The sequence below is a fragment of the Diadema antillarum genome, unplaced genomic scaffold (assembly GCF_040938485.1).
Source record: "Diadema antillarum isolate AM-2024a unplaced genomic scaffold, OU_Dant_1.0 scf00000054, whole genome shotgun sequence".
Classification (NCBI taxonomy): domain Eukaryota; kingdom Metazoa; phylum Echinodermata; class Echinoidea; order Diadematoida; family Diadematidae; genus Diadema; species Diadema antillarum.
In genome coordinates, this window is record NW_027270943.1 from 1741852 (window position 1) to 1813940 (window position 72089).

Genomic DNA, 72089 nt, shown 5'->3' on the forward strand with positions numbered 1-72089 from the left:
ATCCAGTGCCAGTGTGTCATCAGCGCCAACATCCAGTGCCAGTGTGTCATCAACACCAACATCCAGTGCCAGTGTGCCGTCAAAACCACTGTCAACCAGTACCAGTGTTGGGAATCTGAAATGTGGTTCTGTGCTGTTCAATGACATTGGAAGTATTCTTCCTGCTGATGGAACCACTGAAGAAGTTTTGTCCGCATTGAATTCTTTGACTGATGCTCAGACACTAAATCTCCTAGAAAACCACTTTCGTCCTGGTAGACACTATGTTTTCCAGCCAGTTAGGCAGAATAATTGCCTTAGGCGGTGCAAGCTACAGTGGTTAGAAGATTACCCATGGACTGTTTATAGTGACCATCTAGACAGCATATTTTGCATTCATTGCGCTCTATTTGCAAAAAACAGAGCAAATCTGGGTCAGTTTGTGATAAAACCCTTCAATAACTGGAACAAGTACCGAGCTAGAATGAATAGCCATGCAAAGTGTACCTACCACATTGCTGCCATGCAAGAGAGCAAAGCCTTTGTAACAAGAATGAAGAACCCTGAAAGAACCATCCCCTATCAAGTGAATGCCAACCTTGCTCGCAGGCTAGAGGAAAACAAACAGATTTTACACCACATTGTTGATGCAGTTCTGTTTTGTGCCATGCAGAACATAGGTTTGAGGGGAAGATATGAAAATCTACAGCAGCAGAACAATCCAGGCAATTTCGTTGCTTACCTGTGGAGGAGAGCTAAACAAGACAACTTACTAAAAAAACATCTGATGGCAAGGACAAATACTTCCAGGTACACATCGCCCTTAAGCCAAAATGAACTGATCAGTGCAATTGCAAGCTTCATCACAGAGGATCTGGTGCATGAAATACAAGAAGCAAAATTCTATTGTGTAATGGCAGATGAAGTGACCTCACACAACAAAGAAATTATGGCTCTCTGTATTAGGTTTGTTGACAAGGAGAGAAACATTCGGGAGGAATTCCTTTCATTTCAGTTTTTAGAGAGGATCCGAGGGCAAGACATTGGACGAGCAATCGTAGACACACTTTGCTCTTTACAAATACCCATCACAGATATGAGAGCACAGTGTTTTGATGGTGCCGCTAACATGTCCAGCGATAGATGTGGTGCCCAGAGCTATGTGAGAAGCCAAGGCGCAGATCTGGCACCGTATGCCCACTGCAGTAGCCATGCTCTGAACTTAGTTATTGCTCACTCATGCAGAGACACTGAAGTTAAGCATGTCATTGATCAGATGAAGGCTATTTGTCTTTATTTCAATGGATCCCCCAAAAGGCAAAGACTTCTTGAATGCATAGTTAATAAAGGCTGTACACCTGGTAAGAGGAAACCCCTTCTCGATCTATGTCGCACTCGGTGGGCAGAGCGTCAGGCAGCGTATGATCATTTCTACACTTCGTATGTGTTCATGGTTGAGGCCCTTGAGCATATAGCCCATGGACTGCATACAGACAAGTATGAACTCCAAGATTTCTCTGGCTCATGGTCGGCTGCTTGCAGAAGTGATGCAAATTCACTGTGTCATAGCATTGCTTCTTTCAAGTTCGTCACAGTGTTCATGGTGGTGTATCAAGGACTTGGAGCTCTAGCAGAGATTAGCAAGGCCCTGCAGAAGAGAGCCCTTGACGTGTATGATGCCTACACCAAGGTAAACATTTCATCGTTTGATTTAAGATTAATACAGTGGAATCTCATACTGAAGTTGGATATAACAAAACCTCTTATTTTGCTGGTCCCAGTTTTTATTTATTTATTTTTTTGCCTTGATATAATGAGAAACCTGATGCAACAGGATAATTGCCATGGTCCCAATGACCTCATTTTAACAAGGTTCCACAGTACATTAAAGTTAATGAATAATTTTGATATATGGTGAAAATTAAATGAAATAATTTTAGTTCATGGAATCATCATTTTACAGTTCCATGTGAATAGTTCATGACTTGTTGATTGTTTGCTCAGAAAGAGTCAAATTGTCCAAAAATTTATAACCAAAATATCAGAATGTTTGGGTTCCCCTCGAATACTCTATCATAAGTAATATGCATTGTACATAGGAACATTAATGGGTATACTCACATTACAACATGTCGTTAATTATGGTGCTTTCTGAATTTTGATGGTATGGTCAGTTCTGAAGATTTTAACAAATCTAGTAAATCTTGTGGCTTTATTAGAAAAAAATATTAAATGCTCACAATTAGAGGAGATATTGCCAGTTCAATGAAAAAAGCTGATGTGAAGAGTACCAAGTACACTTGTTTTCCATATTTGTAACAGATGGAATAAAGGATGGGTATATTGAAACAGAATCTGATAAGCAATTATGTTTCATATTCTCAATTTGTTTCTGTCACTTTGTTATTTCCTGAGCCTTTGTTTTGAGCTGAAAATAATTTCAATCCTCGTTTTGAATAAATTTTACATTTCTCCAGGTTGATGGTGTAGTTGCAGACTACAAGGAACTGAGGGAAAACATTGACGCACGGTTCAAAAACTGGTTTGAACATGCAAAGAGGATTGCACAGAGGGTATGTTTACAAATTGTATGTTCCTTAAAGAAGAAGCTTCCACAAGCATAAATGTAAACTGAGTGAATGAAAAATGGTTTTAAAATCTTACAGCAAAAGTTTGGGCAAATTTTCAATTACCCGATCAAGATCTATGATTTTTCAAGGTTCTGGTTAATGTTTGTATGCCACCCTGTCTAATGAAACTACACAAATTTCACAGAATTTGTGCTTTTCGTGAAAATGCATCTTCCCCTACTTTCATACTGAGATATGTTAAGGCTAAGATAATTGTGAATGTATTTACCATTGAACTTAGTCAACTTGACTATTCATGATGTCCAACGAAACCTAAAAATTGTTAATTCTATGTACAAAGTCAATGGAGAGTTATTTTTATGTGATATTGCAAATGCTGGCACAGTTTCATCTATGGAGGGTGACATACAACACTGTGCATAATTTTTTCTCTTTAAAAGGATTATCAGAATTTCTTGTGATTCTAAGATTGCTTACTGCTCATACTCATATAATCCACAGTGTTGTTTGGGGAATTTTCTCTTTAAATAATGAGTACTGATGTCAGGTACATGTAAAGCATTTTAGGAATTGAAACCAAAAACTATTACCTTAATGATACAAATTGTCTGTAGTTCCTTAACAATTTTCAATAATGTATAGGATTTGTAACTACATATATCTATTCAACTTCCTTACCCTCGAGTTGACAAAGAGAGCCCTGTATTCATGGGAATGATATACAAGTGCTTTTCACTGTCCTAAAAGTAATAAAATTCATCATGTGACAAGAGTTGTTGAAAGCCATGTATGCAAATAATATTGAATGAAGTATAGGGAAATGTGAGAGAATCATATCTGACCTTGAACATTATTTAAAGCTGTAATCAATTACAGGTACAAAACTAAGCTTTAGTCAAGTTTTTTTGTTTTGTTTTGTTTTGTTTTGTTTGTTTTTTTAAGGAATGAGCAAAAAATGTCACAAGAAAATGACCATAATCTATTGTTCTATGATTCAAGGTTGGTGTGTCAGTGGAGATGCCCAGGCTTGCCGCAAGACAACCCAAAGACCAAATGCACAGATCACATCCTGCAGCTGTGAAGAAGGAACATGTGACCACAGGGTTGAGACCTACTTCAGAGTGAATTATGCAGTCCCCTTTGTGGATCACATCATTGCAGAGCTTGAGAAGCAGTTTTCGGGTAATATTATGCATCATTAATGATTTAAAATTTAGCGCCTTGAGCAATTAATCAGAGTGGAGAATGGCGCTATAGAAATTGTATGTATTATCATTATTATTAATCAAGGTTCACTTACAGTATTAGACTTTTTTTTTTCAGATTGAAAATGAAACATGACAAATATCGACCCATTTACTAACTTTTTATTACACTGAAACATTGAAATTGTTCAAATTTATAACTCATATGAACCTACTTACAAATGAATGTAGAAACTTTTTCATTATTTGACTTACAGTACTGGACAATAATTTTTCGATTTAGAAAATAGAATAAATGATCAGTCATCAGTCAATTTACCAATAATTTCAATTGAGAATGAAAAATAGAAAGTTCATCAAAATCCTTTTTGTTGATCTGTTGACACATGAGGTTATGCAATGGAAGCTCTTCTAAAGATTCTCATTTGCAAACAGATTTGGTTCAGTTTTCTATTTACCTATTTGTGGACACAATGTGGCATGGATAAATATGTAGATTTTAAGTTTTCCATTTCCAGTACCAAATCAAAAATAACACAAATTGTCTACTTGTACCTTGACCAGCAAGACAGTTAGAACAACAGAAGACTTATATTATTAATGTCTAGCTTGGGGCGGCCAATATAACATCCTTTTGCTACCATATTAGAATGACAAAAACACAATATTTGAAATGTTTGAATGGTTTAGTGCCCATCTAGACAGCAGATTTTCAGTCACAGCATCCACATACATAGTGCACCGGTGCCACCGTACATTTTCAACCAGTGCATTCATGGACGCGTCACACACGCAACAAATACTTTTGTTTTTATTAAGTGTTTATGGTTACATGAACCTCTGACCAAAAATACCAGGAAGAACGCCCAACCTAGATGCAGAGTATTTATTTTCTTACATGTAGGTTCTTGGCTTATATTGATTTCAATGCATGAATAAAAATGAGATTTCAAGTAATCCATTCCGTGGAATGCAGTCCAATATGAATATTCAAGTTTGAAGTGTTTTTCATTTGGCCTTTTGTGTATTGTCGGCCCATTCAACAGATCAAATAAATTAATGTGAAAGTAGTGAACATCCAATAAAATAGCATATAATCAAAATAAGTTATCTTAATGTAAGTGCATTATTTGCTCACTTTCATTTTCAGCTCTATCCAAGAGGGCAAGCAGACTACTAGGTCTGGTACCCGAAGTTGCATTGCAGTACGACTGTGATATAGACAGCCTGATTGCAACATACAGTGATGATCTGCCGTCACCAGGATTGGTGCAGGAAGAGTATGAGCGCTGGAGAGCTGGATTCCGTAACCATCCTAATCCACCTGATTCCCCTGCTCGTGCCATCAAAGCCTGTGACCGGTTGAGATATCCGAACATATTTGTTTTGCTAAAGGTAGCATGCACCTTACCAGTCACAAGCGCAGAGTGTGAACGGTCAGCCAGTGTCCTTCGCCGACTCCATCACTACACCAGGGCAACAATGGGCATGGAGCGGCTGTCTGCATTAGCCTTAATACATATTCATTATGACTATCCTCATGATGTGGACAAGATCATAAGTCGGTTTGCAAAACTGCATCCAAGGAAAATGGCTTTGCCAAACCTTGTATATGGTGACGAGTAGGGAGTCAGAATACCAAAAAGAAAAAAAGACTCAAATTGACCACTTCATATTTTGAGATAATTTGTGATCATGCATCACAAAAATCACAAAACCAACAAAAAGTCGCAACCCTTGATTTTATGTGAGGACTCAACAAACATGAAATGGGTCAACCGTGTCAATTTTGAATTTTTCATATTTTCTGGAAGAGCTATCCTTCTTTATTATCATTCTCTAGTTTGAGATGATAACATGAATGGGAAAGTGTGTTTTCAGCAGTTTTTCTACTACCCACTTTTTTGAGAAAAGAAGAATGATCAGGTATGTCTTAGGGGGCCCCCTTTCATTCTTTGAAATCCTTTGCACACTCTTAACTTTCAAGTCTAATAACTTTTTGAAAGGATAAAGCTACCACTTTGAAAGTTAGCATTAATCATGGACAAATGTGTTGATAAAACATGCTCAATTTCAGCTTAATCTAATAATCCCTTCAATGTTGTTGCTCCAGTTGCTTATATACAGTCATCCTGTGTTTTGTCCCTTTCAATCGCACGGCTTGGTAAAGATTAAAGTAGAAATATAAAACGAAAGCTCAATTTTTGCAGTTAGACATCAATGAGAAGCTTGAATAGACCCTGTGCTTTAAAGCCTCTTTTCTCAGTTCGCACTTTTCCGGAGTGTGTGCTTTCTTTCCAGTATTTAGGTAGGTTAGGGGAGTTTATTTGAATGAGTTGTACATGGTTTTAAAGCTTAGAGTCTGCTCTTTTGGAATCTGTCCTCAAAGAACAAGTTCACCATCACAGACATGTGTGTTGAGTGAATGCAGAAATATTAGTAGAACACATCAATCAGAGTTTGAGGAAATTTGACAATCAGTCCAAAAGTTATGAACTTTTGAAGTTTTTGCACAGTCATGGCTACATGAAAAGACTACTGTAGCTTGTGATGCCACATTTGTCCAATGATATAAGTAAGAATAAAGAAAATTCAATATATTTCCATTTTTTCTCGCATAACAAAAGAACACTCGACTTCTATCTTTCAGAAGGCAGGTGGAATGATTATTGCCCTTAATATACATCAGTAACAAGTCGAAATGTGCACTTTGTTAAAAAAGTACCGTTTCGTGAAATTCTCTTTTTATTTTCCTTATATTGTTGTACACATGTGATATCATACAGTGTACACTGTAGTAGTCTTCTCATCCAGCAGTGACTGCACAGATACATAAAAAAGTTCATAACTTCTAAACAGATTGTCTGATTTTCCTCAAACTTTCACTGATGTGCTCTACTTAAATTGCTGCATTCAATCAATCCTTATATGTATATATATATATATATATATATATATATATATATATATATGAAGGTGGACTTGTCCTTTAACTAAAAATCCATGTCTGGTGACTTTTTGTTGGTTTTGTGATGCAGGGTCACATTAAATCAGTTTTAAGTATGGCATGTCATATTAGTGGATGTTTGTTAGCATTTTAAGAGAAGGTGTAATTCCACATGTGACATCAGTTTGAATGAAAAGTGTGCGCTATATTTTTATGCAAATATCCGCGAAAAAAATTGCATAATGCCCTAGTGATATCTGTTCTCAAAATAGAAAGTGGCAAATAATCAAGGCTTGTTCCATTTGTTTTATATTTTCATTTTTGGGACCACTTGCATGACAATAAGCAATCCCTGCAGTTGTATTTTGATCAATCTGATCACTTGAGGTGTCAACTTGATGTGTCAAATGCTTAAAATTTTACTGTTATGTTTCTACATTGCTTTCTTTTCACCCATGCATACTGTTGTTTGTGGAAACTTCCCCTTTAAGTTTTGAATATGGGATTGAATCATGGTTAACCTATAATAATATATTACTATCAAAGCTCAGATTTGATGAATCCTATTTACAAACTTTTACTACAACCTAACCATAGCTAGGGCACAATGATTGGACCAGGTAGATCTCCAAATAGCTTTTAGTTTATAGGCTTATTGCCTTTTGCCCAACATTTTGACACCTTATTTGAGTAGTTGGACCAAAATGTAGATGCAGTGTCTCACTTGTTATGTAAATGGCTCCAAAATATTGAACAAATGCAGGAAGCCCTATGCCAATCTCCATTTTGAGAGCAAGTATCACTGGGGCCTTGTGCAATGTACACCCCTACCCACACATAGTGTGTATTGTGGGGGTAGGAATCACTCTAAAGTGGGGTGGCTTGTGGATCGAACTCCTCTCTCATTTTTTGAGCAATTGACCCAAAATTTGGTATGTGTGACTGCTATCAAAGGTACATGTGCAAGACACCTTTTTCGTTACTATCGCATAATGTGTTGCCATGGGCGATGGCAACAGCATATTTTCATGAAATGTGGATCAAACTACTCTCATTTTTTGAGCAATTGACCCAAAATGTGGCATGTGTGACCGCTGTCAAAGGCAGGTGTGCAAGACACCTTTTTTGTTAGTATTGCATAATGCGTTGCCATGGTAATGACAAATTTCTGAAAAAAAAATCTTATAAAATGCTGTGGATCTATATACTGTGTCAGTTTTAAAGCAGTTCAATTCAAATTTAGGATATAAGATCAATGTAATGTAGTTGTACAGGATTTTTTTGTGCATATGTGAAATCTGTTGCCATGGAAACAGCAGGTTTTTATACTACAGATCATACTAAAATATGTGGATTGATCAAACTCAATGAGTTTTTGAGTATTTGACTCAAATTTTGGCACATGTGACCACTACAGTATGTACATGTGCAGAACACATCTTCTGTCGATGTTGAACTATGCATTTCCATGCATGGCAACAGCATCTTTTCAATAAAAGGAATACAAAAATATTGTTGATTCAGCTAACCCCCTAAGTCTTTGAGCATTTAGCTTGAAATTTAGCACATGTGACCGCTATGGTACATAGATGTGTCAACTTAATCTTTTGTCATTGTTGAACAATGTGTTGCCATGGTAACAGTATATTTTGATTAAAAATGATACAAAAACGTTGAATTCAGCTAACTGCCTAAGTCTTTGAGCATTTGGCATGAAATTTAGCACATGTGATATGTGATACATGATATATAGATATATATATATGCATATATATATGTGCACATGATATATAGTTGTGCAAATAGTTGTACAAACTTCATTTTTCATTAATGGCAAACATTGTGTTGCCATGGTAACAGCATTTCTGAATGAAATTCATAGAAATTGCTGATTTACTTATCCTACTTCCTCAGGTTTTTAGCACTTGACTTTGGATATGGCACATGTGACTATCAGTGAGCAAAATATACATCTTTTCCATGTTGAGGCAATTATTCATACATGTCTGGTTTCGTCATATGAAGTTGTTCATGCTTGGGCAGAGCAGGCATGTGCTAAAAATATGTAAAAATGAAAGGTTCATCATTGATTATTGTGAGAATAAAAAAGAAAAACAACAATCAAAGAGGTATCGCCATTACTCCAAATCATGATACCTATAATTAGCAGCTACTTATATGTGTGACTGGGAATATGGCAACCAAAGTTCATTGAAATGAGATTTGCTTGAAATGACTCATTTCTCAATGACTTTTGCGCTTCTGATCGAATGCAATACTTAACGGGTAATCTCAGAGGACTACAAAGTTACATAATTTTTCTAAAGAAAATCATGTGATATCCTATTTAATTATTTCAAGATATGTATGATATATGTATATGGATTGCAATCTATTGATAACTAAAACAAATGCATATAAATCAATAAAGTACTTCAGAGGAAAAATGCAACAAAACAGAAAAAAATTGTTGGTATTATACACTGTTGTCCATTGAATTTGATTAAGAAATATACAATTTCTGAGGCAGTGATTATGTGACTTGTTTGGGATGAAAAGTAGTACAAGTTTTAATATGTGTGTGGGTGTATGTATTTGTGATTGTGGGGACACACTGATATATCATCAGTAATATATACATATATGTATATATTTATACATAATCAGGGGTGTATCCAGGATTTTTTCTGGGGGGGTCGTAACCCAAATTTTTGCCTGGACCTTTACCTTTGCGAGGGAGCGGAGCAACCGAGCGGGGGGAGGGTGTGGGAGGGGGGTGTCCCCCCTTCCACGGTAGGGAGTTTTTGAATTCTATATCTTAAAATGGGGCAATTTGGTGCATACAAAAGTGACTTTTTCGGCATGGCAGTGCAGCTTAGAAATAAGGTAAATTATGGCATACTAAAACTAAGTTACGAAATTTACGAGGTTTTTGACAATTTGCTGGAACACCACCTGGTCACTTTTTTTTTCCTGTTGTAGGCCTATATAGAGTAAAAAGCCCTCAAAAAAAAAATGTCTTTTACAAAAAGTGGACCTCTTGAAAATTTGGGGGGGTCGTATGACCCTCCCGACCCCCCCTTGCATACACCCATGATAATATAAATATAATGGTATATATGTGTAATATATATATATATATATATATATATATATATATATATGTATATATATACTAGTATAATATTCAGAGTATGAAATGTGATATAACAATAATTGCTTTTTTGAGTCAATCTATAAGGGCTGTACTGTATACTGTATATCTATATATGTATATATGTATATATATATATATATATATATATATATATATACATACATATATATATATATATGTATGTATCTCTCTCTCTCTCTCTCTCTCTCTCTCTCTATATATATATATATATATATATATATATATATATATATATATATATATGCATGGCATAGGGTGCCCTCAACATTAATACTGTACTAGAGCATTCTATCTCATCCCCAGAACCTGGTAAAAATCATACTGCTGTGATTTGATTCTTCATTTTATATTGTATATGTTCGTTCATTACAAGGTAGTCCTTAGATGGAGATATAATCACAATCATGAATACACACCAGAGAGTGGGGTATAATGTGTGTGTGTGTGTATGTGTATGTGTGTGTGTGTATGTGTGTGTGTGTATTTGTGCGCCTCGCATGTGTATGTGTGTGTGCGCGCGCGCGCGTGTGTGTGTGTGTGTGTGTGTGTGTGTGTGTGTGTGCATACGTGTTAATGAAACCATGGCTACCCTTGCCGCTTATATGGGCTTGGTCGCTTCCTCGCAGGCCAGGTTACATTTAGAGTCAAATCGCACCCCCCCTTGAAAAAAGCTGGTGACGCCCCTGGGATATCATTTTAAAGAAAAATTAAAAATCTTTCCATTGATATCAAGCATGTATTGTATAGTGCTTACAAACTGGAGATTTTTACAACTGAAATCAGATTTCCAAACTTTTTTTGAAGAGTTTAATATCCAAAACAGAATGATGTATAGCTATGTTGTTATGCGGCTTGTGAGGTCTGTATGGAATTTCGCTGTGGGTGTAAACCATGATTTATAGCTATACCAATCAACATTTCAACGATCATTCACGCTTTGTAATTTGACTGCGGTATAGACTGAGTCGTGCAGGTCTCGCAAGTATAGATTGAATCCTAGATTTTTCTGGAAGTTGCCAGTTTGGGGGGAGCGTCGTCAAGTTTGCCTAGATCACATATAATATGCTGTTCTGAAAACATTCAGGTCATCTTTATTTTCTTTTACGCCAAAACAGAACTGCAAACTTTGTTATTACCGCAAAGCTGTCGTGTCGTCGTATTGACATTGCGTTGCGGTCATTCTTATTCCATTTTGCCCCATCTTACGAGCACTTACCCTGTGAATCGATATTGATTTCCCACGTTTTATTCTTTTACTGACATTCACAAACGAAAGAAGTAAAGGCGGGGTTCGGATTTTATAAAGAGCTTTCCTGATGCGGGACCCATACATCATCACCTAAAATTGATTGGTCATATTATCTACAGTTTGATTATGAAATACTTAGTAGGCCCCTATACTATATCTTCATCGTTGATGGTGACAGTGATTTCATACTAAAAAAAAAAGAAGTAAAAAAAAAGAGAGAAGAAAAAACTTTTATTTCGAGTAACCATGCGACTAGTTATCAATACTGAAGTATGACATTATTACTTCTCATTCTTTCTGAAATAGTGCAAGGAAACAAGATGGAACACACAGGCAACGCACGCTTCGTAGCGACTGAGCCGATCATGTTTGTAATTATGGCTGTCCAAGGAGCCATTGCCACCCTCAGAACATTTTACGTCAAGGAAAGATTAGAAGAGAGTTTCGGCCACTTTCTTAATCAAGACGAAAACAGCACGTGTTCCAGTAATAGCAACATCAGCGATCCACTGGAGAAAGAAATCCAATCACAAACATCTTTTTGGATCATGTGGATTTCAATCCTGTCCGCCTTTCCACCAATCTTTACGGCGACATTCCTCGTAGCTTCCTCGGATTCCATAGGTCGAAAGCCAATTCTCATCTTCAGTGGGGTTTGTCATCTCATTGCTTCAGTCATCTTTCTCCTGGTAGCGTCGTTTGATTTGCCCCTGTACGTGTTTGTGCTTGGGGCATCTGTTCTTGGACTCTGTGGCGATAGAGAAGCTGTCAGTATGGTATCTTCGGCTTACATCGCTGATTCGACCGAGGGCAAGTCACGAACACAGAGAATGGCTATTCAGTCATTTATGGGTACCTCTGGCTTTGGTACCGGTCAAGTGATAGCAGGCGTGATTCTCAATTACTCCCATAACTTTACTATCTGCTTTGCGTTGCCAACAGTACTTTCTGCCTTAAACCTAGTATACACAGTGTTCCCAGGACTAGTCCTCGAAACAGTGCCAGAGTGCGTGTCCTTGGCACCGGGAAGCGTTGTGAAAGAGACAATCCACAGCTTGACTGGGTTTTACACACGTATTGAAAGATCTAAGAGAATTAAGATCGTCATCCTTATCGTCATTCTTTGCTTACATCGCCTGGTGAAAGAAGGCTTTTTTGACGTTGTTGTTATTTATGGTTTGGGAAAACCCTTTTGCTGGACAGCCATTGTCGTTGGATGCTATTACGCTGGCGTCAGAAGTCTTCCGGCATCAGGTAAGATCTTTCCCGACTTAAAATATTTTTATCCTTTCCGAATTTTAACATGTTTTAATCCTTCCCGGCTTTACACATGATTTTATCCTACCCGACTTAAAACAAGATTTTATCCTTCCCGACTTCAAACATGGTTTTATCCTCTCCGACTTTAAGCATGATTTTATCCTTTCGAACTTTAAACTTGATTCTATCCTTCCCGACTTTAAACATGATTTTATCCTTCCCGACTTCAAACACGATTATCCTTCCAACTTTAAACATGATTTTGTCCTTCTCGACTTTAAACATGATTTCATCCTTCCAACTTTAAACATGATTTTGTCCTTCCCGACTTTAAACATGATTTCATCCTTCCAACTTTAAACATGATTTTATCCTTCCCGACTTTAAACATGATTTCATCCTTCCCGACTTTAAACATGATTTTGCATGTCCTTCCCGACTTTAAACATGGATTTATCCTTCCCGACTTCAAACATGGTTTTATCCTCTCCGACTTTAAGCATGATTTTATCCTTTCGAACTTTAAACTTGATTCTATCCTTCCCGACTTTAAACATGATTTTATCCTTCCCGACTTCAAACACGATTATCCTTCCAACTTTAAACATGATTTTGTCCTTCCCGGCTTTACACATGATTTCATCCTTCCAACTTTAAACATGATTTTATCCTTCCCGACTTTAAACATGAGTTCATCCTTCCAACTTTAAACATGATTTCATCCTTCCCGACTTTAAACATGATTTTGTCCTTCCCGACTTTAAACATGGATTTATCCCTCCCAACTTTAAACATGATTTTGTCCTTTCCGACTTTAAACATGGTTTTTATCCCTCCCGACTTTAAACATGATTTTATCTTTCCCGACTTTAAGCATGATTTCATTTCTCCCGACTTTAAACATAATTTTCATCCTTTCAAACTTATTAGCATGATTTTATTCTTCCCGACTTTAAACTTGACTTTATCCTTTCCGACTTTAAACATTTTATTTTTCCCCGACTTTAAACATTACTCTTCCTGACTATTAAAATGATTTTATCCTTTCAAACTCTAAACATGATGTTATCCTTCCCGATTTTAAACATGATTATATCCTTTCTGTTGGAAATAAAATATGAAGAGTACGAAAGGAAGAAGAACTAGTAAGCCATTGATATCACCCCAGCGATGACATGAAAATAAATATGTTGTTACCAGGTTGTAATATACAAAACATTCCACAATCGTCCATCATCATCTGCTGTTTCAGTTGCCACTATCGCTACGAGACCTCTACTGATGTGTTTTTCCGAGAACTGGTTGACACATTTCGGACTCATCTCGTTCATCGCCCAAATAGTCACCAGTGCTTTGGCAACTAACACCCTACAGCTGGCAGTCATAGGTATTCAATTATTCATATACTTGTATATACCTACTGATTTGCCGTCATGTATAAACCTATTAAATATACCAAGTATGATATTAGTATTGACGCTGAAACCGTGGACTTTTACATTATAGACTTTGAACGGAGGTCTTTCTTTGATCCCTTCATTGCCACCGCCACATGATTATGTGCATCGTAATTAATGAGTACAGTACAGACGTTTGGACAATGACGATTATGTAAACGTGCATCGTCGCTAAAAAAAAAACCCAAAAAACAAAAACAAAACAAAACAAACAAAAAAACAGGTTTCCCTCATTTCGGTCTTATTTGGCTGAGGTACCTTTTCAGACTCAATTGACCTTGAATAAACACCAATGAAGGGGGGGGCAGCAAACCTGAAACATGACAAATAAGTGTCACACACTATTACTGAAGTGGACACTTGTCCATGTTTACTCTGAAACATTGTGCGAAAAAAGAAAAAAATAAAGACAACGAATCGCAATCAGCTTACCCAAATATTTGCTTTCTCTTTTAAAAGTATATGCATTTCGCAAATGAAATTGTTTCAGTAATGGTGTCCCAATATACACTACAACTGCTTATGCATTTTTCTTGATTAAATAAACTTATCACTGTATCTTCTGCACATGTGATTATTTTAACTTTTAGATATTCTGAAAGCACCGTCTTATCTTTATGCAGGTCGGCGGTGATAATGAAATCAAAGCGGGAAAGCATGTTTAAAATGTTATCGTGACGCATTTGACAGAAACAGGTGCATTGACCACTCAAAGAGTGATGAATGTCCATGTATAGTATAGGTCCGTGCTGTAACCAAGCTGTATTAACCCCAGTTTGACCAAGGAGGTATGGCTAGGCACTAGTACCTCCTTGATTTGACCATGTAAGGGGGAATCGCCGTTGATTATAAGCTCATCGATCCGTTGCACAAATCAAACTTCTCTTTACATTGCACTCGTATCATTTATGACATTACAGTACAGTGCTTAACTCACCGAGGGATGGGTGCCATTTATGAAAAGTGTTAACCATTATGAGAAACCCAATTGCGTTTCATGCAAAATAGCCTTTTCAAGGCTTGTTCCTCAACTGGTAGCTCTTCGGAACTGCCCATTTACAATTCCCTATAAGTCTATCGTAGTTAAATGTCTAAGTATACGATGATGACATGTATAGATTATCTTGTACATTTATATTTATTTTTGGTATCTGATACTGTATATGTATTGCGGTGTTCGTATATAAGGGAGAAGAAGGAAAAGGAAGGATAAAGGCGATCGCCGGTTTGTCGACATAAGATATGATCAGACCTTATTACCCTTTTATAGTAAATACTAGGCCTAATCATGTACAACGATATCCTTTGTTAATAGATAAAGCAAATCTTATTCAATTTAATGATTGAAGGGGTCGGTGCAATATAATGCTAACCCACACAATACTCATTCTGAGATAATCGCAGTTGAATGTTTGGAAAGTCCATACATTGTACATTAATAAAACATGGATGCATGTATCTTTTACCATCTTATTGGTTGAATTCAAATTTGATATTTTCACGGAGGTTAGAGTAAAGGATAATTATTATGAAAATGCATGTAATTCAATTTTGACAAAAGTGTGGGTTAGCACTATATTGCACTGACCCTTCAATTGGTTGAGAGCGTAATGCGTGACCAGGCATTTATTTTGCCTTACACGCAAGTTTGCTTGTGACCGGTCATGGTCATAAGTTAAGTAATAGGCCTAAGTATAATAATCGGTCATAAGCACTTTCAAGTTGCAATGGTGACTGAGCGAGATTTCATCGTTTTATTTACTCCCACAATGGCTGCCGCAGGTTCATAACGGCTACATTTGCAATTCTTTCGACTGAAAAAAAAAAAAAAATGCCAGGGTTGTTAAGTGGGACTGATGCGGCTAATGATGGTGATTTGCACAATGGCAAATTTGATTCATCATTTTGATAAAACAGATGACACGCACTATTTTGTTCGGGCGTTAGCATGATTTCCAACACTCGGTACCTTCGAAACAGTCTAAAAATACCCTTCGCTATCGCCTCGGGCATGTTAGACAGTTACAAAGGTACCTTGTGTGGGCAATCCCTCCAGATGCATAATGCCTTCGCTAATATTTCGTATTTATATTCGCAGCTTGGATGGGTTGCTGAAACATGTTCTTTAGTTGCAATACAAAATAGTATTGTTGCATCTGCCATTGAATGAAACTTGGGAGGAAGACAGCATCGGTCTCCTCGTCTTTTACGTGCTAATTTGAAGGAAAAAAATTGTCATAGAATACACTGAGTTTTCGTCATCACCTTTTTATCATTGTGAAAAACAAAGAAAGGAATTTACCTGCTTTCGCATGCCAGAAGTTAGTGTATCATTAATTGTTCTGTACTTTCTTAGCTTCTGCTGTGGGTCTTCTGCGGACTATGCCACAGCCTATTTGCAAGAATATCATCTCAAAACAAGTCGGCACGAAAGAGCAGGGTATGTATATATTCTGAATGATCATAGTTGCGTGTACGTACATAAAATGTATATATATATATATATATGTGTGTGTGTGTGTGTGTGTGTGTGTATGAACGTTTCTGTTTCTGTGATATGAAATTGAACAAAATTCTAATAAATAATTATAAAAAAATGAATATACATGAGGAAATAAAATCTCCCCAACGCGAGTCATTTATGTGTTGAATTTGTGCGCATTTAAAATTCACTATACATCATCACAGAAGGTGAATCTCGCGTGATTGCCTAACAAGTCGCATCAGGGGAGCACAATCATTGCACATATTCAGATATTCTTTTCGCCACATAGCATTACGTCTATATTGGTTATGATCAGAGTATCAGAAATCAACACAAGTCAATATAGTCAACAGAGAAGCGATGTTTTCAGTGACAAATTAATAATTTTGATATTGAGACAGAAGCATCTTGAGATATCACGTGTTCGATTACATCAAACGGCCATGTAAAGTATGTTATATTTCAGCAAAGTCGGGATATTCATCTCAAAATGTCAATCAGTGATTTTATAACAACAGTAACCACATGAAGGGTCAAAATAATCAATGCGTATAAACGATCTTGATATCAATGACATTTACTTGTATGGAGCAAGAAGGACGACGTATTGGCAAAAGGCAGCGTTCTGCCCCCACATCGAGAAGCAGGTTTACACAAATAGACTTTTATGGACGGAAGAACATTACCTTACTTCCCGAAGTGAAGAAGGGGTTTCATTCTAGAACACTTCGTACTTTCACCTGCAGCCCGATAATGGCGTTAAGAGAGTTAAATAACTTCTCCAAGGGCTTTTTCTTAATATTTGCTTTTTGTTCATTTTCGTAGATATGATAAAATTCTGTTCTTCATAATATAACATGTATCTCCTGGTTAAATTTTTCTTGTGTTTTGGCAGGTGCGGTATTTGCCATGGTGACCGTTGCACGTCTCTTTCTTCTGCCTGTTCCTTCTTCATACAAGGACAGTTCATATACACTGTGAAGTTGGGCATTGCTCAGGTCACGTTTTACATCTGCGCTGGTATCCTCATCATCCCAATCTTATTAAACTGGTAAATTGGAGACCTTATGACTGTGATAGACCAATTTTCTCTTGTATCTATAGTTTAAGGCGCTTTAAAAGTTCTCCTCATAATATAAGACAAATCTAACTTTCAGTCTTTTTTCGTTACAGTGATTTTACCTTATAAAAGGACTTATGTAATTGATGTCCTACTTAAAATGAATTGTTGTGCACACTTCAACGGTGGGAAGTAACGAGCTTCAGCGTTTTATTTACTTTCTTTACTGGATCGGATTGATATTGTTTCTATTATCAATTACAATGCAAGGAGTTATCAACATTGTAGTTAATGTTTACATGTTATACGGCTCGAAACTGACTAATTTTGTTGTTGTTGTTGTTGACCCATTCGGTCCACCATAAGCCTTAAATTTCTTCCTTTTTTAGAGTGGCCTCCGAAAAAAGGGGAAAATATATTGTTGCATATAACATAAGGATAATACAATAAACTAGGATAAGTGTGTAAAAATTAGGTGTGATAAAGTGTTTCAGATGTCACGTAAAGTTAGAAAAACAAAACATGCACACATGAACACATGAACACATGAACACATGAATGCTTCACTGAAACATTACGATTTGGTCAATTTAATAGTTTGGTCAAATTTGGTGATCTTGCAATGTTGGCCGTGGCAGCCACCTGAAATGTGTGCTATTTTATTAGCACTGCGCCGCGAGTTATTATCCATTTTCTGAATGACAAAAAGACATATCAACAATACGAAGACATATTTTTGGTGATCCGATCTGGCAACTACACTTAAACGCATTACATTGTATTTCTAAAATGATGGTGGTCCAACATCTATATATACGTGTATTTCTGATGGCTCAAGGCCACCCGGGCAACTGCACTCATACGCCTTGCACGAATGCATGAACAACACTATTTAGCAAGTTCAGCCATCTTTAAAAAGTCGTTCTAATCATTTTTCATTACAATTTATTGTTACAACAGAGGAAATATAGAGTCCGCAAAGCAATGTATTCAATACAATTGTACCTTGTTTACTTTAACACTTACCTGCACAACCTGCTATTCCGTCTGACTGAAAAGAAAAAAAAAAACAACAAACACACAAATATCCACAGATTGATTCTCCATTCCTCTTTCCAGCATTTTACAGATACTCCAACGGACAGAGGAAGAGGATACGGAACAGATTCCACTAAATCAACTCTCTAAAAGTGGAAGCAAATAAGGACGCATGCGTAAGATTCTCAATTCCAAATGAGGTCGAATACATCAATGTCGGTGGTCACTCCCTATTTGACATAGCTAAAGGTCTATCAAATATTTTTTGTATAGTTTATCAGCATTGTTCCTCTTCAGAAATATCTAGCCATTGTTCACTCAAGTAAAATTGACATTTTGTTTCAAAGAAATAATATTATCACATGATGTTTACAAGTGTGTTAATGATATTCCTAGAAATTAGACAATTAGTCTTGAAATCCCCCAACTGCATTGTGAAAAGATTCAATAGAATACTATAACCTATCACTCATATTATCAATTTGTCGTTGAAAGCAGGCAAAATTCCAAACGTATGTATAGACGAGCCTGTGTAACTCCAATACATATTAGGTGGAGATACTTCCAATACATCAAGTTACAGACCGATCTCCATGGAATTCTACTTGTCCTCTCTAAGTTATGAAGAGAATAGTTTTTAATCAAGTATACGCTTATCTTTAGGAAATAACCTTCTGAATGTTATATCAGCATGGATTTCGTCCATCAGGCCATTAAACTCAAACTGCACATATTTCACTGCACTGACCGATGACACTTCAAAACATACAGATGTAGGTTATGTCGTATATAGCGATTCTATATGCAAAGGGCGTTTGACGTGATCGTTTGATATACTTTTAGAAAAATTGACTTTCTTCGGATTTGACACTGAGGTTGTCAGATGGTTCGAAGATTTATTTTCACAAGAGAGCAACTGACTGTGATGAATGGCAAAAGGTCAACAAGTCAGACAATTCTTAGTGACGTGCATCAAGGCAGCATTCTCGGGCAGTTGTTGTTGTTTATCTGAAGTTAAATGACATTTTTTTATAGGCCTATATCTGTTTAGAAGTGTTCTCTTCCACTCTATGCATGCGCGGACGACACTTGTTATATATTGCCGCTAGAGATCCAAGAATTTACAGATAATTATTTACTCCTTAATACTGATAAATGTTATGTAATGTTAGTCGGTTACAAATGGTCATTATGTAACTCTGAAATTGTGAATTTTTCCATTCAAAATATGTAAATAACAAGTTGCTTGGAGTTATCCAGTGCAAATACCTCGGAGTTATTCTTGATAGCTATTTTACATGGACCCCTAAAAACAGAGAAAGTGCAGAAAAAAGGCTCTAAAAACGTTACATAATTGCTATTGTACCCAACGATGACTCAGCCACAGCAGGATTATTGTATTTTGATGAATGATCACCAAACTTGCGAGGCTTCAAACCTTCACAAAATAGGTGTCTGCGACTGATCTTATATACGCGCTGATGGTCGTTACAAAGAAAAAGTACTGTGGTGTATAGAACCACAGAAGTTAAACCACTGAGAAAACGATGAGAAATTTTGGCTTTGACAATCGTTCATAAATTGCCACATAATCTTGGTCCTTATTCACCGTCTTCTAGGATTCAATTCAAATCTCCGTCTCAATGTAGTCACCGTTATGATACCATAATGCTCCTCTCCCCACAAAGTATTTAAGAAAAAGTACATTATACTCGGCTTCTTAACTTCTTAGCCATGTGTAACTCCACGTGTAAAGCTTTGGGATAATTAATAATATAAAACTGTTTAGAACAGAAATTAAGAAAAGTGTTTTATGATTACAATAACTTGCGTTTAAAAATTAATTTTGTATATTTAGGTACGCCCTCACAGACAAGTTGGTTTATTTTCTATTTGTCCACTACCCGGTGTCCAGTTCAAGGTTTCGTGTCATCCACTCAAAACCGTTTATGTACTGTATTTGCATTGTGACATGTTAACATGTTATTTTTTAATCTTAATATATTTTCTTCGGCGGATCTACCTCGATTTCTTTTTACATTTTCACCTTGTTACCAGCCATTTGTATACGTCTGAATACCTCTGTTTAATGTAACTTTGTAATACACGGCTATTCCTTTGTTATCAATGTTCACGGCCTTGCTGAAAAACAAATACAGTAGCTGAACGGAGGCTTCTTACTCCGTGATCATATTATAAAACTTCACTTAAAGATGAAAATCCTTTCCTATACATCACTATTTTAGGTTTTCAGCATTTTTTCAGAGCTGACATGAATTTTGGAAGGTGATGTGTTGTATCATAATACAAAATCCTACTATAATGATATTAACCGATGTATCAACGAATACATGTATGATTTACCAATCTCAAGGATGTTGATGTTATTCTTGCCGGTTTGATTTGGGGGTGGGGGAGCATTAGCTGCTAATTACACCTACAAATCTCTTGTTATCAACGCCACTTTTTTCTTACGCAAACGTGTTTGAATTGTCAAAATAACTAAAATGTTTCTATTCCCTATCAGATATATTTTCATGACATATATTTTCTGTCATTCCTCCAGAATTTCTAGGGGGAAAAAGTCATAAGATGAAGGTCTGCACTGTTCCTATCATTTTGCTTTCCCTTACATTATTTTCCGCTTTGATTTTTCTCAGAATATTTTGTATTAAGTTCCTTGAATATGATATTCTCCTTATTTTAAAGTGTCTCAAATTCTGATGAAAATACAAAGCTATACTACCATATACTAGTACATATTTCTTCTATTCTGTCAGCATGTACCATGCTAATGTCTGGGGAAAATGAAAATATCCACAGTTTTTGCGCAGCAATGTTGCCGAGATCCAAACGATTTAAAGGGAAAGTTATGACCACGGAGTGGATAAGTGTTTCTAAAGAGTTGTTCCTTTTTTTTTTCTTCTTCACCTTCTTCTTTTTCTCTTTTCTGCTATGTGTAAATCTTGTGTTAACATTATTTCAAAAAGTACAATGACTTCAAAATCACGTCATCTGTGTCTCGAGGACAAAAAATGTTGTTTTCAATATGATCGGTCAACCTTAACGTCAGTATGACGTCGTTTTCTAAATCACGTTGTCAACATCGCCATTAGTAAATGTCATTTTGCAAAGTTATATTTCATCTTTTTTTTTTACATTCTCTGTGTACAATACAAACAAATGAAACAATGCACTTGCATGTGCGCATTTGCGTCAAAACTTCAAAATGCTCCAAATGAGCTCGAAATAATTTTGCATATGTTTCAGCCATTCAGGGCGTGGGGATAAAAAAGGGCGCACATGTCCGCTTCATAATACTGTTGCTGTATGCACCTCCAAAAGGTGAAATGTAAATCACAGAACCATCAGCCTGCTTATTGAATAAGTTATTTCTTCCTTGCCGGTGACTTAGCACAAATTCGTCTATACATTCTTTGCATTTTGCCTTTAGGTTACATCTCCAGAACTTTTATAAGTTACATTGGCAGACATTACACAATCAATATCACCTGTTAAACCTACCTTTTTCTTCAAATGTGCTGTGTACACTGAACAGGGTTAAATCTTAGAAAAGCATGAAAAGTGGCATCAAGTTAATTCCTATATGCCAGCTTGAGGTTCCATTTTCCGCATGCCCAGAGAAGGAAACAAAATGTACACATACAGGGCATTGTTGGTTATTCAATTCACTGTTAGAGGGATCTGATGTAATGATTATTCACATCATCTTAAAAATGGTGATTGCCAGCATATCTACCTGACAGTAAAAATGATATTTTGGCAATATCAATAGGAAAGATTGGTCAGACAGTCAGTGCAATATATGAATTGGATGCTTCCATTCTGGTCACCTGGTCTACCCAAGGTTATCCTTTGTTTGAACATGATTGACCAATTTTCAAAATTGTTACGGAAAGCTTATGAATTCTGTTGCCTTGAAAACGAGTTATGTGGCTCACCAACTGAGAAAAACAAAAACAAAAACAGGACAGTCATTTGTACAAATATGCGTGTGAGATAACTGTTAACTGGCTTATATTGTCCCTGCTGGTGTACATGTACACTGTATCATCATTGCGAATGTAATGAAGACAGGGTGAAGCTGATCAAGACCAGGATCGAGACCTTGAAGGTAGCAGAGATTATCCAGAGATGGCCAATAGGCTTGGCATCATCATGACACTCACAACTACACACAGAAGGGAAAAGCTACCGACAGGAGGGCCTGGAAACAGCAAGATGGACAACAAAATGAAGAACACACTCCAATAGTTTCTTCAAGATATATGCATGATGACAATGGTCTATGACAAGAAATCATATAGATTGAACACTTGGAAGTAAGCTTTCTGGCAAGAACCACTTATATTTACAAAGTAATCATATCCATGTGATGTTGCAAAAGCATCTCAAGCATGACACATTTTACATGTATTATGTAATGATATCCCCAATTGTAGCCTTCAATAATCATAAATCTTGTGGTTTTATGTCACTCCGTACAAATGACTGGTCTAGTCTACCTCATTCTGGGGATTTCCAATCACAGAATATTCAGATGTTACTGTCTTTCATCAATTCGGAAATAGGTCTTTTAATGATTTCTTAGAGGTTTTGTGATTGCACATTTAGCCAGTTCAGCACATCGTAAACAACAAATTTCTCAGACCCACAACTAAATATAATGGTGGATACATACATCTACAAATCATCCACTATCTGTGGCGACACCAAGTACTTCCCTGGAATTGAGAAAATCAGCATGGGACTGCCTACAAGACTTGAATACAAGCACACTTTTGCGAGTGGGGATGCTACAATAACAAGTATTTCAGTATACATGCATGTGAATGGTACCAATGATCTTTTGCACAAGTAATCATATGCACAAGTTTGTTTACTCTGGTACACTCTCTAAAATGCCCCAGTTCAATCAAGGTCATAATATTATCGCAGGCAACTGCAGGCAGGTGAAATAGCTGTTTTACACAATGAGTATGAAAATGGCATCTGTACAGAGAATATTATTTACTGATTTTCTGTAAATCTTGCTTATAATGTTAAACACACAGCTTGGTACATGTATATTACACAGTCAAACTTTGGCAAGATGGAATAGGTGTAAGTGGCAGTACAGAGCAATGATTTTTTTTTTCATAGTTTTCCTTTACTCCTCAATTTGTTTTTCTTTGCCCTTTGCAATCTCTTTTTTCTAAATACATTGTATCAAGAAATACAAAAAGTAAAAATTATGTTTATAAGAGTAGCAACTTGCAAGACCAACACACTTACAGTATTGCTTTGAATGAGAATTTTTTCTTTGCTCTGTATAAGATTTAAAAAAAAAGCATCCTTCCTACTTTAACTTACTTTGACAAATTCCCAAGGTCTGCGAGTACTGCTGAACATTATATGAAAAAAAGTACTATCAATATTAGTGGAAAAACAACAGTAAGCATAACAAATTGAAAACAAACAAACAACCGAACAAACAGACAATCAACATCCTTGACCCCATGCCTTGACCTTGCTCCTGGAGTGGTTGCCCATCAAAAGTTTGTTTACTTAAGACCATGATCACTTTATTATCATTCAAATTATCATTCATTAACATGCCTGAAGAAGGCTTTGCAGATTCTGCCATTTTGAATTTCAGAGTGATGGGAGGTGTGGCTTCCTTCAAAGTTCCCACCAATCACTTAGGCAGTAAGAAACACACACTTGACTTCAGGTGAGTGTTTGAGAAGCACAGTTTTTCTGTGGAAGTAGCCTCTTGGCAAGGCCTCATGGCTGAAAAGGAGACGAACTGCGAGAGAACGGGTGAATGCGAGACCGAGCAGCGCAGCCGCGAGGCCTTTTGAAACCTGACATGAATTTCTTAACTTGAGCCTTGTTTCTCGCCGATCCTCCTACCAAAAAGTGTGGCAGCCAATCAGCGACTGCATTGCTCACCACGCCATCGCATCTAATGAATACGCATAAGTATGCACGTCGGCGGCTCGCTCATCCGTAGCTGCCTGCATTGCCAGCGCAGCGTTGACACGTCCTCATTAGCATACTAACTGTGATCTGACTCATGAATATATGAATAATTCATATTCGCCTTCGTGGGGAGGCGGTAGGGAAAAAAACCCAGGTTTCAAAAGGCCTCGTGGCTGCGCCACTCGGTCTCGCGTTCACCTGTTTCTCGCAGTGCTCGGTGTGGTGAGTTAGTCTCAATCTTCAGCCACGAGGCCTTGTCAAAAGGCTACTGTGGAAGTGGTTGAAAGGTCACCGTAAGCTCCGCCCCCAAAACATAATTTGGAGGTTAATCTGTACACACAATTATTTTGTTCTGTAATTCTGGCGAATCATGATTGGAAATCACCTCTGGACTGTCATTTGAATCACAGTTGGAATGACAATTCAAATCACCCTGTGCGATGCCAGTCTGCACTGATACGGTAAATGTGAATCATGATTCTAGTGATGCGTCATTACAGTCATGTATTAAATTACATACTCTCAGTAAGTGTGAAAGCACTCTATGAGGCACAAACTTCTTTTTCTAGTGGAGATGACACCTGTCCGGAGATCAGGAGGTCGTAGGTTCGAATCCTGCTCGAGTGTGTACGCCCATGATTTTTTATCATGGCTACTACTAAAACACTGATTAATTCAGTGCTTATTTACGTCGATGAAGGGCAATTTGTCAATCAGTTGCAATGAAAACATCTTGACAGAAGAATTTCATGGATTTGAAACTTTTGGTGATATTCGGACCACCACTTCCAATAGCATTCCCTTGGTGAATGTATTTCAAATACAGTCAACCTCTCCAAAGTCGAATCCAAAGGGACCACAGAAAATCCTGATTGACTTACAGGAATTAATTTCTACGTACATAACAGAATTAACATATCATTTTACCCATGCAGGGTAGAAATTTGCAACAATTTGGCAAATTTTTCGAACTGCTTGAGGTCGACTCAAGCTGGGTTGATTATACCAACACTTTGTCATATTGTTAGTTTATTCCTCTACTGTTTTGGCAAAGGAGTTGCTTGTCATTACACTGATAATCTATAAGGTACTATTTGTCTGGATCTTGGTAGCCAGAAAGAGCCTCATTGGATGCAGTCAGAGTTGTTGCACCATCCCTCTTCATCCAGCTTGAGAAACCATGTTGCCAAGGAATCGATCCCTCCATCAGTCACCTGCAGTTGCCAAGCAGATCTTTGACCATCCCCATCAGAGGGTGCTTGTTGCCATGGGTTACCTCCAACACAGCCATACCCTGGTACAGAGTAGATGTACGACAAGAGTTATATTTAGATTTTTTTTACTTTCCCAGATGATAATCAATATGAATTGGCATTGCCTAAATGTGTGCTAACTCTACAAGGACATCCTATCCACCTAAAGAAATATACTTACATCAATAAACTTCACAAGTTTTCTTCTCATCCTTCCACATCAAATCTTTAAATGTCATAAACAATTACATTGTAGCTGGTAATGGTACTTGGCAATATGACAGTGGTACCATAGGGCACAATGAATTTCATAACAGATATGGTATCATGTGACTACATGGAGAGGAATGAGTGATGGCAAACAATGCTCACAAGGCTTCATTCAGTCACCTGCATTGTTCATGCCAAAGTGGTAATTCAAGGAATGGTTTCTCATGACAAGAGATATCCATTTACCTGTGTCAGGTACTTGGCAGCCTCTGCAATTTGCTCCAGGTAGAGTAGAAGCTTGCCCACCTTCACAAGATGCACTCCTAGACTTGGGTGATGGTTGCCATAGTGATACCTGTAACAAAAAACAGTAACAAAAAACAGTCAACGCTTCTTTCATATGGAAGTAAGCTCTACTTCTTTTTTTAAGGGTATATCAGATTTGAAAATGCAAAGAACACACAAAGATATATACTTTTTAAGCATATTTTTCTCAGCAATCACAAACATGATTGGTAAATACCAATTGTAATTTCTAAGTTGTTATCACATCTTATTTTGCTTCCATCCTGAATGTTTATGTATATGTAATGTTGTGCATCTATCACAAATGAATATTGTCATCACTCAAATATGAATTGAGAATCCAGTCAAGGTGTTGTGGTGCCTATTTTGGTTGAAATACATCTAAATCTGTAAAATCAAGTTTGGAACAAACTGTCTATCATGGCCCAGTGAGATATTTTTGGGTGAAATGAATAGAATCACCTGGTTGTTGGGAGATCTCTGGTGTTTGTTTTGATTTATTTTATTCTAATTATCACCGTCATCATGTACAGACAAACTCTCTCCATTATAGAGGACAATCCACTTCCAGAGGGAAGGCTGGTGCCTAATATGGAATTTTAAAAAATTATGACCAAAGACAAAGTACACAATAAACAACAACTGCAATGTCAATGAGATCCCCCCCCCCCCCTCCCCCAACACACACACACACACCTTATAGCAAAGGAAAGAAATGCAGGAATGAGTGGGGAACAAGACTTGCACATTCTGTTAATTCCAAAGAGGAATACCTGTATTATAAGTCCCCTAATGTACGTACACCATTTTCTGTTTAGAGTAAGTGGTTGCCATCTTAATACCAAGTAACAAATTTGTATGCAAAATATGAAATCAGTTTTCCACCAATATAGTAACAGGTTCAATTTCTTGTTCTTAGAATGTCTACGACAAAATTCAGCTGGCTACAGATTAAAGGGACTAGATATGAATTGGGCACCACAGATCGAACAGATTGAATGATGAGATATTAACCCGTTGAGGACAAGTCCCGAGTATACTCGGGCAAGCGTCAATGGGAAATGTGTGCTGTAGCAAAATCAAACCGTCCTCAACAGGTTAAGCACTTGGGCTGCCATTTTGGATTCCCATGAGAGCAAGTCTGGACAATACATCATTTAAAGTGTTTGCAAACAAGATATCTCATCTTTAATTTGTTCAGCAATATGGATGCTCTTCCATGCTAAACCATATCTAAGGAAAAAGCACTTAAGTAACTGAGGCAACTGACCGATAGGACTCCACATTTTGCACACCATAGCTGGCAGCCTCCTTCCAACGTTGGGCCTCAATGCAGGCATCCAGTGCAGCATCTCTGAGCTTAACGAGGAGATAGTGATGGCTAGGAAGACAGGACAGCGACAAAGACTCTAGGCAAGACTTGCATACGCGGATTGCTGTCTGCCAATGTGATGCAGCGTTAAGGAAAAAAGGATGCTACCTACTACCACACAATACCACACATCTACTGTCTTCATACTGTTATGCACACATATATGCAACAACAGGTTACAGATTAATGCCTCCCAAAACCCTTCACAGATATGAATAAAGATACAAATACATGGCAAATCATACTGGAGTATATAAACATGAATCATTCACATGAAAACATTTCCTAACTTTGTTTGTTTGTTGTTGTTGTTGTTTGTTTCATTGAGTAGACAGTTGAATATGTTCGCGATGATATTTCATCTGATTGACTGGATACCACTCAGACTTTGTTGTTGCCATGAATGTTCTCAAATCAACGACATTGACTAGATTGATAAAGACTGGGTAAAATGACAGAGATCAAGTCTAGTCTATCAAAGGATATCATGTAGTCGCTTTGCTTCTTCAACTTTCCGAAAATTTTCCTTGAGTTCCTTCACCGACTGCTTGGAATTATTATCTTCTGGATCATCCTTTGGAAAGCAAAACATAGAAAATAAAGAAAGAAATACAACAATGCGATTTTCAAGAGCAAGTCCACTTCATGTCCACAGGAACTTTGATGAACAGAGTAACATCAAAGGAACACAGTGGCCAAACTTTCCCTAGGTTATGGAAATTCAAAGTCTCAGAAGTTTTGAGAATAAGGGAAATTGGTCACAACCTCACATTCAAGTAAGTTGAAACAATGATGTCACCATCCAACATTTGAGTTTCCTCGTATCATGCCTAAAAAAATACACCATGCTGGTGTACCATTATGCTAAATTTCAGGTACACTAAAGAATTTTTGTTTCATACTCAGATGATTGCAAACACCTAAGATCACTACTGAAATTCTCAAGTATTTCTTGATCTTTCATGCTGCTTTATCTCAAATACATGCAATAAAATGCAATCCATGGAAAATGTAAACATTTCGTTTGAAATTCACAACCTTGTTCGTCACAGATGACTAAATTTTGGACTGATATGTGTTGATGTTTGGCACTTTTATACAATATTTCTATACGTAAGATTATTGGAAATTGGTATACTTGTGCATATGCGTGCATTCCTAGGAAACTCTAGATACCTGATCTTCACATTTTGGACAGTGACAGGTGAAATGGTATCTCTCCAGTAGCTCAGCATGGCGTTCTACTCTTGGAAGAAGAAAGTCCACATAGCTGATGGTGCACTGAAAATATAACAAAACAAAATATTTTCTGCCATAAGTCTTTTTGTCTATCAATCACACTGATTCTTTACAACTTGCCACAACATGATTACAGACTCTAAACACTTGGTTGTAACAAACAAACAAATGCTGATGTTGGTACTAAAGAAAAATATCTATATGTTCCATATCACATAGTCTTCACTTTTGTAACTGCTATAAAGAACTTCTTTATCTTGATTCATAAAATTTTCTTCAAAACAAAAACCTGTATAACATAACCAACATTTCAGACAAAGTTCAAACATGCTTGAATTGTGTACTACTTAAGCAATTTTGTTTTTAAAGGGTACCGACATAGGAAAATATGAATTACGACCTTTAACATTTGAGCTCAATACATGTCTAAGCCCTGAAAAAAAAGGGGCTCACACTGATATGAATGTACTCTAATCCCAGACCGAGACCAAGACCTATACTTTCAACCACACAACAAACAGATTTACCTCTTCTCCTTCCTTTAAGTCTCTGACAGCTCGAACTTGAAGAGTTTTGCCAGAAAACACAGCAACACAGTTTGGATCACAGGAATGATTCAATAAGGAGGATCTACAGGAAATTGTAAGAACAGATGGAAAATTATTGTAGTCCAGTTATGTTTTTTTGGTCAGCAAATAATATAGAGATCACTTTGAATGCTGCAGTAAGACTGCCAATTTTACAAGTTTATAAAACTGTGTTCTTAATATGAAGTACATAATGGCAACAGCATCCCGTTAATACTCGTCCATATGAGAAACCAATATAAAGTCACAAAATTATTGTGTGATCATAATCAGCACTCTTGCTGTAGTCCAAATTCACAGAAAAATTTGGATTCTCAATATATGAAAGTCAACACTAAGAATGAAGCTTTTGACATAAAAAATATTACCTAAGATAGATTCCAACACCACAGCTGTTCAGATCATTGTCACATATTGAAAAGCTGTTGCAGACTGCCGCAGCAAACAACTGCAGCAGCCTGGTTGGATCAGGTAGATTCTCTTGACCAACGTACTGCTGCAAGACACACAGCACACTCGCAAAATGCTCTTGTCTCGAGGTACCAAGCTTGGAGTGATGTGACTCCAGCTGGTCTACACTGGTGGGGAAACCGTTCTGATCTTTGGAGTCACTGCAGGGGCGCTCTCCCTTCCCTTTCCAGATGATGTGGGCAAGGAGGCGAGCTAATTCTGGGGGCGTCTTTGGAGACACACTCTTCAGGCTGCGGCATTCTGCTTTGTGAATTCTGGACCAGTCTTCCTTCTGCATAGTACAAAATATCAAACATGACAAGCATGTGCATATGTGTGTAGGTATATGTATACTTTCCAGGAGTTGAAAATGTGGGACAGGTCTTGTGTTTTTATGATGATATGTATATAAACATGCATACAAAACATAGGACTTCAAATTATCCCACATTACTAACTCATGGAATATATTAGTTAAATGTTGCATAGCAAAACAATCAATCCATGATCATAACGTCAACATTAAATGAATCAATTCTGACATTTGTATGTCGGGGTGATAAGAGATATAAGAAATATAAAGAATATCACAACAATCACTCCCATCGCTCATTTCCCAATCCAAATATGCCACATTAAATAATTTGATAAAAACACAATGACTGCTAGTAACCGAACATTACAAGAAAAGGTTCATATCTGCCATGCCTCAAACGATCAAATGACTAGTCATTAAAGGACAAGTCCACCTTCATATACATAAGGATTGACGGAATGCAGCAATATTAGTAGAACACATCAGTGAAAGTTTGAGGAAAATTGGACAATCCGTTCAAAAGTTACGAATATTTCAAGTATCTGCGCAGTCACTGCTGGAAGAGAAGACTACTACAGTGTATGATGTCATATGCGTACAACTATATAAGGAAAATAAAAAGAGAATTTCACAAAACTTTACTTTTTGAATAAAGTGCACATTCTTCGACTTGCTAGTGACGTATGTTAAGGGTAATATTATTCCCCCTGCCTTCTGAAAGAGAGAAGTCGAGTGTTCTTTTGTTATGCGAGAAAAATGGAAATATGTTGAATTTTCTTTATTCTTTCTTTATATCGTTGTACTCATGTGACATCACAAGCTATAGTAGTCTTTTCATCCAGCCGTGACTGAGTAGAAACTTCAAAAATTCATAACTATTGAACGGATTGTCCGATTTTGCTCAAACTCTCACTGATGTGTTCTACTAATATTGCTGCATTCACTCAACCCACATGTCTATGAAGGTGAACTTGTCCTTTAATAAAGGAATGTTTTGTGCAACAGATTAGCACATGATATAAACACTGAAAATTTTTAATAGCGAAAGTTTTTTGTTTTGTTTTTGTTTTGTTTTTTGTTTTTAACTCAGCTTGAAATGAAGCATGTGATCGCATGGGGAGGTTAAAGTGGCTATTTATCCTGGTCACATGATGCCCAAACTGACTGCATGGAAATATTAATTTCTTGGAGTTGTAGATCATAATACAAGGCTGCACTCTGGCACTGGTCCAATGGTCCAAGACCAGTAAAAATCACTGTCAGACCAGTAACTTTTTTCAGGAATAAACCAATAAAGATGGAAAAACTGTGTACCTACTGGTCAGACAGACAAGTCGGACCAGTAGAAAAAATGGGTTAGTGTGTAGCCCTGTATAATATCAACTTCCCACATTTGTAGTAATCAAAATATTATGATAATGGTGATGAATGACAGCTTTTTAATTTGCTTTAGAAGAAACTCTGAATCTGACTTTCTCAATCTGATGTACAGTACCTGGCAAGATCTGCAACAATACCTCACAAATTTACAGCTGGAACACCGCTGGAGAGATGAGCTGCAATCAAAAAAAGATGTTTGAAGTATTGGGATATGAAGAAATTATCAGTGGAGAGATACCTAGATCAAAATTTTCACAAATGCGGCAAGTCAATTTAAAGGGACGTGAAAGGGTGAGGCAAATTACATCTCTCCCTGCAAACACTTTCTGCATTTTGCAGTTACACAGTAAACTGGTGACTCATTGAGGAACATAATCAGTGATAATACACATGTACAAAAACAAAAACAAACATAAAACAAATGAAGTTAAAAATTCAGCTTCAAAAATTATCATCTAAGATGAATCTTTATACTTTCAAGAAAACTGCCCGTCCAAAGGACTTTGTTATGACAGGAGTCACCTGCATAAGAAACACAGAAAAAAACTAAAGAAAAAAAAAGACAAATGCACAAGTAAGTGGTAACTCACTAACTGGTAACGATGGTTAGTATAGTGGTACCTATCGTGCACTGTCCAATCTGAAGTTTGGTCTCTATTATTGTTAATCTATTTAATCTAGCTAAATTTGTTGACTCTTCAACTCAGTGGCATTTTATTATTTCTAGCCACTCCCCCAGAGACTCCAACCCCAAGCACCTTCTGATCTGGAGATACTCCCGCCTGAAACCCCTAGCAAACGGGAGACTCCAAGTTGATGTGTGCGAAGCGCGAAGTTCCTAGGATTCTAGATGTTCTCTGGTGCTATCTAAGGCTTATTTTTTCAACATACGATAGAAATAAGTAAGAAATCCTTTCCACCGGGAGACACAGAGCCAGGGCGGGAGAAATCAAATCTCAAACGGGAGAACGGGAGATTGCGCAAAAATGGGTTTTCGGCGGGAGATCTCCCGTCGAAAACGGGAGAGTTGGAGTCTCTGCTCCCCAGTGAACAATGGTGAACACATCAAGTGCAATGCCGGTGCCTAGCGACTTCTGTACATCTTACACCTGTGCCGGTGCCCCAAAAGTTACCGGTGCTTTCACCAAAAACATACGGCAGATGTAAATTCGTGGGGCTACGCAGAATAAAGTACCACGTCAAGTACGGTACGTACGTAAACGCTCCAATTACCTCTCTAGCAGACAGAAATCACAAAATATGCCTCTCTTTTTCCTGCTCAGAACATACACAAATGGATCTTCTGACAGAAGCAATTTCCCACGACAAACATTTGATTTGACGATTAAACCTCGCCCTTTCCCGTCCGTTTCTGCACAAGCTACAGCCATTCTTCGTCGTACTCATCTTTCGGCCCTCTTCATCTCGGGTCTCGCGCTAGCGCTAGCGCGCGCTGCACTGATCGCGAATAAAGGCGGCGAAAACCAAAATTGTACTACATGTATCTACTATTACATATCTTTATTCAGGGAGGTGAGACACCTCCTTGCTTTATTACAGTGTATCTCCAAAAGAGCAGACGAACATCCTAGAAAACAAACAAACTAGCAAACAAACAAAAACTAAATCAAAAACAAAACAAAAACAAAGAATCTAAAGAAGAACAAGAGGAAAAAGAAGCAGAAGAAAAGCTAAAACGGGGAGAAAAACTACGAAGAAAAGGAGAGCATCGTCCTCATTGAATGAAATGAATAAAACAAGATTGCATAGGACCTAAGTAAATATGATTTCTGAGGACTGTGCATCAAAGTGCAACACCTATCGGGGCTGAATCGGGGCTGCACGCACACACACACACACACACACATAATAACACGCACTTTTTACCCTCGTAAAAAAATGAATAAATAAACAAATAAAATCTGGAAATTCGGGGAAAATCACAGCACCCATGAATTTCCGAAGGTTCCATTCGGGGGGGGGGGGGGGACCAGGAACGCCCCACCCTGAAAAATGTTCCCCAGCCCCTGGACGGGTCGGGCAATTCCTCCTGACTCCGCACCCTTCCCCTGACCATAACCCTAATCCTAATTCTGAACCTAATCTAACCCCTTACCCAAACTCTAACCCTAAAACCTACCCCTAACTCTAATTTTTTTTTTCTAACCTTACCACTATAACCAGTATTAGCCGGGGGCAATTGCCCTCGGGGGTAATTGCCTTGATACGCCCTGGACTGTATCTGCACTGGCGAGCTAAAAGAATCCAAGTTAACCATGGCGAATGTGAAAATAATGACTCCATCTGCATTTAATACAGAATCTCAGTAATGGATTGAAGTATAGGCCCTATACACTCTTGTAATTCATTACAAATAGCAAAGTACATCCTTTAACTATTAAAGTATAAGCCCCTGTATTTGTGAGATTTGATTGACTCTTGGTGTATGTGTATACATATTCACCCCCTGAATTCCGGCATGTATGAGAAAATAAACATACTACGAAAGAATACCAACAGAGGCTGCGTTTATCAACTTTCCCCTGTTTAAACGGTTTTCCAAAGCCCTTTCCAAAGCCCTTTCCAAAGCCCTTTCCAAAGCCCTTTCAAAAGCCCTGTACTATTAATGTGCCGCTTGTTTTCTAAGAAGGGACGGCGAAAAGCAATTACCATCATAAAGACATATCTTCCTTTGAGAGTGACGAGTCATGATGCAATGCCACATGAATCACACTGCTTCCTTGTCTGTGAGGCAGCTCCAGTTTAGCACATACTTCAAATATTTCTGAGTGGCGACATGAGACTTTGGCTGCGTTTATCAACTTTCCCCTGTTTAAACGGCTTTCAAAAGCCGTTTCCAAAGCCCTAGAAACGGCTTCCAAAATAGTTGCGTTGATCAACTCTTCGCGAACACGATAACTGGCCTGTCACTGCACAGCTGCATTGCGCAATTCGACCCGATAAGAGGTCATAAAGGCGTGTATTGTTCGTAACTGCAGTACAATACTACAAAGTCGTTTCAAAACAGCTTTGCGTTTATCAACTTCAAAAGTCTTTTACAAACAGGTTTCTGAAAACCTGTTTAGGAAACCTGTTTGGAAAGCCACAAATTTGCGGCTTTCGAAAAGGCTTTCCGAAAGGGCTTTCAAAACAGCTTTGCGTTTATCAACTCGTAAAAATTCCTTGAAAGCTGTTTGGAAAACCTGTTTCTGCCGAGAAAAGGAGTTGATAAACGCACCCTATAGATAATAATGAGCATGCAATCATAATAGGCAGTATCACACATACAGAAGGACCAGACTGTTCATCATGTTCATTTTTTAAAATATAAAATTTCTATATATATCTTTTCATTATATTTGAAGAAAATAAGCTGAAACATAATCACATAGGCCCAGGCCAACTCATTCCGGCGATTAACTAGTTTTCATGAAAGGTTATCTTTCAAGTCGACTTTGGGAAGCCGGATTTCTCATAATTATCTCTGGCGATCAGGTAAAATGGAACAATGTCTTCTGCCAGTTAGATATACTACTTTGGAGGGGCCGCGGAAAGTTTTTCACGGTGTGGGGCTGCGGGACCGGGGGTAAAGGTCAAAGGTACTTTGGGAATTCAGTGGTTTAAGATTCTTTTTCCGCTCGTTCCTTTTTCTTTCTTTTTTTCTTACTACTTGAAAAGGTGGGGGGGGGGGGGGGGCTGCAGCACCCAGCTTCCAGGCCCGTATAAACTAAGATTTTTAAGGGGGGTTCAGAATTAGAAAAAAAATACCCTGATTCAACTCCAGCTGTAGCTGTACTCTCGCCCAGAGCCATGTCACTCAGTGAGCTGTAGCAGAGCTTAAAGGGATGGTACAGTATTGGTGGAGATTAGAATTGGGCTTTTAACTTTTTTGCGAGATAACAAGAAACACTTATGAAATACTCTACAGAGCGTATCCCGTTGAGGAATTCAAAGTTTATTTGATGAAAATCGGGTTTGGGATGGCTGAAACATCCAAAAACAAAGTAAAACAAAGCGATTGTAATAAAAGGTGGGTCCCACATTTTATTAGGATTGCTCTGTTTTGGATATCTCAGTCATTTCAAAACCAATTTTCATTAAATAAACGTTGAATTCCTCATGGAATTACACGCTCTTTCATATTTCATAAGAGGTTTCTCATTATCTCACCAAAACAAGTTAGAAAAATGAAGTTAGGTCTCAACCAAAACTGTACGATCCCTTGAAGGCTCTGATCCTGTTCATGAGCCGTATAGGGCTCACACCTGTAAATAAAATGGAATGTCCCAGACCCCTTCAGAAATTCGTACCAAAGATACCAAAATAAATGAAGAAAAAAAAATCAATTAAAAATCAGTGATGCAGTTTGGCAAAAAAAAAACTGAATAGCTGTAGATATTGAGTATGAATTCCTCTACAAACTGCATTTTTGTTGGAAGATGAAAGCTTTTCTGATGGAATTTGAGGGGACTATATTGGCTGCATGTACAGAAAATAGGTGATTGTTTGAGTGAAAAGAACTCGTAGTCTGGCTTTGAGGACCCTTGCACAGAGTTCAAGTTGAGCCGAAGAACCTGCCTTGGAATTTTGATGGGTGAAAGGGTATATCTCACTTATTCAGGTTAGTGAATATGAAACACCTCATTTCTCCCAGCTATTTTACAGATTTTTTTTTTTTTGAAATTTGAATTTTATTTTACCCGTGTGAGCCCTATAGAGAATGCACGTAATGCACACAAGTCAATGGGAAGTATTCATCCAACACAAGCTCTGCTGGTTTATGTTGATCTATTGTGTCAGATCCCTTCCCCCCCCCCCCCCAACTCTGCTTAAACTACAATTTGTTTTCTTATTATGTTCTTGTGGTACTAGATCTTGGTAGAAACTAGTCATCAGTATCACACAACTTTGAATGATTATGTCATTTTAATGTATTTCTTTGTTTGGGCTACCACTGAAACAGCTCAAAATACGTCAAGTTAATCTGTTTGATAAATAAAAGTGTTTTACAGGACTTTGTAGGCAATAAGGTGATGATGACACCCCCTTAATCAAGGATAACTACCTGCATCTATGTATTCATCTTATGAAAAACTAATAAAAACTGCAAGATTTATTTTTGAAAAAACTCCAAAGGGCATCATTTTCAAAAGTGTCTCTTTGAGAAGCTTTAACCCTTGAATGTGCAATTTCCCATCGCTCGTTTCACGAAGGTGACCGCCGAGCGCTTTACGCGTAAAACCAATCTCTTGAGAAAATAGCTTTTGCACATTCAACTTATAAAATCAGTTACGTTTAGCATCAAAATATGTAAATTGTTTTAATAATGAAATTCGGAATATTCTGAAGTATCATATGCTCAATACTTTATTGTGGAAGAGTGAGTATTTCTTTCACAAATAATCACTAAACACAGCGGTCACTTCGTGAAACGCTCATAATGCAACATCAGGCTGAGCAAATATTTTCACGAACATGACGAAGTGACCGCTCTACACGGCTTATGGGCGCACACGTGCTAATGACATCCACACGTATAGAAACAGCACTTTCATTATTTAAATGAGCCTAGAATTTAATTATTTTTATACTACAGAGAAACAAAGGAGCAGTTAACAGTTCAGCATCTACTGATCATTCTGTTATGAAAACCTGTCAACATGAACCAGTAAATATTCAGAAAATGAACTATGAAATAGCGGTCACTTCGTGAAACGCTTATAATGCAATTGAAACAGCGCGCTGGGAAGAATTTTTTACGAAGTGACCGCTCTGATACGATTTATAGGCGCACACGTGCTAATGATATCCACACGTATAAAAACAGCACTTCCATTTTTTAAATGAGCCTAGAATTTGATTATTCTTATATGTATACTACAGAGAAACAAAGGGGCAGTTAACAGTGCAGCATCTATACTGATATGAAGACCTGTCAACATGAACCAGTAAAATTGCAGAAAACTCACTATGAACATAGCGGTCACTTCGTGAAACAATGAATTATAATAGCATTTTTGCCTTTTTTTTTGACGTACAAAAATGATAAAGCACACGATACTTTTGCAACAGAAGAGCATTTATATAAGAGTCAAAGGGAGGAGCCTAAGCAGCTTGTATTACCTGGGCCCAAAAAAATAAATCACATCGTTACTTTGATTGAATTGATCTGAATTCATTTCCACTTCGTGTTCACAAGAACAGGAAAAAAAAGTTACAATGATTATAAAAAGAAAGGAAAAATCTATTTTTTATGTAAAAAACATAATAATCTCAAAACATGTTCAAATAACTTACACGCTTGCAACAAACCGTAAATAACTAGTGGTCATAAGAACCTATGTGGAGGAGTCTAAATCAAAAGCACAGCTACTATGTAAGATAGGCCCCTAAAAAATCCCATCATAACAGAACCGTAATTTACACAAACAACAACAACAACAACAACAAAGTATTCATACCTTTAAAAACAAGCCAACAACTATAACAACTGAAACTATAGCCCCGCGGTGATAACAGAAAATGAGATAGAAGGATACGAAACAGAAGGAATAGATATAGAAGGGAAAGAAGAGATGGAGAGGGCAGCTGATATCGAACAGAAGGATTTAACATTTCAAACATAACATATGTTGTGATATTTGGTTCTTAAATTGTCTCTTAAAATAAATGATAGACTGTCGATGCGTCAAAGTTGCATATAAATTGGTTAGTGTATAAGTATTCTTTGTATGTGGGGTTTTGTTTAACCTGATGTTGTGAACAAACATTGATAAAAGTACTAACATACAAAGGCAACTAAATATAGCTAAAGTGGTTTTGATTGTTTCGGTACAGTAATTGTCAGTAATTTGTGGGGAAACAGATTAATTTAACACCAACTGCGCTCATTAGTTTGCATTTCAGAACCTGTTAATCGATAGACAACTTCCTTTCACAAGTTTGCAGTACTGTGTTTAGTGGAAAGTTAAATTTCATTTCCTTCACTATATAACCCATATTCTTGGTATCGGAGTCCAATGTAAAGTCATATTTCAATTCAATAATACAAACAGAGTTGCAAGTAAATTTGAAAATGGACGAAATATCTATTAAGGAAATCAGAGTGAATTACGATGAAAAGAACCAAAGAAATGTACAGTAATATGTAATATAGGCCTATTACAATACACGACCCCGTAAACAAAAAAAAAGAAGGAAGATATGACGAGAGAGAGAGGCGGTGGGAGAGAAAAATAGAGGAAGGGGAAGAGTGAGAAGGACCCAAAACAGATGACATGAGCACAGCTGTACACATTTAGAATGAAAGAAATACGAGTCACGTATAGTTAAGAAAAACAAAAAAGGGAAATAAAAAACCCAAAGACGTACGGAAATATATTCATATGATAAGTGAACAAAGAATGAAGGAAAAATGGAGACGAGAGGAGAGGAGGAGAAATGAAGAGATAGAGGGGGAGAGTGAAAAGACACGTTACAGATAAAGAAGTCACAGTCTGTAAAAAAGGCTTATGCAGTAACTAAGAAAAGGAAGAATATGTCATCTTAACATTGTGTCATTATATATCTACAAAACTTAGCTTGACTAGAAAGAACTGCCCTCTTTTCATACTTTTCACAATTAAATGATCCACCTTAATTTTGGGTATTTTTTGTGTTATCTTATTAAGCAGGTCTATTTCTTTCGCTGTTCATTCAGAGGCTGCAATGAAAAAGTAATAGAATTCATCACCACTTTTATTCACACAATCTTTGATTTTGAAGTATTTGAATATCTTCCAGAAACTGTTGGAAATTTGTGATTAGCACAACGGAATTTGCATGAAAATTTCCCTGCGAATCATCCCAGTGTTGGAGGTATTTCTTGAAATGAAGCTCCTGCTTGAAAATTCGATAGTGCAAACATTGGGGATTAAAATTTCTTCTATACATCACTGCGCCACTCTTCCTTATAATTTCCATTTAATGTGGCGCTAACTAAACTTTTTGCTTCTGCTAGAGTGAGATTAGATGCTTGATTGTACCAACTTCCAGTGAGACCTAGGTTTTCAAATATAATAATAATAATAATAATAATAATAGTGGCTACTTGTATAGCGCACAGGTCCACTTTTCAGTGCTCATGGTGCTTCAGAAATGAAAAGATATCATATATTTACATGCATATACATATTCAAACATTTCAACAAAGAAGAAAATGGTAAACAAAAACAAATATATACCAAATAAAGAATACAACATATACCAATTAAAAATACAATATTGATCCAATATTAATGACATACAGCAATTACAGTCCTCAGTATGAAAGGAACAGATAAGTTTTAAGTTTGGATTTGAATGACTCTGTAGATGACAGTTCCCTTAAATGAAGAGGTGACTGATTCCACAATTTTGGTCCCATAACGGAAAAAGCACGATCGCCATTATACCCATGTTTTACTCTGGGTGTTTGGAGTAAATGTATCTGATGATGAACGTAGCCTTCCTATGTCGGATTGTATTTTTGAACAGAATTACTTATGTATATGGGGGGAAAAGAATGAACTGAATGATGTACTAATAACAGAATCTTGAAAATAATCCTTTTTTCTACAGGTAACCAATGTAAGGAACGGAGAACTGGTGACATGGAATCAAACTTATTAGTAAAAGTTAACAATCGGGCAGCAGAATTTTGCAACCGTTGAAGTTTTGTGACATCTTTATTTGGAAGATTACACAACAATGAATTCGAAAAATCCAACCGAGAAGAAATCAAAGCATGAATAAGTAGATTATAAGTAGATATATAGATTTTTTGAATATTTTGGGGTGTTATTTTCCGATATTTGTAATCGAATCAGGTCGTTTTTACATAGGGTAACATTGTGTCTTGGAGTTTGCATTGATTAAGATTTCGGGGTGCCATTTTCCGATATTTGTAATCGATTTAGGTCAGTTTCAAATCGGATAACGTTGTCTCTTGGACTCGGGGTGTCATTTTTCGATATTTGTAATCAATATCACATGGTTTTCACAATCATATGATACCGTTGTGCCTTGGGAGTTTGTGTTGAGTTTGCATTGATTAGTATTTCGGCCTTCAAAGTAATCATTAATCATTCTGTTCTGCATTTTCTACATTTTAAAAACAAAATAAAATCTACCCAACAAAAAACAAAATTAATATTTCAATACAAATGATTTTCCGCGTTTTAGTTGACTGTTGAAATGAGATACTTGAAGTACTGAGGTAAACGTGAATTTAGTCATTCTTCGATAGGATGGATTTACTTGATCGATATCTGTTTCGAGGCGACTTAATGGCCCACTAAGAGCCAGGTCCAGATGCTGGAATAAGCCAGTTCGGGGTTCCAGTTTGAGCATGAGCAGAAAAAGTAATTTGTACTGAGAGACAGGCTGGTTTTTAAATTCACTGAGATAAGCGTCTGTTATGCTATGATTATTCATGTAATCCTTATAAATGGTGCCTGACAGTACACCCACCTAATAGCAAGCGTGCCAGGTATTTGGCAATGATAACAGAAAAAAACACGATAATATAATACAGCACAATGGATGCTTCCCAAAGTGTTGACTGACGAACCATTCTGGTCACTTCATTTACGAAGGTTCATTCTTTGTTTGAATACGAGTTCCATAAATTGCTATGTTGGGCAAGCTGATGCATTAAGTCGCTTTGAATTAAGTGAAGTGCTTAAAGGGGGTGGCTAGTAACTGATCAGTGCAGGGAATCAGTGGGAATGCTGGGGGATGATTGTTCCAATCTTTCTGGGATTCATTTAAGAGTACCATATATATCTGAAGAGTTTGTTCGCAAAATCCAATAAGTCCATATTTGCCAAATGGAGATATTTGCGATTAAAGGTCAAGAAAAATACAGAGAATAATAGGACAATTTTTGCTTCTTTTGACCATAACTTCAAAAATGTACCTTTATATGTAATGACCAATACTATTTTGTACTTTATGACAGAGACCGTACTTCTAAATCTTCAAAAATGGACTTATCGGTTTTTGCGAACAAGCTTGTTGCTTGAAAATTATTTGCTTCAGAATGGTCTCATATTCAAGTAATGTGCAATTTAATGCAGTGGCGGATCCAGGGGGGGGGGGGGGGGGGGGGCGCAACCGGCGCACGCCCCCCTTTATTTTTTTTTACCAAACAAAAGAAATAAAAAGAAAAAATGAAATTAAACCCGGAAGTGGCACCAGAAATATTACATCCCCCCCCCCCTTTACAGAATTCCTGGATCAGCCCCTGTAATGTTTCCAGGTTAGCATGCCTGTACCGGGGCATTAAACTGCACATTACTTGAATATGAGACCGTTCTGAAGCAAATAATTTTCACACAACAATTGACTTATAATGTACTCTTAAATTAATCCCACAAAAATTGGAACAATCATCCCCCAGAATTCACAATGATTCCCACTGATCAGTTACTAGCCATCCCCTTTAACCAACTGAGAAAAATGAAAGGTCATTTGTACCAGTGTGCACATGAGCTATCTCCGAACTGGCTTATTCTCTTTCACCGATAACGGTTTTAATTAGTTTGCATTAATCAGTAGTTTGCGTTAGTTTGCATTAACTAGTATATAGTTTGCACTGAATTTGCATTAGTCTGCATCAGTTTCCATCAGTTTCCATTAGTTTGCGTCAACTAGTAGGACGGGGCATTCGGCTTTACAATGTTGTTTGTGAATATGGACAGGGAGGTGACACCTCCTTGTCCATATAAAAAAAAAACACTTTTATTAGATATCTTTTTTTAAATGAACAAACAAGTCAGATATCAAAGTGTGAGGCAATGACAATGTCCTCGTCACATAATACTAATGTGCTTGTGACGGCCATTGAAGTTTTTGAAAATGCAATAAACTTCGAAAGTTATAAGCTTTACATTCTTTAATTTCTGGATTCAACCTATACCAATATCTGCTTGTTTGGCCTCACTGTTCTGCCTTTTAACAATACCACATTATTCGTAACAGATAGTTTATAGCGATGTTTAGTAGCACTCCCGAGGGCAAGCCGCCCTATAGATAAATCTGACTTCAGAGCACTGTAGCTTATGGCAGCCATAACTGGGGGCTTCCAAAGAAGAACGAAAGCACTTTCAAGGGGTTATGAGATGAGCCAGGGCGTTGCAATGTTGGTGCATGAATTATCTTTTGTTAGGCATACTTGAAGCCCCGGTTAGAAATTTGCATAAACACAGTACCCAAACCGCATTGGTCTATACGAGTGCCTCACCACTGTTCACATACTGGCAACCGAGAATTAGTGAGCATTGATTTCGCATGATATCAAAGAATCTATTCTCCGTGTAGAATCTTTTATGGCATTTGACATTGCAAGAGTCTATCTGACAGGGGGTTATACCATAACACGTGCAGTTTGGGCTGAGAATGGAAAATCTAACGGAATCGCTGATTTGTTAGCTATTATATTTTGAATGAAGCAAGTACAGTAATAATCACTATACTATGAAACGATTTATTCCAAACCCATATACACTGTAGTATAAATGGATGATTAGCAAATGGAAATAAATGGACGAGTAGCAAAATTGACAATCTGTGTTTGATTCAAATGTTTATTGCAGACTCCTCATTTTTGAAAAAATACCAAACACAGCATGCTTGTTAGGCATTATAGATTCAGGAATTCATGCATGCTGTTGGTATGTATATGATAAGACTGGTAGTGGCGCAGATATGTAGCTGTAAAGATTGGTCGAGATGCTTGCATCGGCGGAGAATATGAAATTTTGTTTCTAGAGGTATTTTGGGGCGCTGATTAAAAAAATTGCCGGATCCAGTAAGAGACATGACCACTGGGTCGGCCCCTATCCTGAATTCCAATATCATGGCCGCCATGAAGAAACAGTTAGGGCTTAAAACTTCTTGTCTTGGCTTCTAAATGACTTGTGGCAATAATATTTCGTATACAAGGGCTTTTGGACATGCTAAATTCAAATTCATGTGATGGATGGATTTGAAATGTCTGACAAATATATCGAATGGCCGCCATTTTGAATTTCAGTATGCCGCCTCGACGAAAAGTTGAAAATCCTATCTTAAGTTCTAAATGACAAATATCGCTCCGTGCATATCTATCGCAGGTGTTGATGAGTTGCTTTGACGAAACACAGCGTTCCTGTTTAAATATGCACAGTTCTTCAATCACAGCAAACCGAACGAGCAGCAGTTCGATGCCCCTTTCAATATAGTCAATGGGCCAAGACCCGAAAAATGGGTTATTGGTACCACCTGAGGTGGCAAGTTCTAGTTGTGCATTTTGAAATGGCATATATCTGAGGATTATGATATGCTATGATAGCATTTCCAGAGTAGTAGCTTAGTCATAGATTTCAGCCATTAACCCGAACAATACCAAATAGTTTTTGACGCTCTGTGACCAAAGACAGGCAGAGTGTGACCTTTGATAATTTCAAGATTTTTCTACCAATTCCTCTGAAATTTGGCACATTTATTCAGCATATAATGCTCTAAAAAATGACACCATCAAAATTTCACCAAAACGCCGGATGGGGGTGCACTCAGTCAAAATATGCTGAAAACAAAGAAAAAAAAATTCAAAATAATATTCAACTACTTTGTTCTAAATCGTGAATTGGGCATGCGAGGTGAAACAGAATCAAATTGTGCTGTTATTTCAAATATATAAAGACAAAAGAACATATTTTGAGCCTTGTTTTGACAGACTTAGTGCATCTAAAGGACCAAATCTGGCAAGAAAGTAGTGTTTACCACATAAAAAATAAAGACAAAAATAAAGAGGGCCGCTATAACCATTTTAATAATTAATGAATACTTCCTTAAGATAACCTTTGTTGTGGTTCTGACTGTACATATAATATTGTTTTGAAGCAGATTAGCAGATGCTATCACAATTGTTATGGAGACGCTGCTATAAAATAGTATTATTTAGGACAAATATTACCTCGGGAAATGTAAAAACAAAATGCACAGAGAAACAATACTTATCTAGTCATATTTCATATTTCATGTGAAGAAATTATATCGAGACATGCTAGAGACTTTTCCCAATCATACATCTTTGGGAAAGCACTAAAAATTATTCACAACTTGATTTTGAATGCTGGTTGCAATGATAAGCAGAATGGGTAAACACAAATAAATCATATTTTGTTTGAAATTTGGAGATCATCGGATAAGAACTTTAGCAAAGAATGTATGGTGTAAAAAGGGAGATGTTCGTCTCACCTCCCTAGGGAGCCCCTCACTTTGGGGCTTTTCATGATCAACATAATAGCAACGTACTTTAAGTGACAAAATCCGACCCTAATACCGGCATTCACATATAAATATAAATCTTAGCACACAAATCCATATGACATGCTGGCCCAGATATTTCGAACAAACTTCCACTTGAGTTACGTAACACCAAGTCTATTTATTCATTTTAAAAAAGCAGTAAAGAAAATGATGATCTCACAGTACCAGTGATACGTTATGTAGAAACACTTAACAACTCATTATTTATTCATTGTTGTATCTATCATGTTTATTTCTGAGTCTTTGCCGATGCACCTGCAGTATACTGTGCTCCTCTGATCTTAGTGGGATTCATTCCTTCTCTGTTGTTCATTGTTCATTTCATATTTGCAAATCATGGTTCTCTATGACGTCATACCCTGAAAGGGCACATAGAATGTTATGCTTCGTAGATGATTGTTTTTGTTTTCTTTCTCTTCTCTCTCTCTGTCTCATTCAATGTGACTTTAAGTAACTTTTACATGACAAAAGCAACACTTATAATTATGAATACATCACTGTAACTTCAAATATAAGCAATCATGCTGTATGCAAACTAGAATGTCCATTGCCACGCCATGCGATTGTATCACCGACACTATACGGTATAGCAGCAACTTTTGCTTCATCTTCACGTTTGCACGAGGGGCAAAGATCCCCTCTTATTCTTCAAACATAAAGGTGAATATTGTGAAGACTAGGCGCAGCTTCACAAGTTCTTTCCTTTTTTTAAGTAGATCTATCTTTTTAAGTCACTATGTTCATTTACAATATTATTTATTAAAATTCATTGGAGAATACCTGTACATTACATCCAGTGTTCCACGTTTTACAAGCGTGGCTTTTTTAGTGGAACACTGTTTTCCATCATTGTGATTATTTACTATTTTTGTTGCCATGACAAAGTGTATTGTTTCTTTTTTACGACATCATTGGTGTATAATATACTTTATATTGTATTGAAAAAATCCTTTATCAGACGAGTGTAAGAGAAATGAAAAAAAAATGTATCACTTTGGATTATGTCAACTTTTTCTTTTCTTTTCTTTGTGATGATGGAAATAAATAAACTATTGAATTGAATTGAATTGAATTTTATTTGCATTATCTTTCGTTGTTGAAGGGAAATAAACGATATTGGTGTGGCATTCACGTTTTCACTGGAAAATGACGAATAATTTAAAAAAAAAAATCAAAATACGCAAAATGCACGAGGAATTGCATTTTTTTTTTAGATAAAGGGATATACACTGTATCATAACCTTCGGATATTCCCTTCATTGTCTTGAATAAAGACTAAGCGCACTGCGTTTACAACAGAACACCTGTCGACATCATAACCTTTGGGTATTCCCTTCGCTACCTTGAATAAAGACTAAGCGAACGGCGTTTAAAGGCGTAAATACTCATATCTGAATGACGCGCCTCAAATACAAAAACGACAACAACAACAACAACAACAGAACACTTGTGGACATACAGAAGACATGGCTCTTCTTTGCTTAGCAATTAGTCTCGATTCAGAAGTATAAGGACATTAAAACAAGACCAAATTGATTAAAAGTACATTTATTATGACTATAAGCTACTCATTTGGAAATGCTATCATAGTTTCATGAGCATAATACTATGCCCGACAAACAAAATGACACCAAGAAGGTTTTTGCCACCTTAGGTGGTACCAATATCTGGCCTGGTCCATGGACTAATACTTTTGGCAGCAATGTGTATAGAGAACAGGACACGTGAATAAGAATCAGTTTAAAATAAATGTAGGCATACTCCGGATCGTTAACTGTAACATAATACTTAAGTATACACATAAGTAGGGCCCTGATTTAGCCAATGACATTTCATAATCAGAGAGATTTCACATTCAAGTTCTAAACTTCCCAAACGAAGCCATTTTGTGCGCAAGGTATTAATCGATTTTTTTTTTTTAATGAAGAAAAACTGAAGGGATTTGTTCCTTGCCATATTGGATACAGCTCGTTATTCCGAAGGTTCGTTATTCCGAATTTCATATTCGGATCAACAAATCTTCGGAATAACGAACCTTCGGAATAACGCTACAAATGTTCGGATTAACGAACCCTTTTTCATTTTCGGATTAACGAATCACTAGGTATAGGGAATATGTGTGTTTCGGATTAACGAACCTTCGGAATAACGAACCTTCGGAATAGCGAACCTTCGGAATAAAGAACAGCACCCGCCATTGTTATTATTACCCCCAAGTCCCACACAGGATTTCCACATTTCTTCTGAACGGAGGTCTCCGTTATACATTCAAACTCTGTAAAAGAGCGGCTTGGAGCACGGGAAGTCAAAGACAATGGAATGTCTATAAGCATTCAAGAATATTGTCATGCAATGAACCTACGATAAGAATTGCACAAAGTGCAAAGAGATTTCGCTCCAGGCATATCGAAACAACGAATGCCCAACGAATTTAAAAAAAAAAAATGAAGATGCGTTCGCATCCGTGTGCTAATCATAATGATCGCCAAGTTTGACGTTCTTTGTTTTCAGTAGCCACGTAGTTTCTCAGAACTACGCTGGAGCAGGGTTCTTTGTTTTGTTTTGTTTTGTTTTGTTTTTAACATGTTCAAAATAAAAGTGGGTTCCGGCGTATCTCTGCGAGTCCTATACAGCATGGCAACAGCCCCGAGCTTAGCCTTAACATGCATTTGCATGGTATTCGACGGTCGAAAGGCTTCATTTGACTAAAGAATCATTAACGTTTTGGCGAATGGCACAATTACTGCCGGCGGCATTGACATTAGCAGGTAGGTGTCAGAGAAGAAGAAACGAGAATCTTTTCTTTTGCCCATGCTCCGTGCCGCTGAGGAGTTATGCACTCTACCGCAGGTGCAATAAATAAAACAAAAGACAGCACTTCTGTTTCAAGTTCATTCAAGTTCATTTATTTTCATTTCCAACAAACAAAATAATTGGAAGTACAATGAAACATTCGTATAAACAGATGTCAGAAAATCAGTACCACAATGCGATCAACAGAAATAACATTGTAACACAGATACAGGTAAATTTCCAACATAGGTATAAAAAATAACTCGTGTCGCTGTGGTAAATGCATACACAATATTGCTGGAAATGGAGGGGACTGCTAAAAAGCAGAGCTTGTAGAGTGCAGTCCCCTCGTATAAAAAAAAAAAAAAAAAAAAAAAAAAAAAAAAAAAAAAAAACACACACACACACACACACACACACATAGTAACAAAAACAACAAATCAACAATTTCCCTAAGCGGAAAAAAGAAAAAAAGACAGACAAATACACACATACATTCACACATACCAATGCACATTGACAGACACAAGGCGGCTCTCTTGTAAGGAAAGATAGATGAGAGGATAGAGATATAGTGAGGAAGGTAGTAAGTCCCGAAGTGGGCAAGAGGGGGGGGGGGGGGGGGGGCAGAGAGAGAGAGAGAGAAGGAAACGATGGGTCATAACCAGGGCACTAGAGGCACAGAAGTACGGGCTCACTGATAAACAAAGTGTGTATAGTGACACTACCGAGCAACAACAGTTTTGGAAATCACAAATATATATATATATATATATATATATATATATATATATATATATATATATATATACATACACATATATAAAGAATGAATCATTATGCTGCATACGACATTTTTAAATATTTCTTTAACTTTAAAGAAAATGTATGAAAACTTAAAGCTTCTTTGATGTTATTATCAAGAGAATTCCAGAATTTTGGTCCAGAAAAGGAGAATAAGGATTTAGCAAAAACCGTCCTAGTCAAAGGCAAATGATATCCATGGGATTGACGGGTTGGATATGCATGAACAGTTTCATTCTTTAAAAACATGGAATCAAACACCAGGGGGAGAGAATTGTTGGTGAGTTTGTACATGAATTGTCCTAATTGCAAACGATAAAGATCATAAATTTTCAGAATATTATTTTCGTGAAATAAATTATTAGTATGACTTCTCCACGATTCGTGACAAATGATACGAAGAGCTTTTTTCTGTAATAATAATATTCTTTCTGTATAAGTAGAAAAAGTGTTTCCCCATGCGAGTATCCCGTAGTTTAAATAAGGTAGTATCAAAGTAGAATATAACATAAAAAGTACATTTTTGGGAAGATAAAATTTGACTTTGTTTATAATACCTATATTCCTTGAAATAACACGACATACAGAATCAATATGCAAACCCCAGGTAAGTTTATTGTCCAGGATCAAACCTAAAAATTTGATGGAAGAGACTTCTTCTATGACCGTGTCTTCCAGAAGAACATTTCTCGGTAAATTTTCCAGCGAATTACTGAACAACATACATTTAGTTTTTTGCAAATTTATTGACAGTTTGTTCGCTCTTATCCAATGAAGTAACTTCATTAATTCACTATTTAAAGTATCAATTAATCGATCGGGATCAGAGTCAGATAAAAACACATTAGTATCATCTGCAAATAATAAGAAAGAGAGGATGTTTGAAGAATTTGACATATCATTGACATAAAGAGTAAATAAAAGGGGACCTAGTAAACTTCCCTGAGGAACACCACAGTCAACATTTTGCGTAGTCGATGCGTGACCGTTGATAAATACAAATTGTTTTCGATTAGTAAGGTAACTCGTGAACCACTCCAAGGCCTTTCCCCTGATACCATAATGTGATAATTTGTGAAGCAGTATGTTGTGGTCTATGGTATCAAAGGCCTTGGAGAGGTCCAGGAAGACTCCAATAGTATGATGAAATGTATCTATCGCTTTTGAAACCCTGTCAAGGAAAGTAAGGATTGCATGAGATGTGCAATGCTTTTGCCGAAATCCGAACTGATAATCAGAAATTATTTTATGAGTGTCCAAGAACTTCAAGAGTCTGGTGTAAACAACCCTTTCTAACATTTTCGAAACGGAGGTTAGCAGGGATATTGGTCTATAATTGGAGACATCTTCCCTTTCCCCTTTTTTATGGACAGGAATTACTTTCGAGACTTTCATAGCCTCAGGGACAACACCGTTACTTATAGACAAATTAAATACATGTACAAGTGGATCAACGATATAGTCAATAATATTTTTTAAAAGGACATTATCAATGCCGTCATAACCAGAGCTTTTTTTATTTTTTAAATTCTGAACTATATCTAATAATTCATTTCTGTGCAAAGGCATGAAAAACAATGAGCTAGGATTTGGGCCTTCTAAATAATCTTGAAAATTCAGATGAGTATGTGGAATATTTTGGGCAAGATTACTTCCTATTTGTGAAAAATACTGATTAAAGATATCAACTATTGAAGAAACATCATCAACAAATAAATCACCATATTTGATTGATGTAATACGGGATTTGTCCTTATTTTTGTTGATAGCCATATTGATAACTTTCCAAGTATTTTGAATATCATGTTTAAACAAACTTATCTGATTAGTAAAATATTTCCGTTTCTCATAACGTAATATTTGTGTGAGGACGTTTTTATATGAAGTGTATCTATCATGAGATTGCTGGGTACGTTTAATTTTGTTAGCATAATACAAATTATTCTTTCGATTGATTGATCGCAGTAAAGACTTAGATATCCATGGAAGTCTAGGGGATCTCTTATAATTTCTAGATTTCTTTTTAACAACAGGAACATTTTTATCCATAAGCGATATTAAAGTACTCATGAACGAATTATAAGCCTCATTTGTATCTTCGGTATTATATACAGAAGACCAATCCACATTACCGAGGTCGTTTTGCAATCTCTCTATATTTCCAGGTGTAACTTTCCGGAAAGTTGACACCGGGTCATTCATGGTAATGTCTTTCTGAAGGGGTATGTGAGTGAAAATAGGGTAATGGTCTGATAAATCTGAAAGAACAATACCAGAGACCGGTAAGGGGTTAATGTTACAAAATATATTATCAATAAGAGTTGCCGAGTGATTGGTTACTCGAGTTGGTTTGGTTATAAGGGGTAAAAAAGATGTGGACATCATGATATCAAGAAAAGATTGAGCAGTATTCATTGCTTGGAACTTAGATAAATCTATATTAAAATCTCCCATAATATAACAGTCTTTATTATGAAATACTGAATTATGGAATAAAATTTGCAAATAATCCAAAAAGTCTTGGGTGTTAGAATTAGGAGGTCTATACATCATGAATACAAGTATGTTTTTGGCATGGGCGACCTTGATTTCAACACATAATGACTCGATGACTCCGTTCATGCACATTAAATCTTTGTGCATAACATAATCAAGGTTTTGTTTGATGTATAAACCGACACCTCCGCCCATTCTATCGCGTCTACTATTTTCTATGAAATCATAGCCTGGAAGAGAATATGCGGAAGCAGAATCCTGAGTAATCCATGTTTCACTAAGACCTATTATAGAAAAAGATATATCATGAGTATTGTCCAGAAAACAACAAAAATTATCAAAATTCTTATTCAAACTCCTAATGTTCAAATGCAATAATGAGAAACAATCAGTAAGTCCGGTTAAGGATTTGAACTGATTCATAGTATAATACTTTGAACTTACATATTGTTCATGATTATCCTCATTAAATTCTACATCTGTTTCAAAAAAATCGAAGTCATAAACAGCAGGATACTCATCATTGGATTCATTAATTGTATATGACACAGGGTCTTGATGAAACATATCAAAAAATTCGTCGTCATTTAGTAAACTGAAAGCGAAGTTTTCAATTCGCATCATCTAGAATATATAAGATGAATGACAAGACCGAACTCGAGTTTCAGCGAGAACCATGCAGAGTGCGTTCGAGGGCACGAGGCGATGACCCAAAGAACAGAAGAAAAGGGATAACGGAAGAATGCGAGCATCGCTGCGGAAAGAATGAAGTCGGAATGGTAGAAGGGGGAGGGTAGTAGGAGAAGAATACAAGGTGAAAGGGTTACAAGAGAGCATATTACCGACAATAAACAAGGACAGCACAAAGACAAGAAAATAATACAGCCTATTATACATAATTCTATAGCTCTTATTCATGAGTAGTGAACAACATGCAAGAAAGAGAGCCCTTCCCACCCCATCAAAGTTTGCCGAACCCAAACTATAAATTTCAATGAAAATCAAATTATTTGTCAACTCTGAATCAAAACCAGAATTTTCCTAACAAAGGAGAAGGAACGAAGATTAAACCAATCCTCGAAAAAATAAACAAACACAGAAGTCAAACATCCATTACATTATGATATACTAAACTCTGAAAATACATCATCTTAACATTTCATTTCAACCAAATTATCCATATAATTTATCATTATACCTATAGTTCATCACAGAATCAGATTGACGCTATCCACCAGGTGGAGAGCCTGAAATTATCTAGAATCGAAGCTAAATGACACCTCATGACCCACCCATTTTTACTTAAATACATAAAAAACTCTGTGTATACTTGTGTCATTACTTATTTTTCTTAAACCGACAACATCACGCCACCAAGCTGAGGGATGACACGGGAGTTAGAAATTGCAGAAGAGGAAAAAGAAAAGGAGAAGAGAGAAACGAATGACACAGCAGCCCTAGTGACAGAAAGTGACGCCATTAACCACGGACATGACATGATATGAGACAGGGTCTGCAGTTTGGTTACCCTATTTACAAAAGAAAAACGGAGAATAAAGCCAAATTCGTGGCGTGTCATGGCATCTAATATAAAAGAATTAGAGTCAATGCAATTCAAATTCAATTTGTTGAGAGAAGAGAGGGAAAATAAGTACCACCCGGAATAAAGACATGACACCATTCCAATTGAACACGTTATTACATAACGCAATACTGCTTCTGTTCATTCTCCAAGATTGGTATTACAATATACGTGCCATAGTTGTGCACTTAATTTACAGTTCGATGAACTGATAGCCAATGTCACGACACCTATTCAGAGGATAGCAAAGAAAAAAATCCTATCTCATGTCACAAGACTGGTAATTGTTACGCGGTGTAACACGGTGTGAAAGATTGTCAGCTATTTCTTCATGAAAAGCAGAGAGGTGGAACGATAGAAAGAAAGTACGAACATAGCACGCTATATATTGTGAGTATCGTCTTAAAAAGGGCAACGAAAACAAACATAGAGGTATTTGGGTTATTATGCATGACACATAGCTGGGCGAGAAAGTAAAATAAAAGTGCTAATGCTATTGACCCATAGGATAAAAGAACTGCAGATCATCTGTCAAATTATACGACGTGTTTTCAAATTGAATCGGCACATTCAACAGTAAGAACATAGCACGCTAATTTTGAGTATCATCTTGAAAAAAGGCAACGAAATTAACAAGCATGGAGGTATTTGGGTTGTTATGCATGACACATCGCTAAGCAAGAGAAGAAAATAAAGGTCCTACTGCTATTGACCCATAAGATAAAAGAACTGCAGATCATCTGTCAAATATACGACATGCTTTCATATAGTATTGGCACATTCTAACAATACGAACATAGCACGCTACATTGTGAGTATCGTCTTGAAAAAGGGCAACGAAATGAACAAACATAGAGGTATTTGGGTTACTATGCATGACACATTGCTGAGCAAGAGAAGAAAATAAAGGCCCTACTGCTATTGACCCATAGATAAAAGAACTGCAGATCATCTGTCTTATATACGACGTTCTTTTGCGTAGAATTGGCACATTCTAACAACAAATAGTGCATATGCAAATCAGATACGTTGTGCTGGGAGTTAAGATATCACCTAGCAACAAACAAGGCAGAACAGAATCAGTCAGAGCGATAACCCCGCTCCATCATAACTCTGGATTACATAACGTTTTAAATGAGTCAAACCTATTGAGTTGTATACATCCTCACCCCAAATGAGGATGCATGTGATCACCTGTTGTGTTTGTACAAATTAGACTGGTTGCAATGAAAAGAAGAGAGGAAGCGTGAAAAAAGAAAACAATGAAAGGCGAACAAGCAGAGGAAAGACCCAAGTAATAAACAGGTGCAGGAGCATGCTTCATCACGTACCTCATTATATACATCGTGTGGAAAAGTGACACATTGCTTCACACGTAATAAAAACCATTCAAATCCAAATTGCAGAAGTTTGTATGTATATAAAAGATAAACTCCGTGATTTCCTGGTCAACAACAAGGGTATAAGAGTTTGATTGCGCGTACGTTCGTGTAAGAATTGAGAATCGCAAAGGTAAAGGAGTTGAGTGCAAGAGCACGGGGTCAATCGACTCCATCCAAATGCGGAGGACGAAACAATTTAAAACCCCATCAAAAGAAATGAAACAAAATAAAGCAAAACAAACCATGCAGTGATGTCAAGCGCCGCGTACTTATCACTGTCAATTCATTCCTGACCAGACTTTTTAAACCTAAGTAAGTTTCAGTAAACTATCTGGAGTAATCAACAATTAATCAACGTTTATGCCGATTAAATTTTTCGCAAAAAAATAGAGAAGGAAAGGAAAGTAAAAAAAACCCCCAAAGTATTAAACAGTGATGCTCTATACGGGATCATGCACTTGAATTACTTACTCATTGTCAGGATTATCAGCACCAACTACAACACATATGATTTAACTGAGTTGTGGTATTCATCCAGATTCAGGGCCAATTGCGTAGAAAACGCACTCAAACAAAAAATTAGACATGACGTTATTATGTCCTACAGGAGAACAAAATTAAGGTTTGTCCCAACCGAGAGGACAAAAACGGGAGGACAAAAACAAAGCTTGTCCAGATTATGCGTACGATACCAATTTCATTACTGCATAGATTGATTATTCAACCTAACGATTTTCTTTCAAGCGGGTATGATTCATTTGAGGGAAAACACTCCGAGGTTTTGGAGACCTGGCAATTTGATACCAACTTTTCCTCTGTCAGAGTAATATAAAATATGCAAATTTCACAGACCTTTTGTTAGGATACACACAAACACACACACAAAAAAGATCATTAGATAATCAACCAGTGGTCATTATACGTCACATTCACATTTCCGTCGAACCTTGATTTCACTTTTAATCATGCGTTTGAATAATATAGAGCTTAATGCCAGTTGTTGAAATCAAAATTCTATATCACCACTTTATAATTGTATGCAACCATCAGAAATCAAATTGTTCAAAAAAATGGCACACTGCAAAAGCATGACATTCCTTTAGGATTTGTATGAAGTGATATGTATCGTACAGTACTCATTTCGTGTAATAATTCTGCGTAGCAATTTTACATTCAGACAGATATGGTTCCTTTGAGAAAAAAAAAAAAAAAAAAAAAAAACTTGCCAAGGTTATGGAGACCTGGCATTATGATATCGTATAATCTTATCATCCGTCAAAGTTATACCAGACAGTTGAATTTGGTGGACCTTTCATCAAAGAAATAAAACGTTTGACAATCTGTCAGGGGTCATTATACGTCACATTTACATTCCCGGCGAAACTTCCTTTCATTATAATCCTGTCGGTTTAAATGATACCAGACTTTCAATACCAGTTAACCAAATTAAAATTCAGTGTTACCATTTATAGCTTTGTACCAAATTATTCAAAGCTATTGACACATACTCTCACACACACACAAAAAGTGGTGCTCTGCAAAGCATGGCATTTTCTATACAGGGTTTGTGTGAATTGATATATGCCATGCAGTGCTCGTTTCATGTAACATCTGTTATACCTAACCATTCTACATTCACACACATAGGGTCCATATAAAGAAAAAAAAACACATACACTTTATGCAGCTATCAAAAATCAAATTGTTCAGAGTTTTGACACAAAAGAAAAAAAGCAGGAAGACAGTGTACTACAAACACATATCACCGTCTTACTAGGGTTTATATAAAGTGAAATGCACGTACAGGGCTTATTTCAATTCCGTGAAATTATTCTATCTATGAAATTCTACATTAAAACAATTACAGATTATTCAAGAAAGAAACATGCTAAGGTTTTGTAAATCTGGCAATAATATATCATCTTATCATCCGTTAGAATTATATAAAACAAATAAATTTTGCGGATCTTTATTTAAAACAAAAGTCATTTAACGGTCTGTAAAAATTCATTATGCATCATATTCACATTTACATTGAGCCTTAATTTCTTTTTCTACTTGCAATGCCAGTTATAAGAAGAAAAAATGGTGCACTGCAAAAACATAGCATTAACTTATGATTTGTATAAAGTGACATACATGATTATGCAATACTCATATCTTTTCCTTGTGATTTGATTATTACAAAGGATATGCTGTAGTTCCATTATGCCACGAAACATAAATTATCACTCCGATATACGCAAAATAAGCTTTCCGCTGTAGCTGAAAATATGTATACGTGCACAAAATCGAAGACTAGGTTCTTTCTACCAACTTAACAGCTTAACATGGCTTGAAACACAGGAGGCCAGTGTACTTGTTACGCACCTTATTTCTCATGTTCCTTCAAAGTGAATATTGTTCACTCAATCATGAAAACTACTCGCTCCTATCCTTTCTCCAACGGGCTCAATAGACTTACATTAGGTGCAGGCTACTTGGATCTCGAGGTTGCATCTCTTCCATTGGCGTCATCCCGGTCTGGGAGATTTTCCACGAACTTTGACTGCTCCGCGATAGGTACCCACACCTTGTCCACGAAAAGCTTACTCGGTTCGCTGTAGGAGAAGTACGCCATCTTGCCTTCCTTCCGTGCCGCAATCAGCGCTGGCATCTGAGCGCAATCAGCGCTGGCATCGGTTCGCTGTAGGAGAAGTACGCCATCTTGCCTTCCTTCCGTGCCGCAATCAGCGCTGGCATCTGAGCGCGTGTTTTAAGTCTGCATCATTCCTAAAATACAACATACCTAGCCAGCAGCAATGCGCTGTCCCTCCAATATTTTCAGCAGCAATTATTGTTCAATGTGCAAAGAATATAATGACGACACACGAAGAAATGTAGTAAAAATTTTACTTTAACTATAAAATGCTATTCAACAGGCAGAAACACGCAATCGCCAAATACTAACTTCGAAAGATTCAACAATTAAGTGCTAAACTTGGCAAACATTATGATCATGCACAAATATACGCAATATGGTTAAATATTACCTTTTATGAAATAATCAATGTTCAGTCCGGAGGTATTGATAACAAGGAGATTTGAAGAGAGAAAAAAACCCCGTATTATTCCATACACGATTACCACCAAGATGCACACAAGATTTGAAATTTCTGCTTAAATACGGTTCAAAATTCTTAAAATAAAGAACCCCTTTTTTGATCCCCATATCCAAACTGAAATGCTATGGGTTTATAGCGTTAGGATTTATCATGCTATAGAATCCATATGCTATTCGCACGAATTGCAAAGAGACTCCACTTCTTCTCTAATATAACACTTCGCTGGTATACATGGTATAGTAGTGGAGAGCTTAAGCTGTTATACTTAAGACGCGTATATACTCTACAACAGAGTAACATTTGATTACGAAACTACACTGTGTTGTATACAGCACTTTTTTTTTCTCAGTCCCCTGACATTCATAGCGCTCTCAAATTCAGAAATTACTTGATTAACAAAAGACATTGGAATGCACCTTCACAATATTGTGGGCATAACTTGCATATATTTACCTGCAATGTCGTTTGAACATGGAAGCATGCCATTTAGGCTTAGCTAGGAAAACCTTGACATTCCAATTTCTTTCATTAATCATTTTACTACCTAATTGACTGACAAAATAATAATGCCACTGGTAGAATCTTGGTTTTGAAGTGGGTTTTTTTTGTGTGTGTATAGAAGAATAGAAGACTACTATGAAACATATGACATGAATAATTTAGACATTCATTTGGTCATGCCACATGCCGTCAAGTGTATCATGAATCAACACAAAGTCTATACAGCATTTGTATTATAGGCCCTATAGTTCTTTTAAAGGAAAATATAGTCTTTTTTCAACATGACTTTTGATAAGAGAAATAATTACATCAACCAAACACCTTAACGAAATATATTTTTTTTTAATTATGGAAAATTTGGAAATCAGGGCTTTTTTCTGTGATTTCCCAGCAGAGTCATGATTAACAGCCATAGACATATCAGATGAGATGATGAATCCATTAAAGATTATATCCCTCTCCCGCATAAATGTTCGCTGTTTTTATTTCTTTGTTGATATGAAAAGACAGCATGCTTATGATTCACAAAAGTTGCAAAGTTTGCCGGAGGCTTGCCCTGCCATGGACCTAATATACATGGACTGTTCTCTGCAGTCTTTCTTTGATGTATATGATCGTCGCCGACACCTGATTGTATCGTCACTAACAAAAGAATCTTTTCCCTCATTTTCGTCTTGTTTCGCTGATATGCCTTTTTTCAGAGGGAAATGTCTTTGAATTAATACAGATGATGAGGAGCAGCAAACCTGAGATCATGACCAGTTTTGTGGCGTAGCCAAGGGGGGGGGGGGCGATAGGGGCGGTCGCCCCCCCCCCCCCCCCCCCCCCCCCCCCCAAGATTTGGATCGCGAATTTGGGAGGTGGGAAAAAATGCGTCAACTGTATGCATGTACATGAAGCGGGTCTCCTTTTCAACCTTTCATTAAGTAGGTTCGTAATTTTTTTTTTTAATATTTCACTCAAAGTGTGCACCAGGTCGTTGAATTTCAATTAAAAAAAAATGCAAAATCTCTTGTGCTTTGGAGGGGAATACCCCCTCCCAAACCCTCCCCCTCTGTGCCCCTTTCCCTAGCCTTATCATGCACAGTACACTTTTTAGATTTACAAAAATTCTGAATAATTTTGTGTGCACGAGACTTATCACTTATATTCCGAAAACTCAAAGTTCCCTCATGTACAAGGGTAATATCCCCTTTTTGTTTTAATCAACCCTTTCCTTCCTCAGTTCCCCCAGATCAGTAATTTCCCAAATTATAATTTCCCAAATATTCCATCAAATACGAGATATCTCAATTTCAACTTCAAAAAGGCAAAAGCTCCATCGTACCCGAAGGGTGGTCATAACCCTCGCCCACACGTACGCCTTCTCCCTGCTCGCCTGCCCCCTCCCCCATCCCCCCATCCCCCCATCCCCCCATCCCCCCCATCCCCCCATCCCCCCCCCATCCCCCCATCCCCCCCCATCCCCCCCCCCACCCCATGCATATAAGTAGATTGTGGCTACACTTTGAACATAAACAGTTGTGTGCACCAACTGCAATCAGAAAATTATACAGAATCTCCTTCCACAGACTTGCTACACTTCTCTTCTTCGGGCTCGGTCGCTGCGCTCCCTCGCAGACTAAACCGCCCCCTAAGATCAAATCCTGGCTACGCCGTTGTTATGGGGGCGCTGATTTTAAAAATTGCTGGATCCAAGAGACATGACCACTGGGTCGGCCCCTATCCTGAATTCCAATATCATGGTCGCCATGAAGAAACAATTACGGCTTAAAGATTCTTGTCTTGGCTTCTAAATGACTTGTGGCATTAATATTTCGTACACAAGGGCTTTTGGACATGCTAAATTCAAATTCATGTCACGGATGGATTTGAAATGTCTGACAAACGGGTCTAGGGCAATTACCCCCTGGGCAATTACCCCGCACCCTTCCCCTGGCCCTAATCCTAATCCTAATCCTAATCCTAACCCTGAACCTAACCCTAACCCTAACCCTAACCCAAACTCCTAACCTTAAACCTAACCCTAATCTTTACTCTAACCTTACCACCAACCAGTGTTTAGGGGGGGGGGGGGGGTGTAATTGTCCTCTGGGGGTAATTGCCCGGATACGTTGACAAACATATCGAATGGCCGCCATTTTGAATTTCAGTACGCCGCCTCGACCAAAAAATTGAAAATCCCTATCTTAAGTTCTAAATGACGAATGTCGCTGAAATTGGTTGCACATAGGTATTATAACACGCTTGGTTAGGAAATGGAATAATGTGATCTGCCTGACGAACGGTTAGCCCGCCATTTTGAATTCCAATATGGCTGCTAAGACCAATATTACGACTAATTATTACATGAAATATAATACCTTGGGGGGGGGGGGGCTGCTGATTCAATTTGCATTGGTGAAGAAAAGGATTTTGTCTTGAGGGCAGGGAGTAGGTCTACACATCTTGCTCCTTTGGTAATGTCTACAGAAGTTGGTCTCAAAGGCAACAGGCGCCGATAATTGCTTGAGTAATCTTGAATTCAATTTTTCACAGTTCGCAGAATTCATAAAATATGACAGGCCCCATGCGAAGAACAAGCTGTTTTGATTGCGTAATACAGTGTATGAAATCTGCTGAATCTCTGGTTGTTAGCACTGAAGACGACAAGGAATTTTTCTTGAAGGAAGAGACTTGTTTGTTTGTTTTCCTCCTTTGTAATGTTCGCCATTGCTTGCCTCACATAGCAACAGGCAGTCAGAGTTTGCATGCATTTGTATAAAATTCAGCTTTTGAAAGCATTCGCTTAACTAGAAAATGTTTTCTGCACTCGGTTTGGTGGCGCAGGCAGGTGGTTACCAAAAAAGAAGGGACATCTCTTCGCTCCCTTGCAAATTTATGCATAGATCCTCCAGCGTGACACTTGAAAAAGTAGCATTTCTTCTGGCTTTGGTGTTCCGTATTCCAAACCGCTCTATAACGCCTCCTTGTTTTTATCCAGGCAGGCTGTCGGCAGTTAATATGATAGGATCAAAGTAGGAAAGCATGTTTAAAATGTTATTGTAACGGTTTTGACAGAAACTGTAATTAACGGGAGATGAATGTCCATGGTCAAAGCAATTCAGTATAAGACCTGCGATAGAGCGTGTAACTTCTAAGCAACACGGAGCAATATGGGGGTATAATAAACAAAGGAGAGATTGTTTCACTGTGTTTTTTTTTTTCTGTAACACTTCTTAGGCGGACGTCGTGATAGGCATCTTTCAAGAACGGCCGATTTCGATGCCACCAATGAGGACACGGGGAATTGTCCATATAGGGCACCCAGATGAAATCGGTTCTAGGAACAGTACCCCCTGGAAAACCACCCTCCGGATAACTACCACCCGGATAATTACCCCCCAGGACAATTCCCCCCTAGGGCAACTACCCCCCGGACAACTACCCTCCAAGGGCAATTACCCTCCAGGGTAATTACCCCCTAGGACAACTACCCCCCGGACAACTACCCTCCTAGGGCAATCACCCCCCAGGGCAATTCCCCCTTAGGAAAACTACCCCCTGGATAACTACCCCTCGGATAACTACCCCTGGATAACTACCCCCTCGGATAACTACCCCCTGGATAACTACCCCCCGGAAAACTACCCCCTGGGTAACTACCCCCCGGAGAACTACCCCCTGGATAACTACCCCCCGGAGAACTACCCCCTGGGTAACTACCCCCCGGAGAACTACCCCCTGGGTAACTACCCCCAGGATAACTACCCCCCGGATAACTACCCCCCGGATAATTACCCCTCGGATAATTACCCCCCGGATAATTACCCCCCGGATAATCACCCCCCCCCCGGATAATTACCCTCCGGATAACTGCCCCCCCCCCCCCCGATAATTACCACTAGGATAATTATCCCCAGGTTAATTACCCCCTCCTCCGATAACTAGACCCCAGATAATTTCCACCCGATAACTACACCCTCCGATAACTTCCCATGGATGATTACCCCGGATAAGCAAGCCTACAACTCCCCCTCCCCTATAACTATCAAGACGAAAATTACCCCCAGGACATCATTTTATGAAAACAACATCTTAAAGATTTACGATTTGTATCGTTTGCACTTAGGACAATTTATGTAAAAGCTTAATTTCTCCCTCTGTATTTTGACTCTATGTTCATAAAAAAACGAAGCTGTCCCTTCATATCCTACCCGGTAATCCAGTAAATGTCAATGCCTTTAACCAAACTATTTTCGCTAAATCTGTATTTTCTTTTACTGTTCCGAAATTTCGGATTTCTCTTGATAGTATAGTATAAAAGAAGTTTTAAGTTTGAATGCCTTTACCATTGAACAAAAGACATTTTGAAGAAATGTTACTCTTCAGAATGAGTTAAACTTTTTGCAATATTTTTTTAACCACAATTGTCTATCGTTTACCACAACTCCATGTAACACTTCTTTATTTTGAGGAGCTTATATCTCATGCTTCACGTGCCCTGGTTTTGACCCATCATCTTCCTCTTCCCTCTCGCTTTTCTCTGTCCACCGTGAAGGTAGTCTATTCCTGTCATTCATAACACACCTTTCCTCTTTCTCTCATTACAAGGGATTCATCTCGTGTGTGTTCATGTGCAGTGCACTCCCGTTAAAACGAAATGCTCAGGACCGGCAGTTTTTTTTTTTTTTTTTTTTTTTCGTTTTAACGAAATTTCGTTGTAACCGAACAAATATAATATGCAATGTATAACGAAAAGAAGGAAACCACGCATAAAAAAATTCTGTTTGTTGAATCCTCATCATACGCTGGAAAGCTATGTGAAATGGGAGAATACCTTTTTAATTTCGTTTAAATATTACATTTTAAAAAGAGCATAAACTTGTTTGTGTTGTCACACATGTGTAGAAAATGACGGTGTAGGATTTGGTTACAGTTCGCTATTCCAAAGGTTATTTTCTTACTAAAGTACGTTACTCCGAAGACTCCTTATTCCGAAGTTTCGCCATTCCCGGGATTCCGATGGTTTGTTTATGTGAAGGTTCGCATTTCCGCAGAATCATTATTCCGAAAGTTCATAATTTAGATCAAAATAATATATTGTTCATTTTCCGAAGGTTCGTTGATCTGAAAATGAAATGAGGTTCGTCATTCTGAATGTTTATAAATCAAAAAAAAAAGAAAAAGGTTCACTATAGTCAGAAAGTCCGTTGTTCCGAAGGCTTTTTCATCCGAAAATGAAATAAGGTTCGTTATTCCGAAGAAATTTTGTTAATGAAAAAAAAATGAGAAAGGTTAGTTATTTCGAAGATTTATTTATCTTAAGACGATTATAAAGATTGCAATTCTTAAGTTTTGTTAGTGTACTCTCCTTTTTCTACCATGGATTAACGATACTTTTTGTAATGTTCCGATTAACGAACGTTTTGAATTCCTATCATTTTCGGACTAACGAACCGTATAACAATAAGAATAAGGACCATATTTTATTATCGAATTAACGAACCTTTGGAATAACGCCAAAATGTGCTTAATAACAAACCCTCTTTCATTTCCGAACTAACGGACATTTAGTTGTATCAGAATCTGTGTGTTTTGTATTAAAGGACTTCGGAACAATGAAACAAACCTTATCTGAATTCAAATTATTTTATTACAACAACGCAAGTTCCCCTCGGAAACTTTGCGTGATACACGGAGTGAACATTCAATGATGCGTTCGCTCATGCAGAGACGCTTTAATAATGCTTGTTCCGCTACGCATTTTCGAATGCGATCCGCATTTCGTTATAACGGAGCGCATTTCTTTTGTTTTTCTTTGTCAGTGGCGCTCAGAAAAGACTTCGTGATAACGAAAATTTTGTTATAACCGTCTTCGTTATAAGCGAATTTTGTACCATAGACTTTAATGGCGATAATTTTGGGACCAGAAGTTTTGCTTCGTTATAACGAAATTTCGTTATAACCGTGTTCGTTGTAACGGGAGTGCACTGTATCTTTATTTGTGTACTTCGTCTCTGTCTTAATTTGCTTTCTTTGCATTGTTTCATCAATTTTGTAACTATTTTACTGTTATACCGTTAACGCTCATTTCAGAATTGCCCTACTGCATTATTGGGCATATTAACAACTAGTATATCAAGGATGTGGGGAGAGATTGTCACCTCCTTGGTATGATCACTGCAGAGCATTACCTCCCTTGACAATTACTCCTTATTAAAATTAGGCTCCAAACAATCACCCCTCTTACAATAACTCTCCCCCAGAAAATTACGTCTCTCATTGTTATTTTCGAACACGTTTGCTATTTGAATTGGAAAAAAAAAACAACATTTTTTCATATCGTCTGGTTTTGGTCGAGACCTAACTTCAGGTTTTAAACATCTTTTGGGTGAGATAATTAGAAACCCCTTACGAAATATTAAAGAGCATGTTATTCCAAGAAGGATTCAATTTTTTGAAAAAAAAAAATACTCTTGAAATGGCCGGGATAAAACAGAGCAGCCCTATAATGTAAAAAGGGTTCTAGGAACAGTACCCCCTGGAAAACCACCCTCCGGATAACTACCACCCGGATAATTACCCCCCAGGACAATTCCCCCCTAGGGCAACTACCCCCCGGACAACTACCCTCCAAGGGCAATTACCCTCCAGGGTAATTACCCCCTAGGACAACTACCCCCCGGACAACTACCCTCCTAGGGCAATCACCCCCCAGGGCAATTCCCCCTTAGGAAAACTACCCCCTGGATAACTACCCCTCGGATAACTACCCCTGGATAACTACCCCCTCGGATAACTACCCCCTGGATAACTACCCCCCGGAAAACTACCCCTGGGTAACTACCCCCCGGAGAACTACCCCCTGGATAACTACCCCCCGGAGAACTACCCCCTGGGTAACTACCCCCCGGAGAACTACCCCCTGGGTAACTACCCCCAGGATAACTACCCCCCGGATAACTACCCCCCGGATAATTACCCCTCGGATAATTACCCCCCGGATAATTACCCCCCGGATAATCACCCCCCCCCCCCGGATAATTACCCTCCGGATAACTGCCCCCCCCCCCCCCGATAATTACCACTAGGATAATTATCCCCAGGTTAATTACCCCCTCCTCCGATAACTAGACCCCAGATAATTTCCACCCGATAACTACACCCTCCGATAACTTCCCATGGATGATTACCCCGGATAAGCAAGCCTACAACTCCCCCTCCCCTATAACTATCAAGACGAAAATTACCCCCAGGACATCATTTTATGAAAACAACATCTTAAAGATTTACGATTTGTATCGTTTGCACTTAGGACAATTTATGTAAAAGCTTAATTTCTCCCTCTGTATTTTGACTCTATGTTCATAAAAAACGAAGCTGTCCCTTCATATCCTACCCGGTAATCCAGTAAATGTCAATGCCTTTAACCAAACTATTTTCGCTAAATCTGTATTTTCTTTTGCTGTTCCGAAATTTCGGATTTCTCTTGATAGTATAGTATAAAAGAAGTTTTAAGTTTGAATGCCTTTACCATTGAACAAAAGACATTTTGAAGAAATGTTACTCTTCAGAATGAGTTAAACTTTTTGCAATATTTTTTTAACCACAATTGTCTATCGTTTACCACAACTCCATGTAACACTTCTTTATTTTGAGGAGCTTATATCTCATGCTTCACGTGCCCTGGTTTTGACCCATCATCTTCCTCTTCCCTCTCGCTTTTCTCTGTCCACCGTGAAGGTAGTCTATTCCTGTCATTCATAACACACCTTTCCTCTTTCTCTCATTACAAGGGATTCATCTCGTGTGTGTTCATGTGCAGTGCACTCCCGTTAAAACGAAATGCTCAGGACCGGCAGTTTTTTTTTTTTTTTTTTTTTTCGTTTTAACGAAATTTCGTTGTAACCGAACAAATATAATATGCAATGTATAACGAAAAGAAGGAAACCACGCATAAAAAAATTCTGTTTGTTGAATCCTCATCATACGCTGGAAAGCTATGTGAAATGGGAGAATACCTTTTTAATTTCGTTTAAATATTACATTTTAAAAAGAGCATAAACTTGTTTGTGTTGTCACACATGTGTAGAAAATGACGGTGTAGGATTTGGTTACAGTTCGCTATTCCAAAGGTTATTTTCTTACTAAAGTACGTTACTCCGAAGACTCCTTATTCCGAAGTTTCGCCATTCCCGGGATTCCGATGGTTTGTTTATGTGAAGGTTCGCATTTCCGCAGAATCATTATTCCGAAAGTTCATAATTTAGATCAAAATAATATATTGTTCATTTTCCGAAGGTTCGTTGATCTGAAAATGAAATGAGGTTCGTCATTCTGAATGTTTATAAATCAAAAAAAAAAAAAGAAAAAGGTTCACTATAGTCAGAAAGTCCGTTGTTCCGAAGGCTTTTTCATCCGAAAATGAAATAAGGTTCGTTATTCCGAAGAAATTTTGTTAATGAAAAAAAAAATGAGAAAGGTTAGTTATTTCGAAGATTTATTTATCTTAAGACGATTATAAAGATTGCAATTCTTAAGTTTTGTTAGTGTACTCTCCTTTTTCTACCATGGATTAACGATACTTTTTGTAATGTTCCGATTAACGAACGTTTTGAATTCCTATCATTTTCGGACTAACGAACCGTATAACAATAAGAATAAGGACCATATTTTATTATCGAATTAACGAACCTTTGGAATAACGCCAAAATGTGCTTAATAACAAACCCTCTTTCATTTCCGAACTAACGGACATTTAGTTGTATCAGAATCTGTGTGTTTTGTATTAAAGGACTTCGGAACAATGAAACAAACCTTATCTGAATTCAAATTATTTTATTACAACAACGCAAGTTCCCCTCGGAAACTTTGCGTGATACACGGAGTGAACATTCAATGATGCGTTCGCTCATGCAGAGACGCTTTAATAATGCTTGTTCCGCTACGCATTTTCGAATGCGATCCGCATTTCGTTATAACGGAGCGCATTTCTTTTGTTTTTCTTTGTCAGTGGCGCTCAGAAAAGACTTCGTGATAACGAAAATTTTGTTATAACCGTCTTCGTTATAAGCGAATTTTGTACCATAGACTTTAATGGCGATAATTTTGGGACCAGAAGTTTTGCTTCGTTATAACGAAATTTCGTTATAACCGTGTTCGTTGTAACGGGAGTGCACTGTATCTTTATTTGTGTACTTCGTCTCTGTCTTAATTTGCTTTCTTTGCATTGTTTCATCAATTTTGTAACTATTTTACTGTTATACCGTTAACGCTCATTTCAGAATTGCCCTACTGCATTATTGGGCATATTAACAACTAGTATATCAAGGATGTGGGGAGAGATTGTCACCTCCTTGGTATGATCACTGCAGAGCATTACCTCCCTTGACAATTACTCCTTATTAAAATTAGGCTCCAAACAATCACCCCTCTTACAATAACTCTCCCCCAGAAAATTACGTCTCTCATTGTTATTTTCGAACACGTTTGCTATTTGAATTGGAAAAAAAAAACAACATTTTTTCATATCGTCTGGTTTTGGTCGAGACCTAACTTCAGGTTTTAAACATCTTTTGGGTGAGATAATTAGAAACCCCTTACGAAATATTAAAGAGCATGTTATTCCAAGAAGGATTCAATTTTTTGAAAAAAAAAATACTCTTGAAATGGCCGGGATAAAACAGAGCAGCCCTATAATGTAAAAAGGATTCTGTCAACTACAACTCTCCCTAGATCTATTCAAAAAGAGGGTGCAGGACAAAAGACTTCGTTAACAACTAGGGGTGTTTTGTAAAAAAAAAAAAAAAGAAATACCGTTAAACTCGTAATATTTTACTCTTTCTAATGAGACTAACTTATATTTAAACTGGATTTCCTCTTAGAGTGTCGAGAACATTTAATTTGAAAACTAGCACAATTCTACTTGTATGTAAAACAAGCTGTAATCTTACTCTCAGGACAGATTAGGGCACCTTTTGATAAAAGTTGCCAGTTATGATATCTTGTTAGTCTCTAATAATTTCAATAAAACCATGGGTTCTGCTTGATTGATAAGCTCGAGTCACTGACTTGTTACCATGGACCTGCTTTGATCGACCTACAACGATTGGTAATTGTGTGGAACTGACAGCTTGTCAGGACTGATAACTTTCATAAAAGCGTGCCCGGATCCTATCAAAAATTATGGCTTTATATCGAAGAGTCCCTCGCTAATGTTAAGGCAATATGAATTGCAGTGAAATCAACTCTCCTTTTCTTATGTTTATCGTCTATCATGTGTTATAACGGTAGAAAATAAATGACAAGCCAAAAGAGTGATGACAGTGTAAGAGAAAGGTGCATCTTCTGATATGGTGTTATGAACTTATGGAAAATATACGACGGGTGGTAACTTTCGGGGGGGCGGGGAGGGAGGGTTGTCCAGTAGGTAAGTATCAGGAGGGGGCGGGGGGGGGGGGGGTTCGGGGTATGGTTAAAGGGGGGGGGGTAGTAATCCGGGTGGTAGTTATCCTGGGGGTAGTTATCCGGGGAGTAATTATCCGGGTGGTAGTTATCCTGGGGGTAGTTATCCTGGGGGTAGTTATCCAGGGGGTAGTTATCCGGGGGGTAGTTATCCGGGGGGGTAGATCTCCGGGGGGTAGTTACCCAGGGGGTAGTTCTCCGGGGGGTAGTTACCCAGGGGGTAGTTCTCCGGGGGGTAGTTATCCAGGGGGTAGTTATCCGGGGGGTAGTTATCCAGGGGGTAGTTATCCGGGTGGTAGTTATCTGGGGGGTAGTTATCCGGGGGGTAGTCATCCAGGGGGTAGTTACCCAGGGGGTAGTTATCCGGGGGGTAGATGTCCTAGGGGTAATTGCCCTTGGGGGTAGTTGCCCTAGGAGGGTAGATGACCGGGTGGTAGTTGTCCTAGGGGGTAATGGCCCTGGAGGGTGATTGCCCTAGGAGGGTAGTTGTCCGGGGGGTAGTTGCCCTAAGGGGGAATAGACCTGGGGGGTAATTATCCGGGTGGTAGTTATCCGGAGGGTAGTTGCCCAGGGGGTAAGTGCCCGGATACGTGTAAAAAGGATTCTGTCAACTACAACTCTCCCTAGATCTATTCAAAAAGAGGGTGCAGGACAAAAGACTTCGTTAACAACTAGGGGTGTTTTGTAAAAAAAAAAAAAGAAATACCGTTAAACTCGTAATATTTTACTCTTTCTAATGAGACTAACTTATATTTAAACTGGATTTCCTCTTAGAGTGTCGAGAACATTTAATTTGAAAACTAGCACAATTCTACTTGTATGTAAAACAAGCTGTAATCTTACTCTCAGGACAGATTAGGGCACCTTTTGATAAAAGTTGCCAGTTATGATATCTTGTTAGTCTCTAATAATTTCAATAAAACCATGGGTTCTGCTTGATTGATAAGCTCGAGTCACTGACTTGTTACCATGGACCTGCTTTGATCGACCTACAACGATTGGTAATTGTGTGGAACTGACAGCTTGTCAGGACTGATAACTTTCATAAAAGCGTGCCCGGATCCTATCAAAAATTATGGCTTTATATCGAAGAGTCCCTCGCTAATGTTAAGGCAATATGAATTGCAGTGAAATCAACTCTCCTTTTCTTATGTTTATCGTCTATCATGTGTTATAACGGTAGAAAATAAATGACAAGCCAAAAGAGTGATGACAGTGTAAGAGAAAGGTGCATCTTCTGATATGGTGTTATGAACTTATGGAAAATATACGACGGGTGGTAACTTTCGGGGGGCGGGGAGGGAGGGTTGTCCAGTAGGTAAGTATCAGGAGGGGGCGGGGGGGGGGGGTTCGGGGTATGGTTAAAGGGGGGGGGGGTAGTAATCCGGGTGGTAGTTATCCTGGGGGTAGTTATCCGGGGAGTAATTATCCGGGTGGTAGTTATCCTGGGGGTAGTTATCCTGGGGGTAGTTATCCAGGGGGTAGTTATCCGGGGGGTAGTTATCCGGGGGGTAGATCTCCGGGGGGTAGTTACCCAGGGGGTAGTTCTCCGGGGGGTAGTTACCCAGGGGGTAGTTCTCCGGGGGGTAGTTATCCAGGGGGTAGTTATCCGGGGGGTAGTTATCCAGGGGGTAGTTATCCGGGTGGTAGTTATCTGGGGGGTAGTTATCCGGGGGGTAGTCATCCAGGGGGTAGTTACCCAGGGGGTAGTTATCCGGGGGGTAGATGTCCTAGGGGTAATTGCCCTTGGGGGTAGTTGCCCTAGGAGGGTAGATGACCGGGTGGTAGTTGTCCTAGGGGGTAATGGCCCTGGAGGGTGATTGCCCTAGGAGGGTAGTTGTCCGGGGGGTAGTTGCCCTAAGGGGGAATAGACCTGGGGGGTAATTATCCGGGTGGTAGTTATCCGGAGGGTAGTTGCCCAGGGGGTAAGTGCCCGGATACGGATGAAATCTTGTTCCTTTTGTATTGCTGATAGTGGCTTGCCTCACATAGCATCAGGTGGCGATAGTTTGCTGCATTTTAATACGATTCAGATTTTGAAAGGAAACACTTGACTAGAAATTATAACCTCGCCCAGTTTGGTTCCTTAATTGGGTGACAGTAGGCGTTTTCACATCAGCCCGATAAAAATCCAAGCTCGAGATATTTCTTAATTTCCCAAGTCAGAAAATAGCGCGCTATTTCGAAACATCGGGCTGATGTGAAAACGCCTACTATCAAATAGCGCGCTACTATCCCGCTATTTCAGTTGGACTCGATCAGAGCGATCACAGCGATACAATTAGCGCGCTAATTTGTGTTCGCATTATCAAATAGCGCGCTATTTCGTGATCGGGTTAATTTCCCAAGTCAGAAAATAGCGACCTATTTCGAAACATCGGGCTGATGTGAAAACGCCTTTTGAGAAAGTGCTGATTTCGATAGCACTAATGAAGACACGGTATTTTGTCATTAGGGCAGCGAGTGATAAGGTTGCCCCTTTTGTAATATTCGTGGTAGCTTGCCTCACATAGCACCAGGTGGTAGGAGTTTGCATGCATTTGAATAGGATTCAGGTTTTGAAAAGGATCATGATTGAAATGTTAACCGCATACAGTTTGGATTCTTGGGTGACTTTGAAAAACTGCTGATTTCGATAGCATTAATGAAGACACTGTATTTTTTGTCATTAGGGCAGCGAGTGATCAGATTGCCCCTTTGTACCGTCCGTAGATAGGAGCCTGCCTCACATAGCATCAGGCGGCGGGAGTTTGCATGTATCTGAATACGATTCAGGTTTTGAAAGCAAGCACATTAATGTTAACACCCCCCAGTTTGCGACTTTTTTTTTTTTAAAGAAACTGCGTGATTTCGATAGCACCAAATAGCACGGAATTTTGTTAATGGGGCAGGGAGTGGTCGCGTTGCCCCTTTTGTAATGTTAATAGTAGCTTGCCTCACATAGTACCAGGTGGTGGGAGTTTGCATGCATTTGAATACGATTCAGGTTTTGAAAGGAATCAACTGACTAAGAATGTTAACCGTACCCAGTTTGGGTCGTGTGATAGGCTACACCTACTTTGAGAAACTGCTGATTTTGTTGGCACCAATGAAAACATGGCATTTTCTCGATAAGGCATCGATCGAGTGGTCAGGTTGCCTAACGTTCGTAGTAGTTTGCCTCACACAGCATCAGTTAGCGAGAATTCGCTTGCATTCGAATATATTCCAGCTTTTGAAAGGAATCATTTGACTAAGAATGTTAACCGCACCCAGTTTGGTTCGTGTGATAGGCCAGGCCTATACTCTAAGGCTGGGTTCACATAGGAGTATCCCTATTCGGGTATACGGTGCACATGTTCGAGGGCACGCGAATAGCTTGAATTGAACGATAGAATTTCCTAATACCGGGTCACATAAGAGGGCAATATTCAAAAATGCCGTATTTATAGCTGCGTATAGAAAAGTATAGTGGGAATCGTGCTTGTTCGATTTTTCGGGCAGTGTGTATACCATCTCCCGTTTATGAGATGATGAAAACTTTGGTCTGGATTTGCCCTTTTGCAAAAATAAGCATGTAGACTGATATTCCGATGCAGTGTTGTGTATCATGATCAAAACTAATATAATGTTATTAAACAAATTAAAAATAATAAGTTTTAATTGATTTACCCAAAATGATCCCCAGTGGAGTTGGGTCAGTCTTTTATTCATGTATGTATTCAATTTATAGCTTTCTTGTAACAAAAATGGTTCGTTCCAATGTAATCTCAATTTAGAAACCGTTAATAACATTGCTGGGATGGTTGTGTAGGAGGAAGAAATCTTCCCTGCATGGGATAGGGAGTTGATGGTGCGGGTGATGGTGTATTGGGTCAACTTGACGGCGCCAAAAGAACATTAAAGTAGGACACGCGTGCTACCTTATGTGACCATCCATGCCCGAATAGCGTATAGCGAATAGCGAATACCGTATACCTTATTCTTCTATGTGAACCGAGCCTAAGAAACAGCTGATTTTGTTCGTAGCACCAGTGAAGACACGGTATTTTGTCAATAGGGCAGTCAGTGGACATTTTGCTCCTTTTGTATTGTTCCTAGCATAGTTTGCCCACATAACATC

General features: G+C 37.9%; 3 protein-coding genes across 3 annotated transcripts; 2 read left to right on the plus strand and 1 right to left on the minus strand.

Moving 5' to 3' along the window:
- Positions 1-463: 463 nt before the first annotated feature.
- On the plus strand, positions 464-5401 carry LOC139715733 (52 kDa repressor of the inhibitor of the protein kinase-like). The gene is made up of 4 exons (XM_071627282.1): positions 464-1669; positions 2457-2521; positions 3583-3752; positions 4926-5401. Exons 1-4 carry the CDS (start codon positions 464-466, stop codon positions 5399-5401), a joined length of 1917 nt encoding a protein of 638 aa, XP_071483383.1.
- Positions 5402-11526: 6125 nt separating this feature from the next.
- Positions 11527-17332, plus strand: LOC139715735 (proton-coupled folate transporter-like). Its single transcript, XM_071627283.1, has 4 exons — positions 11527-12027; positions 12353-12403; positions 16219-16306; positions 17247-17332. Exons 1-4 carry the CDS (start codon positions 11527-11529, stop codon positions 17330-17332), a joined length of 726 nt encoding a protein of 241 aa, XP_071483384.1.
- An 8145-nt stretch (positions 17333-25477) lies between these two features.
- On the minus strand, positions 25478-32938 carry LOC139715736 (histone-lysine N-methyltransferase SMYD3-like). Its single transcript, XM_071627284.1, has 9 exons — positions 32781-32938; positions 31663-31723; positions 29770-30143; positions 29342-29444; positions 28752-28856; positions 28066-28149; positions 27474-27643; positions 26144-26252; positions 25478-25728 (listed from the first exon to the last, which is right to left on the minus strand). The coding sequence occupies exons 1-9, from the start codon at positions 32936-32938 to the stop codon at positions 25645-25647; spliced, it is 1248 nt and encodes a 415-aa protein (XP_071483385.1). The 3' UTR covers positions 25478-25644.
- Between the last annotated feature and the right edge of the window lie 39151 nt (positions 32939-72089).

What these genes read in the sequence shown, in the direction of transcription:
- LOC139715736 (XM_071627284.1), bottom strand. Translation starts at nt 32,938, where the DNA reads ATGGCTGTAGCTTGTGCAGAAACGGACGGGAAAGGGCGAGGTTTAATC. An exon ending in GGTGTTGGAATCTATCTTAG is followed by an intron (nt 29,445 to 29,769) that starts GTAATATTTTTT and finishes AATTTCCTGTAG; the next exon opens with ATCCTCCTTATTGAATCATT. An exon ending in CAAAATGTGGAGTCCTATCG is followed by an intron (nt 26,253 to 27,473) that starts GTCAGTTGCCTC and finishes TTTTTGTTACAG; the next exon opens with GTATCACTATGGCAACCATC.
- LOC139715733 (XM_071627282.1), top strand. Translation starts at nt 464, where the DNA reads ATGAATAGCCATGCAAAGTGTACCTACCACATTGCTGCCATGCAAGAG. An exon ending in TGTATGATGCCTACACCAAG is followed by an intron (nt 1,670 to 2,456) that starts GTAAACATTTCA and finishes ACATTTCTCCAG; the next exon opens with GTTGATGGTGTAGTTGCAGA. An exon ending in GACGCACGGTTCAAAAACTG is followed by an intron (nt 2,522 to 3,582) that starts GTTTGAACATGC and finishes TTGGTGTGTCAG; the next exon opens with TGGAGATGCCCAGGCTTGCC.
- LOC139715735 (XM_071627283.1), top strand. Translation starts at nt 11,527, where the DNA reads ATGGCTGTCCAAGGAGCCATTGCCACCCTCAGAACATTTTACGTCAAG. An exon ending in CTGGCTTTGGTACCGGTCAA is followed by an intron (nt 12,028 to 12,352) that starts GTGATAGCAGGC and finishes TTTGCTGGACAG; the next exon opens with CCATTGTCGTTGGATGCTAT. An exon ending in CAGAAGTCTTCCGGCATCAG is followed by an intron (nt 12,404 to 16,218) that starts GTAAGATCTTTC and finishes TTCTGTACTTTC; the next exon opens with TTAGCTTCTGCTGTGGGTCT.